The sequence below is a fragment of the Aethalodelphis obliquidens genome, unplaced genomic scaffold (assembly GCF_003676395.1).
Source record: "Aethalodelphis obliquidens isolate GAN/ISIS:26980383/991018 unplaced genomic scaffold, ASM367639v1 scaffold4, whole genome shotgun sequence".
Lineage (NCBI taxonomy): Eukaryota > Metazoa > Chordata > Mammalia > Artiodactyla > Delphinidae > Aethalodelphis > Aethalodelphis obliquidens.
Window position 1 is genome coordinate 12,159,933 of NW_020837948.1, and position 72,089 is coordinate 12,232,021.

General features: G+C 39.0%; 1 protein-coding gene and 1 long non-coding RNA gene across 8 annotated transcripts; one reads left to right on the top strand and one right to left on the bottom strand.

Annotated features, from left to right (window-relative positions):
* Positions 1–1,312: 1,312 nt before the first annotated feature.
* PRRC1 (proline rich coiled-coil 1) lies at positions 1,313–43,306 on the bottom strand. Of its 7 annotated transcripts, none has more exons than XM_027098793.1 (10): positions 43,169–43,306; positions 42,018–42,228; positions 38,614–38,749; positions 37,127–37,516; positions 34,643–34,803; positions 31,971–32,073; positions 29,533–29,696; positions 22,763–22,866; positions 15,640–15,742; positions 1,313–3,275 (listed from the first exon to the last, which is right to left on the bottom strand). In XM_027098793.1, exons 3-10 carry the CDS (start codon positions 38,726–38,728, stop codon positions 3,066–3,068), a joined length of 1,350 nt encoding a protein of 449 aa, XP_026954594.1. In that variant the 5' UTR covers positions 38,729–38,749; positions 42,018–42,228; positions 43,169–43,306; the 3' UTR covers positions 1,313–3,065. The 7 variants fall into 7 exon arrangements, with proteins under 7 accessions (XP_026954594.1, XP_026954573.1, XP_026954583.1 ...); XM_027098772.1 differs by having other exon boundaries at positions 42,018–42,254; XM_027098782.1 differs by lacking the exon at positions 43,169–43,306 and adding an exon at positions 42,730–43,133.
* On the top strand, positions 10,457–20,183 carry LOC113615859 (uncharacterized). Its single transcript, XR_003431138.1, has 3 exons — positions 10,457–10,554; positions 11,773–11,812; positions 16,661–20,183. It is a non-coding gene; the product is annotated as an uncharacterized LOC113615859 (long non-coding RNA).
* Positions 43,307–72,089: the final 28,783 nt, after the last annotated feature.

The following is a 72,089-nucleotide window of genomic DNA, read 5'->3' on the forward strand; positions in this document are numbered from 1 at the left end:
ACTTATACACAGATTGTTTTTCAATAAATAAACAGAACAGTATTACATAATCAGTGGTTCGATGATCTCTGATATGGAATTATGGATATGGAGGGCTAACTGTAAAGTTGTACGTGGACTTGAGACTGTACAGAGGGTCAGCTCCCCTAAACCCTCATTGTTCAAGGGTCAACTGTATTTGAATGGTACAGTTCCACTTGAAAGATGATGTTTGAAGCTGCTATTACATAATTCTTGGCATCCAGTAGCCAGTTGAGACAAAAAGGAATATGGGTCCTTCTAATATAATATGAATATGATTAGCATTAAAAAAAATCACTTGGGATATAAGTCGAGGTATTTTTTATTTATGACATATGTACATACGTACAAAATTGGCTTTATCCAATACATCATCCTGCATAGTATCTTAAAAAACAATACCATATTCTGGGAGTAAAAATCTAAGTTTCTTAATTTATGTATAACCTAACATCTTTTAGAACACAGAATATTACCAATTTGGCTTCACAGAACACAAATTCCTGTTTAGAATTTTTTCTAGCCAAGGAACAAAATAAATTCAACAACATCTTAAATTAATTTAGCTGACCCTGAGTATATTACTAATTTGCATAACTTGAATTAATGTATATAATACACTTTCATCTGTACTGTTATCTACTTATATTTATCATACTACCATTTTGTCTATATCCATTCATCTCAATTTTCTACCTCATTAATCCTTGAGAGAAAGAACAAAGAATGGGGAAGTAATAATAAGAAATTCAGAGGAGAAAACTACAGGTATTAGCTCAAACTTTTCCACCCAGAAGTCTGGGGCCCAGCTCTAAGTCCAGGGTTACCTGATAAACTTAATAACAAGACGATATTGATCTGAGTACCTTCTGTCAATTGAGGCTGATGTAAAATTACTCTTCCTGCATTTCTTCCTGTTCTCTTTCACAACACTTAATTAAAAAGTATACAAACTGAGCTTCCCTGGTGGCGCAGTGGTTGAGAGTCCGCCTGCCGACGCAGGGGACACGGGTTCATGCCCCGGTCTGGGAGGATCCCACGTGCCACGGAGCGGCTGGGCCCGTGGGCCATGGCCGCTGAGGCTTGCGCATCCGGAGCCTGTGCTCCGCAACGGGAGAGGCCACAGAGGTGAGGGGCCCGCGTACCGCCAAAAAAAAAAAAAAGTATACAACTTATCAAATTCAGTAAGTAGTTCTGGGAGCACTTCAAAAGAAAAGAAAACACAAACATGACCAAAATAGTAGTGGCAAAGAACTGTGTTAAAGATAGGTTGTCCCAAGATGCTTGAGGGTAAAACTCCCCAGCTCAACTCTCCCAAAAAATGCTAGTGCAAGAATTATAAGGAAACAAGCAAGAAAAGGACAGGGCAGCTGGATGATTGGTGAAGGGAGCCGTGGCCTTAGGTTGATAACCAGCACATCTCATACCAAAATACCAACAGTAAAAGACCTCCTGGCTCACGCTGCCCTGGTGTGTGAGAGGTAATGAGTTACTTTTCTTGCCCCTTGTACAAGAGGGAAATCCAAGAATGAAAAAGTAAACAAGAGGCTGGGAAAGTTGACTGTGGAGTCAGTCATGCACTGATGCCTACATCTCTCTTCTTTCTCTCATTACTTTTAATGACACAGAAGACTGAATGACAACTATACAGTGCATAGAAATTAACACATAACACAGATGGAAAATTAGTACTTAATCTTCTCATCCTCAGGTAAAAAAAACAGAAATCAAACAAGTACTTGAAATATTAATACAAAGCAAACATTACATGAAATGACAGCACAGGATAACAGCTTCAATACCTTAAAAGATTTTATAAGATTGTGCTGATTCTTTTACATCTAAAGAATTATATAGAAGAGTAAATAAAAATTAAATTATGTTTATATAAGAAACTATCTTCAAAAAGTTATTTGAACTTTCAAATATAGAGTTCAAAAGTATATGATGAACTATTTTTGATTTGTATAAATCCCAAAATGGTAAAATATATTATCTGGGGGAAAAAGAAGCTTTCATTAAATACAAACATAATGGACTAAATAAACCAGGTTCACTATAAAACAGTTTCTTGGAAAACTTCCATAGAAAGTAAAGGCAGAATGGCACGAAGTTAGAAAAGCTGTGTTTAAGGCAAACTAAATAAGTAACCTTAAAGTAAGTCATATGATCCCATAAACAACAAAGTAATTTCCTCTCAAAAATTTCTCTATTACAGTCGGAGAAATGAATTAAAGCAGAAATAATGGCTGTTGTCAGAGTTACTTGGAAGCACTGAATACCATTATGCAAAAAAACCCAAATGCTTCTAATTTAAATATGCTTGACTCATTTGCCCCTTAGTTGTCACAGAGCAATGAAAAAAATAAAATGCATTATCCCAGTGTTCATCGTACAGTATGAATGTGAAATGCTGAAACATTAAAAAAAAAATGGAATTTTTCAGGCTATGTGTATAACATGATAACCAAAAAGAAAATGATCGATTCTGTTATTCTGGCCTATGTTAAAAATATGCATAGACAAGTGCACCATCTCCCTACAAGTAGGTGTGTTAGAGTCTCTTGTTGAGCACACGGCTTAACATCAGACCTGTGATCACATGGACACACGAAAAGCTTCCAAGATGGACAGGGAAGAGATTAATCATGAATTAAAAGAAACAATGCTTTTAAACAGTGTTCAGTAAACATGTTCTTTAGTCAACTATTTCTTAAAAAACAAAATAATCAAGTACATATCATTAAGTTAAATATCTTAGCACATGAATTTGCACCTTATAAATCTGGTGTTTCAAACTGTCCTATAAAAATATTTATATATTTTTTGAGAACTATGGTACGTGCAATTATATAATCAGAAAAAGGATCTGTTTCTTTTCATCTACTGGAATGACACCATGCCTTTCTAAGAAAAAAACTGCAGCCCACAGGAAAATGATCAAAACAGCTGGACTGACTGAAGTTGTCCAGTTTAAGAAGGGACTGTCTCTTCTCCACCAGCAGCTCAAAGTTAGCAAGTGTCAGTATCCCAGGCCAGCCTTCTCACATGGTCCCGGGGGACAGGCGCTGTTTATACATGCCTGCTACTGCTTTGGCTGCACTGTAGATCATCTGCCGACGAGACATGCCAGTGAAAGTCATATGCCAATCAGTCCGGCTGACATTGAGTAAGCTCTTCTCCAGGACTTCGCCCACTGTCACCAAAAGGCCCGACCACCTCAGACTGTAGTCCTGGGGAGTTAGACTTTGAGCCTAAGGAAAAAAGAAATCGATATTTTAATACATTAAAAAACATCACTGGAAGTAGTTATGTCATAAGTGACATTTCAAAGTCTCTCAGGTTACTTCTCATAGAGATTATGACAGACCCTGAGAAACACGGCTATGCTGCCAAATGTATGAAGTTACAAGGCTACAAAAAAAACACAAAACAATATTGCACACATGGACTTGATTTACAATGTCCACACTAAGCTCATTTTGTTGTTTAAATACAATCTAAGTCTTAAAGCTAATGACTCTATCTAACAGAGCTCAGTGTCAGAGGGCCTAAGTGTCAGTTCTATATTCAGTGTCACTTTAGGTTAATAAGATTAGTGCTAAAATAGAAATGTTACTTTTATCTTTTTACAGTAATAAAATTCCTTACAATTACAAGAAAGAGAGATAATACTGCATATTAAGGCTTCAACCCTATCAGAAAAGAATTGTTAAATTAATCTGCAGAAGAGTATTCCTGGAAACTTCATTTATGTGTGAATAAGTTAGCACCAATATATATCAAATAACATCCAGTCCAGGAGAGAGCATCAACCACTGTTACATCACTTGTACTTGACCCAGCCTACATCTGCTCCATGGCAATCATTTATTCACCTACACAGGAATGAAAAAATAAACTCACTGCCTGATATCCAAGAATGATACAGTTTTTTGGCTTTAGGGTGGTAAGTATAGTCCAGAGGAGTATAGCCATGTGTAGAAAGGGTCCATGCAGTGATTCCCAAATGTGCTATATATTACAATCGCCTGAGATGCATTTTTTTTTTTTTTTTAACAAAACCACTTTTCATGCTCCACCTAAGACCAATGAATTGGAAACTCACAGATGGTTCCAAGAGAAAGAGCACAATACTTATAAAATAGTTTCTGAGAAATTCTGCTGGGGAGCCTGCTCTGTCTTCCCTTCCACAGGGTACACTGCACTATCAGTATTCTACTATGTTTTAAAGAGAGACAGTAGATAGACCACTATGGTCCTCAGAACTGTGTTTCTCAAATGCGATGTGCACATGAAGCATCTGGGGAGCTTCTAAAGTTGCAGATCCTAATTCCATAGCCTTAGGTTAGGGCCCAAGAGTACTTTTTTTTTTAAGACTAAATGGGCAATGCACAAATCCTTTTTTTCCAGTTTTGAGATACTGACATATATCACTATTTAAGTTTAAGATGTACACCACAATGGTTTCACTTACCTTTATTGTGAAATGATTACCATGATAATCACCCCATATTTAGATACAATAAAAAGAACCAAAAAAAAAAACCTTTTTTCTTTATGACAAGACCTCTTAAGATCTACTCTCTTAACAACTTTCATATAGCATACAATAGTGTTAACTACAGTCACCATCCTATACATCATATCCTCAGTACTTATTTCTCCCGTAACTGGAAGTCTGTACCTTAAGACCACCTTTCTCCTACCACCCTTCCTCAAGCGTGCATTTTTAACAAGTTCCCAGGTGATGATTATGATGCTAGGCCTAGGATCATACTTTTGAGGATCAAAATACTTGACATTATCAGCTAACATCTAGAAACTGGGTTTTTAATTGGGGGAGGAGGGATCATTTATATTTGTTTAACCAGCATAAACTGTATAAAAATTTTTCCTGATTTTCACTAATATATTGATATATGCTGATTATAATCCCCTTAAGGGCTGATTTCTAGTCTCTTAAATTCTCTTAAAAAATTTCAACTACAAGGGAACATAGAATTGAACATCTTGCAGTGGATAAAACAAGAAACAGCGTAGAACTGAAGAGCAAGGACAAGAGGAAGGAATCTCAATACCTATACTTTTGTATCTCAACTTTGTACCTTGTGAAAGAAATGAAATGACAGCAGAAATGGCAAAACAAAAAGCAAACGACACTCTTTGAATACCACTGTTCACAGTTAACCACATTAAGAGCCTGTGTGTACTTTTCCAGGCCTTTTTGTCCTATTCATTTACATACATTTTAAAGTATATATGGGTATATGTGTGTGTGTGTATATATGGATACTACATGCAGTTTATTTTCACTTAGCAATGTCACAGACAAATTTGAATATTAGTATATATAGTTTTATTAGTATATATACTTTTGATGCTTTGTTCCTGGAGCATAATGTCTGTTTCTTTCCAATATATATTTTTAAAACAGAATAAAAATTGCCCTTGCAGTGATCAGACATCTAGCAAAAGAGTCACCAACATTTTCTGAAAAGGGTCACGTAGGAAATATCTTAGGCTTTGTGGGCCAGACAGTCTCTATAGCAACTACTCAATTCTCCTGCTGTAGCCAAAAAAGCAGCTGTAAACAGTATGTAAACAAACGGGCCCAGGTATGTTCTTTACAAAAAAACACTTCTTTACAAAAACAGGGGTCAGGCCAGATTTGGCTGTAAGACTTTTTTCTTTTTTTTTTTTGTGCTAGTCCCTGATTTCAAGCAATGTAAGAATGACAGTGACAGAAGCAGCCTTACAATTACAAGGTTCCTAATGTTTTACCATTAGATCTGATTTTTGCTTTGACTTACCAGTATACACATACCCTTCTAATCCTAATTAGCTAAGAGTTATTAGCACGGTTGTAATTTCTTTTTTTTTCTTTTTAATTTTTATTGGAGTGTAATTGATTTACAACGTTGTGTTAGTTTCAGGTGTACAGTGAAGTGAATCAGTTATACATGTATCCACTCTTTTAGATTCCTTTCCATTATAGGCCATTAGAGAGTACTGAATAGAGTTCCCTGTGGTATACAGTAGGTTCTTATCAGTTATCTATTTCATATAGAGTAGTGTTTATATGTCAATCCCAATCTCCCAATTTATCCCTTCCCCCCTACCCCCCCCTTGGTAACCATAAGTTTGTTTTCTACATCTGTGACTGTTTCTGTTGTAAGTATGTTCATTTGTACCCTTTTTGTATATTCCACATATAAGCTATATCATATGATATTTTTCTTTCTCTGGCTTACTTAGTATGACAATCTCTAGGTCCATCCATGTTGCTGCAAATGGCATTATTTTGATCTTTTTTATGGCTGCATAATATTCCATTGTATACATGTACCACATCTTCTTTATCCATTCATCTATCGATGGACATTTAGGTTGCTTCCATGTCCTGGCTATTATAAATAGTGCTGCAATGAACATTGAGGTGCATGTATCTTTTCAACTTATGGTTTACTTCCGGATATATGCCCAAGAGTGGATTGCTGGATCATATATTAGCTCTATTTTTAGTTTTTTAAGGAACCTCAACACTATTCTCCATGTGGCTGTACTAATTTACATTCCCACCAACAGTGTAGGAGGGTTTCCTTTTCTCCACACCCTCTCCAGCATTTATTATTTGCAGACTTTTTGATGATGGCCACTCTAACTGGTGTGAGGTGGAACCTCACTGTAGTTTTGATTTGCATCTCTCTAATGATTAATGATGTTGAGCATCTTTTCATGTGCTTTTTACCCATCTGTATGTCTTCTTTGTAGAAATGTCTATTTGGGTCTTCTGCCCATTTTTTTTGATTGGGTTGTTTTTTTTTATATTGAGCTGCATGAGCCGTCTGTATATTTTGGAGATTAATCCCTTGTCAGCTGCTTCATTTGCAAATACCTTCTCGCATTCTGAGGGCTGTCTATTCATTTTGTTTATGGTTTCCTTTGCTGTGCAAAAGCTTTTAAGTTTAATTAGGTCCCATTTGTTTATTTTTGATTTTATTTCCATTACTCTAGGAGGTGGATTGAAAAAGATCTTGCTGTGATTTATGTCAAAGAGTGTTCTGCCTGTTTTCCTCTAAGAGTTTTATAGTATACGGTCTTACATTTAGGTCTTTAATCCATTTTGAGTTTATTTTTGTGTATGGTGTTAGAGAATGTTCTAATTTCATTCTTTTACATGTAGCTGTCCAGTTTTCCCAGCAGCACTTACTGAAGAGACTGTCTTCTCCATTGTATATCCTTGCCTCCTTTGTCATAGATTAGTTGACCATAGGTGCATGGGTTTATCTCTGGGCTTTCTATCCTGTTCCGTTGATCTATATTTCTGTTTTTGTGCCAGTACCATACTGTCTTGATTACTGTAGCTTTGTAGTATAGTCTGAAGTCAGACAGCCTGATTCCTCCAGCTCCGTTTTTCTTTCTCGAGATTGCTTTGGCTATTTGGGGTCTTTTGTGTTTCCACACAAATTGTATATTTTTTTGTTCTAATTCTGTGAAAAATGCCATTGGTAATTTGATAGGGATTGCATTAAATCTGTAGATTGCTTTGTATAGTATAGTCATTTTCACAATATTGATTCTTCCAATCCAAGAACATGGTATATCTCTCGACCTGTTCGTGTAATCTTTGATTTCTTTCATCAGTATCTTACAGTTTTCTGAGTACAGGTCTTTTACCTCATTAGGTAGGTTTATTCCTAGGTATTTTATTCTTTTTGATGCGATGGTAAATGGGGTTGTTTCCTTAATTTCTCTTTCTGACCTTTCATTGTTAGTGTATAGGAATACAAGAGATTTCTGTGTATTAATTTTGTATCCTGCATCTTTACCAAATTCATTGATTAGCTCTAGTAGTTTTCTGGTAGCATCTTTAGGATTTTCTATGTATAGTATCGTGTCATCTGCAAACAGTGACAGTTTTACTTCTTCTCTTCCATTTGGATTCCTTTGGATTCCTTTTATTTCTTTTACTTCTCTGATTGCTGTGGCTAGGACTTCCAAAACTATGTTGAATAAGTTGTGAGAATGGACATCCTTGTCTTGTTCCTGATCTTAGAGGAAATGCTTTCAGTTTTTGACCGTTGAGAACAGTGTTTGCTGTGGGTTTGTTGTGTATGGCCTTTATTATGTTGAGGTAGGTTCCCTCTATGCCCACTTTCTGGAGTTTTTATCATAAGCAGGTGTTGAATTTTGTCAAAAGCTTTTTCTGCATCTATTGAGATGATCATATGTTTTTTATTCTTCAGCTTGTTAATGTGGTGTATCACACTGATTTGTGGAAATTGAAAAAACCTTGCATCCCTGGATAAATCCCACTTGATCATGGTGTATGATCCTTTTAATGTGTTGTTTGATTCTGTTTCCTAGTATTTTGTTTAGGATATTTGTGTCTATGTTCATCACTGATATCGGCCTGTAATTTTCTTTTTTTTGTGATAACTTTGTCTGGTTTTGGTAGCAGGGTGATGGTGACCTTGTAGAATGAGCTTAGGGAGTGTTCTTTCCTCTGCAATTTTTTGGAAGAGTTTCAGAAGGGTAGGTGTCAACTCTTCTCTGAATGTTTGATAGAATTCACCTGTGAAGCCATCTGGTCCTGGCCTTTTGTTTGCTGTTAGATTTTCAATCACAGTTTCAACTTCAGTACTTGTGAGTCATATTTTCTATTTCTTCCTGGTTCAGTCTTGGAAGGCTATACCTTTCTTATCTGTCCATTTTTTCTAGGTTGTCCATTTTATTGGCATATAGTTGCTTGTAGTAGTCTCTTATGATCCTTTGTATTTCTGTGGCATCTGTTGTAACTTCTTTTTCATTTCTAATTTTATTGATTTGCACCCTCCCCTTTTTTTCTTGATGAGTCTGGCTGAAGATTTATCAATTTTGTTTATCTTTTCAAAGAACCAGCTTTTAGTTTCATTGATCTTTTCTATTTTTTCTTCATCTCTATTTTATTGGGTTGGCCAAAAAGTTCTTTCAGTTTTAAGTAAAAATAAAAGACACAGTTTTTCATTTTCACCAAGAATTTTATTGAACAATGTATTTACTAACTGAATGAACTTTTTGGCCAACCCAATACTTATTTTTGCTCTGATCTTTATCATTTATTTCCTTTTGCTAATTTAGGGGTTTTTTTTTTTTTGGTTGTTCTTCTTTCTCTAGTTGCCCAACAAGGTGGAAATTTTAAAAAGTTATGAAGACATAGGTGAATAAAGTAAATTTTGATTGGGATGAAACAGAGGAAACAGGAGATTCACAGAACTTATCCCAGCAGGGTGGAAATCTTCAGATGGCCATTAAGAAACAGGATGAATAAAACAGACATAGGTGGGATTAAAACAGGTTTTAACACAGCACTACCAAAGGTTGAGTGGGACTCCCTGCTGGTTCCCCAACACTGAAGGGCCCCAAATAAGTCTGCTCTATTTATCCTAGTTAGGAGAAATTTTAAAAGTCTGAAGGTAGAAATGATAATGAGAAATTTAAGCAGCAATCAATTGGGGCAGTGACTAGGCAGATTAATCAAGATAAAGACTGACAAATGGGCCAAAACCCCTTGGCTCAAACCCTAGCTGGGGACCCAAAGACTTTTGTACAAGAGTAAAATGGTCAGGAGTGGAGAAGAGACGTTTCCCTTGAGCTGTGTTACCAAAGTCCACTAGTGAAGGCCTGATGTGTGCTACAATTAGACTGAAAGAAAGTAAAAATGTAATGGTTGATAGAATTATGAAAGTTGACACTTCCCCTACCTAGTATTACAAAACCAAAACCCACTGATGAAGTCTCAATGGGGGCTATAGTGAGGAACATAAGTGATGATGGAATTACAGTATAAGTTTGTAGGAGACTTGGTGTGTTTGAACTGGTTTCATGTGAAGTGACGGTGTTTTTTTTCACCTGATTATATTTTGGGGATGGACACTGTATCTCACTGGGGAACGTTTCCCTTATCTAGTATTGTAAAACAGAAGGGATGGAAGGCCACCCGTCAAGCATTATTAACTGGACATGCTCTATGGAACCAGTAAGATTGTCTGAGCCTGCAGTGTGGAATAGAAGTTGGAGTGCTGGTAGGGACAAAACTCTCTGCGCCACAGCCCTATGTGGAACGTAGACTGAGGCTTATGGCAAAAATCTGTGAGTGCCTCCCAGCAATGACTACTTGAACTTCGAACTACAGAATTTCCATTTGAGGGGTGTTTACTACCTAGCCACTGGACATTATTAATTGAAGCTACTCAGATGACTAAAGGGCATAAAATGATACTGAAATGTGAAATACCCAAAACGTCTGGGATGATGGAGAAACACCCTAATAGGGATGGCAGTGCCCGGAAGAGTTCCACCATAATGGAAACGGTTTATACAGGAACATGCTGTCTGGGGAATACAGGGAGAAGACTAACAAGCTCGGTGTCTCTTTTCCTCTAGGACAGATCGTAACTGACCAACCAAGAGCTGCTTGGTTCATGGGTAGCAGTTCCAAGGTGGATGGATAACATACTATTTGGAAGTCCACTGCTCTGACTGAGGAAGGTAAAAACAAATCAGACAGGCAAGGCTGAACTGCATGCTGTTTTCCCAGCAGTGATGAAAGGATTGAACAGTGATATAATCTCCTATCTTCTGGTTTTTACTGAGTCATGGGCAGCGGTCAATGGCCTGGCCATATGGTCAGGCAGGAGGGCAATGGAAACCTGGCCTATTAAAAGGATGCCCATATGGGACACACAACCCTGTGGAAATCACTGTGGGAACTGGAGGGATGCACTAAACTAGAACATGTTGATGCCCATCAGAAGAACTCCTTTCCAGGCTTGGAAGGTGAATGGAATCAACAATCAGATATCCCCCTGCTCTCTCTCAAGACGGCCACCTGGGTCCATGAAGTGAGTGAATATGGGGTTAGTGCAGCAATGCAGAGATGGGCTGAATCTAGACCCATTCTTCTTGTACACTCTGAGTCACAAAATGCCAATAAAAACTGTTCTGTCGACCAGCAAAAAAGACAGAGACTGCAGATGGCTATGTGGCAGATTTCCTGTTAGGAAGGCCCTGAACATAGCAAGTTAGTTGGTAGCCTTGGGGGACTACAAACGGTTCTTTACAGGTAGAGACAGTGACTCTAGGCGGGGCTTTTCTTACCCAGTGGTAGAGGCAAATGCTCAGTTACAGTTTCTGGTTCAGCACTCTATGTTGTTGTTGTTGTTGTTTTTAACACCTTTATTGTAACTATGTTTTTAATCTTTGTTACAACTCCTAAGGGCCTTTAGGGCAAGATGTGCCTTCACTCCATCTGAAAAAATGGGGCTAACAGTGATTGCTGCTATATGGGCTGGTGGTAAAGACAGCCCACCTGTTCTGCACCTATGTAACCTTAACTTATCTGAATAGAAGTGGATGAGGGGGAGGCATCTGCTAGCCTAGTATTGCTGTCTGTAATCTAGACCAGTTGCTGAACCTAATGTCCCTTCCAAAGGTGGAGAAGTTTGGATATGAAAGGAGAAAAAGGCAAAAAAAAAAAAAAAAAAAAAGGCTCAGAGCAAGAGATGATACCATCTCTTAGCTCTATTATACTACATGCCTGAAAGGGTGAAGCCATATAGTGTATCTCTGACACCCCTCCTGCTGTTTTTTTAAATTGAAGTATAGTTGGTTTACAATGTTGGGTTAGTTTCAGGTATACAGCAAAATGATTCATTTATACATATGTATGTACAGATCTATTCTTTTTCGGATTCTTTTTCATTATAGACTACTACGAAATATTGAATACTGTATAGCACAGGAAACTGTAAGTCCTTGTTATCTACTTTTTATATAGTAGTGTGTATTTGTTAACCCCAAACTCCTGATTTATCTCCTTGCCCCATGCCGCCACTATCCCCTTTGGTAACCAAAAGTTTGCTTTCTATGTCTCTGAGTCTATTTCTGTTTTCTAAATAAGTTCATTTGTACCATTTTTTTTTTTTTACATATAAGTGATATGTATTTGTCTTTCTGTCTGACTTACTTAGTATGATAATCTCTAGATCCATCCATGTTGCTGCAAAATGACATTATTTCATTCTTTTTAATGGCTGAGCAATATTCCGTTGTATATATGTACACCACATCTTCTTTATCCAGTCATCTGTTGATGAACATTTAGGTTGATTCCATGTCTTGGCAATTGTAAATAGTGCTGCTGTGAACATAGGGGTGTACGTATCTTTTCAAATTAGAGTTTTTGCCTCTTCTAGGTATATGCCCAGGAGTTGGATTGCAGGATCATATGATAGCTCTATTTTTAGTTTTTTTATGGACCCTCTATACTGTTCTCCATACATTCCCACCAACAGTGCAGGAGGATTTCCTTTTCTCCACACCCTCTCCAGCATTTATTATTTGTATACTTCTTGATGATGGCCATTCTGACTGGTGGGAGGTGATAACCTCATTGTGGTTTTGATTTGCATTTCTCTAATAATTATTGATGTTGAGCATCTTTTCATGTGCCTGTTGGTCATCTGTATGTCTTCTTTGAAGAAAAGTCTCTGGGTCTTCTGCCCATTTTTTGATTGGGTTGTTTTTTTGTGGTAGAGTTTTATGAGCTGTTTGTATATTTTGGAGATTAATCCCTGTTGGTTGCTTCCTTTGCAAGTATTTTCTCCCATTCTGCTGGTTGTCTTTTCATTTTGTTCATGGTTTCCTTTGCTGTACAAAAGCTTTTAAGGTTTAATTAGGTCCCATTTGTTTATTTTTGCTTTTATTTCCATTACTCTGGGAGACGTATCCAAAAAATATTGCTGTGATTTATGTCAGAGTCTTCTGCCTATGTGTTCCTCTAAGAGTTTTATAGTATCCAGTGTTACATTTAGGTCTTGAATCCACGTTTGAGTTTATTTTTGTACATGATGTTAGAGAATGTTCTAATTTCATTCTTTTACATGTAGCTGTCTACTTTTTCCAGCACCACTTATTGAAGAGACTATCTTTTCTCCATTGTATATCCTTATCTCCTTTGCTGTAGATAAACCGACACACCTGTGGTCAATTAATTTCCAGACTTTCTACCCTGTTACATTAAATCTGTGTATTTGTGCCAGTACCATACTGTTTTTGATGACTGTAGCTTTGTGGCATAGTCTGAAGTCAGGGAGTGTGATTCCTCCAGCTTCATTCTTCTTAAGATTGTTTTGGCTATTAGGGGTCTTTTGGTTTCCAGCCAAATTTTAAAATTATTTGTTCTAGTTCTGTGAAAAATGCCATTGGTAATTTGATAGGGACTACACTGAATCTGTAGATTGCCTTAGGTAGTATGGTCATTTTAACAATATTGATTCTTCTATCCAAAACCATGGTATCTTTCCATTTGTGTCATCTTCAATTTCTTTCATCAGTCTTAAACAGTTTTTGGAGTACAGGTCTTTTGCCTCCTTACATAGGTTGATCCCTAGGTATCTTATTCATTTTGATGTGAATGGTAAATGGGATTGCTTCATTAATTTCTTCCTTAATTTCTCTTTCTGAGAACTTAAGAAAACAATTTTCCACTCCTGCTTTTGAAACCTGCATACCCATGTGCCCTCATGCTGGGAGACTTTCTCATGATATGACAATGTACTAAATAGTTATTAATGACAAACTGGGATGCCAGGTATCATTTAACATTTATGACTGTTTTACTATAAGGGATACATGTTCAAAGATCAGGGAGTGGATTGTGATATTCTGATTTATAAAGTATAAAGGACAGGGTTTAGACAGTTTCTTGGTTGGTGAAGGTGTGGAGATCTGGAGAGAGTGGAGCACTAGGAGAGGGTATGGAAGCTCCACCTCCTTTCTCCATAGCTTGCCCTATGCATCTCTTCCATCTGGCTGCTGCTGACTTATATCCTTTTATAATAAACCTGTGATCTAGGGTGAAGTGGGTTTCCTGCATTCTGTGAGCTGCTCTAGCAAATGAGAATCTCTGATTTCCTCTGATATACAGCCAGTCAGTCAGAAGTTCAGGTAACAACCTGGACTTGTGATTGATAGGTGTCTGGAAAGGAGGGGTGCAGGCAGTCTTGTCGGACTGAGCCCTTAACCTGTGGGATAGGTGTCAGAATTGAGTTGAATTATAGGATATCCACACGATATCCAGCTGTTCCTAAGAACTGCTAGGTGGCATGGGGAAAACTACACCCCCACACACACTTTAATGTTCTAATAAATACATTTCAAACTTTTATTAGTTTTACTGTTTACTTAAGTGATACTGACTGTATTATAATTTATTTTTTCATTAGGTTACAAGCTAGTCTCACAGAATAAAATGGAAAACTTTCTACCTCTATGCACGAGAATCACGTATTACGTATTCGTTGAATACCTTGTAGACCTCACAACACCATTAAAACTCAGTGATTTTTTTGGAGCTAGATGAAACTCTTGCATCAAAAGGCTTCACTAAGATAATTAGGTTAAATCATATGAAACTGCCAAAATGTGACTGGTTTTGATCAACCTAATGGTTATAAACTGCCATTGTTGATTCAAGAATATTTTCCTAGAAAATCAACCGTTTTCTGTAATTTTTCTAAATTATTGTACAATAGCGTACAATCTTTTAATCACCTTCACATTGGAGTGAGTTTAATAGTACCATGTATAAAAATGTCTTCAACTTCTGAAGAGAAAACTTCTGAAGAGAAATTTTGGTAAAATTATGGTATAAGTAAGTAAAGGTTCAATAAACTTAAAAATTCCAAGCATAAATTCTTATTCCCCATCTAACCTGTAAACCCCTAAGAAGGCCACAGGTTGCTTTCAGGGGCTCTGTAAACATGTGAGCCAAATTTATATGTGAGTGCATACATCATACATGCATGCTTTTGGGGGAGAACCCAGTAGCTTTAGCAAATTCTCAAATACCTAAAGTCCCAAATAACTTTAGAGAGTTTTGAAATGACATTTAACAAGGTACATACATAAAAATGTGATGGAAATTCTATTAAATGGAAGACAGGAAAAATACCATTTCAGAGTACAAAGATTCCAATGTAAACAAACTTAACATTCTATTTCATTTAAGGATTAAAAGTACATAAAAATATAGAAGGAATGAAAACCATTTTATATTAATGCTAACATTCTTCTGGAAACTATGTGGATAGGTAGACATTTTTCAACAAACCGAAAAGACATGTGACTTTCATCCAAGGTTTGTAAACTTCTAAATGTGTTTCTACATGTTTTTAGAGCTGAACAAACTAAAGAGGAAGATGAGGACAATCGAGTAACAGTAACAGCAGAAAATAAAATGTGAGATAAAGGAGACAGTTAATGAAAGGTGAACACAATTTTTTTTTCCAATCACAAGGTAGTGAACACAATCATAAAAAGAGGGAAAACAATGAGAAAAAGAGGATTAACCATGTAATGGCTTGACAAAGACCGCTGGAAAACGAAAAAGTAGGGAGGTACTGAAACAACATGGAAGGAATAGAAAATTGAAAAGCAAAGAGAAAAGGCTAAAAGGAGCAAAGAGAAAAGGCTAAAAGGAACAAGTGAAGCAAAACAATGAAAAATCTTATTTTGAAAACAGTATTTCAGGTTTCTCTGAAGCATAATGAAAAAGAAAAGGATAAAACTAACCTGTTGTACAAATTCCAAGGGTACTGGTGTGGCCTGTGTAAATGCTTCTAGATGAATACCATGCACAGGGTCTTCAACTATCAGACAGCCAATGTCAAACCATCTGCAACAGAATGCATGAGTTTCACACTGTGTATGTGCTAAATGAGTTATGGTGAATAGATAAAGTACTAACATTCCAGATTGACTAGAAAAACATTTCCTTGAAATTTTCAATAGGACAATCTATAAAACAACATATAAAATTACTCTGTTGGCTTAATTCAGAGAAGGAAAAACAACAAAGAAAAAATAATTGAAATTACTCATCATGGAAAGTTCCTTTTCTTGCTAAGATTTGGAGAAAAGAATGGCAATTAGGGGTGCTCAAATATGCAACAGATAAATCTACTCATTTGAAAATTCAAATAACATCGTAATTAAAAATGTCACTTGCTAAAATATGGGAAAATTTATATTACCAACTCTATAATTAATATATAGGCAAGTTGCAAAGTTACTATAAAAATAAACTCATTCAGGAAATAACAAATCCTCTCCTCATTCCTGATAATTCCTTCTAATCACACTTTCTGAATTGTTCACAACGAATCAGTTTGAAAACAGCCTCATGAAATCAAGAAAACTTTCTTCAATTTAAAGATACACGTAAAAAGTGATAGTTAAAAACTGACTTAGGTGAGGTCATCTGTAATATCACTAGCATTTTAACTAGCCAGAATCAGGAAATCATGAGTTTAAATAAGATACAGATCAAGAAAATTTTAAAATATACAGATTAAAGTGAGATGAAATACAATATGATTAGGAAACTTATTTACATATTCAAAGAAACAACAAAACAATGTGTAGAATAACTTTCAGTGTTTATAATGTCTGTAGTATTCACATCCTAAAATTTTCCTTTAAATTAAGAACCTTAAATAGTTATTTTATTTATTATATGAATCATCATTTTAAATAATTTATTTGGTATATGATGAATCAGTGTTTTATTTTATATGATTTGTGTATTATGCAGATGGCAGAGAATAACTGTAGTGACTAAGCTTCCAGGCACAGCACGGACGTCCTGAAAAGCAGCAATCCTGAAGGTACGAGCAGTCTCCCCTACAATGCCGGTGATCACACGAGAAAAACTCCCCTTCCTCTCCAAACTACTGTCACGCTCCCGAGCGTGTCAACCTGGATATCCCATCCTTCTCAACTCAAATCTAAACTGCCGTCACTGTCATGCCCACCGAGACCTCTTCCATTTCCCTGACTAGTGCTATTGGCTGAGGAAACGCTGTCTTCTCTCTCCTTCCTCCTGTCCTTCCACCAGCAGGAGGAAAAGTTGTGGTCTCCACTGTTCGCACTCAAGGACAATTGCTGAAGAATGCTCTCCTTCTCCTCACCCTCTCCATGTGGTTGGGGAAGTAAGACAGACTCGACCAATCCCATATGGAAGCTACTTAGACTTAAAAAAGGCTTAAGAATGGTGGTTCCAAGACATTTAGATTTCATGTAGCAGAAAAAAAATCAAAATAGCACCTGAGGAGCTGACACAGGTATGCCAATTTGTATTTTACCAAAGAAAGACCATCCACTACCACCAGTCACTTCACAGAAGGACATTTTAACCCATTTCACACATAACCCTTGGTTTTAGAACTTGATAGGTTAATCTCAGAATAAGGACAAATCATGTTCACACAGGTTATTTTTCCATTTTGGTATAAAACATGCTAATTTCCCTCATGTAGCATGAACTGATGCAAAGTTTATCACAAACAGCTAGGTCTATACTGGCTTTACTATTAGGAGGCAAACACCAATGGTCTTTTCTTGACTCAGTTATAAGCATGTATTTTCCTGACTATCTTCTGTCCATTTATTTTTCATGGGAACACCACAGAGAGAAGTAGCCAAAGCAAACGATCAAGTGTTTGTTTTGGGTCATGGGTTTGCTGTTTGTTCTCATGTCCTTCCTCTAGTCCCCTTCTGTATCTTAATATTACAGCCTTTTCACCCTCTCCTCCTTAAGCCATACTGGAAACCATCCACAGACTTCCTAATACCAATTACTATTCCTAATCTTCCTTATTTGCTAGTCTTCTGCTCAAAAAAAGGTAGGAAAAATAGCACATCTAGGTATGATGGAGCAGTTGATGGCAGACCAGTGCTCCCAATGAAAAGCTGGATGAGTACACAAGTCATATCTAATGGCATCCAAGAGCTGTAGAAGCAAGGAAGAGAAAATGGAGTAACATTCTGGACAGGGACAACCTTTCAAAGGTATGCTGAAGATTTTCAGCTGACCCTGAGCACAACCCAGCCTGGACTCAGGTCAGTCTATCTAAAGTGCACCAAACTACCCCTTCCACACACCTCACTACTCTGTTTATTAGAGGGAAGAGTGAACCTTCTCAAAATTACCTCAAGGCTCTCGAGTTTCTTATAAACAATGCCTGGCCTTCAAAGATTATGAGGCATCCACAAAGACAGCACCTTATCGTCACACCAAAAGGAGGCTAAAAGAGGCCCACACACTGGATTCAGTAGACAAAGATCTTAAAATAAATATGACTCATATTCAAGGAAAGAGAGAGGTAAAGATAGTCGAAGTAGAAAATACAGGTATTCAATAGTAAATTAAATCTACTTTTTAAAAAAAATCAATGTATGGGCTACACAGCAGAAGAATCAGAGTGAGGAAGTAGGGGAAAGAGAGGACTGACCAAATGAGAACTCTGAGGCACAGTCAGAAGGTGAACAAGCATGTAATTATAGTCCTAGAAAGAGAAGAGAGAAAATGGGCCAGAAGCCAATTCTGAAGATCCAATGGCCAAGGACTTTCCAAAACTGATGAAAGACATAAAATCCAATGAAAGAAAGAATCAAGCTCAGGGAATCCACAAAAATTCAATACCTAAGCAAACACACACCCCTGTACCTACCATACAAAACTGCAAAAATAAAATGACAGAAAAAATCCTAAATGCAGCTAAACAATACATTCTTTTCACAGAAACAAGCTGGATAGCTGATGTAACAGAAATGATGGAAGCCAGAAAACAGTACAACAGCATCTTTAAAGTACTGAAAGAAAAGATCTGCCAATCCGGACTTCTACATCCAGAAAAAAACACCCTGTGAAAATAAAGGTGCTTTAAAGGCACTTTCAGACAAAAGCTGAGAGAACTCCTGGCTAAAGTCTTCCATCACAATGTATATAGTACCAAAGGATGCTCTTTAGGCAGAATGACAATGATCCCAGACAGAAAAACCAAAAATGCAGGCAAGAATTCAGAGAATAAATATAAGTGAATAGAGTGTACAGAACTATACTAATATCTTAGGAGTTTAAAATATATACACAATTAAGATACTTAATACTGCAAAAGATGAAGGGGGTAAATGGTATTGAAAGTAGTTCAGTATTATCAAAGTCATAATTTTTATTAAAACATAATACGTGGAAAAAGGCACAACGGAATCTCTAAGGTAGCCCTTAAATGAATATTTCAGTTTCCCCCTCTGTTAACCTTTTAATATTCATCATCACTGGATGGTTGCTTGGTGCTTACATAGAAAGTTCAAACTTCCCAACCTAGCAATCAAAGCTCTTCCAGCTACTTTCTGATTTCCTATCCAACAGTGTTCAGCCAAGCTGATAAAATCACTGACCCCTGAATACATCTTAATCATCGTCACACTTCTCCTCCATGCAGAATGTCCTAGCTATTCTTTTCTACTTAACCAAATAATTCAGCTCAAGTCCCAATCATTCACGGATCTTACCTGACACCATCTCCACATCAAGTTAATTCCATTGAAAATGTACATAGCATTTTATGTACAGCCCACGTGCAGCAACGAAGACCCAATGCAGCCAAGAATTTAAAAAATAAAAAAATATGTTCCTCTACTGACAGGTGTTTGGTGATACCTATCAGTGTGAAAAGATATTTAAAAAAAAAAAAGATGAATTATGTTGCTGGAGGGTTTTTCCAAACTAGATGAGGTAGTGTTCAACAGAACTCAAACCTAGTGACTGCCTCCAGGCCCTCTTGCCATACCTTCCATTACTCTGAATGACTGTGTAAATGATTGTCACTGGAGGTCAACATCCAAGCCAATAACTAAATCACTGTATCATATGTAATTGATTATTAACACAATCTTAGCATGCAGGGAACACAATGTCCATTTTATAATTAAAAAGGAGAAACGAGCAGAAAGGTGAGCTGAGCTACACAGGTCACACAGCTAGTTAGATGACAGAGCTAGACCAGAACGTAATTTTCTCTCTGGGTCTAAAATAGGATACATTTTTTTACTAGATGTTCAGTGTAAGCAATCATATTTTGCTCCTAAGAGAAACATAATAAGCCTCTTACTGAACCATTATACGCCAACAAACTGGACAACCTAGAAGAAATGCATAAATTCCTAAAAACACACAACCTGAATCAAAAGAAACAGAAAATCTTAACAAATGGATTACTTGTAAGGAGACCGAATCAGTAATCAAAAACCTCCCAACACACAAAAGTCCAGAACCAGATGGTGTCACTGGTGAATTCTACCAAAGATTTAGAGAAGAATTAATACCAATCTTTCTCAAACTCTTCCAAAAAATAGAAGATGAGACACACTTCCAAACTCATTTTACAAGGCCAGCATTACCCTGATACCAAACCCAGACAAGGACACTACACAGAAGAAAATTAAAGGCCCAATATCCCTGAAAAGCAGAGATGTAAAAACCCTCAGTGAAATACTAGCAAACCGGATTCTACAATGCATTAAAAGGATCTATACCATAATCAAGTGGGCCAGGGATGCAAGGATGGTTCAGAATGTGCCAATAAATCAATGTGCTACACCACATTAACAAAATGAAAGATAAAATCATACAGTCATGTCAACAGAGCTATAAAAAGTATTGGACAAAATTCGACACCCATTAATGACAAAAACTCTCAACAGAGTGGATACAGAAGGAACATACCTCAACATAATCAAAGTCATATATGGCAAGCGCATAGCTAATATACTCAACAGTGAAAAGCTAAAAAGCTTTTACCTCTAAGATCAAGACAAGAATGCCCGCTCTTCCCACTTTCATTCAGCATGGTATTGGAAGTCCTAGTCAGAGTAATTAGGCAACAAAAAAAATGCATCCAAATCAGAAAGGAAGAAGTAAAACGGTCACTATTTGCACATGACATATTATATATAGAAAAACCTAAAGCTACCACCAAAAAACTGTTAAAACTAGTAAATTCAGTAAAGTTGCAGGATACAAATTCAATACCCCAAAATTTCTTGTATTTCTATACACTAATAGCAAACTATCAGAAGAAAAAAATTTTAAATACCATTTACAATTAGATCAAAAAGAATAAAATAGTTAGTTAGGAATATATTTAACCAAGCAGGTGAAAGATGTCTACTCTGAAAACTGTAAGACATTGATGAAAGAAACTAAAGAAGACACAAATAAATGGAAATATATTCCATGCCCATGGACTAGCAGAATGAACATTGTTAAAATGTTCCTATTACCCAAAGGAAGCTACAGACTCAGTGCAATCCCTATCAAAATTCCAGTATTTTCCACAGAAATAGAACAAACAATCCTAAAATTTGTATGCAACCACAAGACCCTGAATAGCTAAAGCAAATCTTGAGAAAGCAGAGCAAAGCTGGAGGCAATATGCTCCCTGATGTCAAATTATAATACGTAGCAACAGTAATCAAAATAGTATGGTACTTGCATAAAAAACAAAAATATAGATCAATGCAATAGAGCCCAGAAATAAACCCATGCATTTATGGCCAATTAGTTTATGACAAAACAGCCAGGAATATGCAATAGGGAAAGGACAGTCTCTTCAATAAATGGTGTTGAGAAAACTGGACCACAATTTCACACCAGAGATAAAAATTAATCAAAATGGATTAAATACTTGAGCATAGCATCTGAAACCATAAAAAACTAGAAGAAAACATAGGCAGTAAGCTCCTTGATATCTGTTGTGGCAATGATGTTTTCTGGGTTTGACACCAAAAGCAAATGCAACAAAATCAAAAACAAGTGGGACTACATTAGACTAAAAAGTTTCTGCACAGCAAAGGAAACTATCAACAAAATGAAAAGGAAACCTACCAAATGACAGACAATACCTGCAAATCATATATCTGATATGGGGCTAATATCCAAAATATATAAAGAACTCATACTAATCAACAGCAAAAACCAAACAATCCAATAAAAAAATGGGGAGAAGATCTGATTAGCCTCCTTTTCCAAAGAAGACATACAGATGGCCATACGTGAAAAGGTGCTCAACATCACTAATCCTCCAGGGAAATGCTAATCAAAACCACAATAAGATAACACCTCACACTGTTAGAATGGCTATTATCAAAAAACAAGAAATAAGTGTTCACGAAGAGGTGGAGAAAAGGGAACCCTTGTGCACTGTTGGTGGGACTGTAAATTGGTACAACCACTATGGAAAACAGTATGGAGGTTCCTCACAAACGGAACTACCAAATAATCCATAAAGTTCACTTCTGGGTATTTATCCAAAGGAAACGAAAATACTAACTCAACAAGACATATGCATCCCCCTGTTCACTACAGCATTATTTCCAACAACCGAGGCATGGAAGCAACTTAAATGTCTGCTGATGATAAAGAAAATGTGATTTACACACACACTCACACATAAATATGTATGTATATATACAATGAAATATTATTCCATTGAAAAGGAAGGAAAACCTTGCCATTTGCAGCAACGTGTATGGACACTGAAGTCATTAAGCTAACCGAAGTAAGTCAAATAGAGAAAGACAAATACTGTATGATCTCACATGTGGGGGGAAAAGCAAACTCACAGATACAAAGGAGAGATTGGTGGATGCAGAGGCAGGGGTGGGAGGGGGAGTAAAATGGATAAAGGGGATTAAAAGGTACAAACTTCCAGTTGACATGAGAATATAATGTACAGCAGGGTGACTACAGTTAATAATACTTTTTGTACATTTGAAAGCTGTTAAGAAAATAGATTTTGTCTTGTAAGTTCTCTAAAAAAATTATAACTATGTTAAAAAAAAATCCTCTTACTTGTCAGGAAGCAATTCTGCAATGAAGTTTTCTACTGACACAGCCGTCTGTTTTTCATGGATCACTCCAGTTCGACGCAAGCTATCTATCCGTTCCTGGGCACCCTGAAACAGTGTACATTAGAAACTATTTTAAATTATTCGGTTTTAAACATACTAATTTATGACTGTATAAGTAATATACATTTATACACAAACACATATATACTCACTGTAAACATGAAAACAATACAGAAACACACATATATACTCATTGTAAACATGAAAACAATACAGAAGTACAGAGGGTAAAAAGTGAAAAAGCCCCACTGTATTCCCCTCAGTATTAAGAGTCTGCAGTGCATCTTCCAAATTATTCCTATATGCATTATTATTTTGGTTGCTATCATGAAATGGATAATTTTTATATTACATGTTCTAATTGGTTATTACTAATAAAAGGAAACTGTGCTTTTTAATGTTGATCTGGCAAGAGGCCATCTTACTAAATAAAAATCATTTTTCAATTCTAGTAGTTTTTTAGTTGATTCTCTCTTGAATTTTTCTAGGCAGGCAATCATATCAATAGCAAATATGTTTTTTCTCTTTCTTCTGATTCCTTTTATGTATAGCCTTTAAAGTTTGCACCAAAATAACAGTTATTTTAACTTCAAATGTATGCATTACATCAAAGCTTATTCAAGAAAATTAGGGCCATTTATGAAACAAAATTGAGGGGCTGAGAACACTATATAGATAACTCAAAATCATGAATTAAATATATACTTATGGCAGAAAACTAAAAGCTGGATTAATGAGGACAAGGGTGTTGTTTACTACTTTTATTTGAATCACTTCATAAAAGTGATCATGAATGATGAGAATGTGTTCAAAAAGCAAGATAAAGCTATTTCTGAATAAAACTAGTCATGGATAACACCCCTATTTTTATCATGAACAGCAGAGCTAAGCAGTGAATGAGATTAAGGGGTCAATTCTTCTTCAAATGAAAATGAAGAAAGCTAAGATACTTCTAGAGATAACTGAATTTATTTCAGATAAAGAAGTGACAACTGCATGAGAACGTGTAGGCCAATCTGTCACTAGCTTATAAACATGAAAGATGAAAGAAGATATGAGTTAAACTACAATAAAGTCAAGCTGTATTTTTGCTTACTCTTGTATCTCTGGTACCTAGCATAGTGTCTAACCTAACAGGCAGCCAGTGGGAACTTACTACATGAAAAAGTGAACAAGGGAAAAACTAAGGGCTTCTGAAGGCCTATATGGCTAATATTAGGAATCTAAAGAGTGTAAATATGGCATCACCAAATCTAATAGTGCACGAGGAGGTCACTGTTGAATCTGAAAGAAAATACAATAGCTAAGATGAACCTAATTCTTTGTACTGGATAATGTAAATCTGTTCCGAAAAGTAAAATAATTCCCTCCTCCCAAAAGGTGGCTATGTCTAATTTTTACTATAAAGAAGTTTAAATAAATGTTAATTCAGTAAAAAACTATTAGGGGATTAGTGGGATGTTTAGAGATTCATTCGCAACTCTTCAAAGGTGCTATCTCAGCTACACACTACGACAAAACATTCCTAGATTTTATGCTAGAAACTAAGTTGGTTCATTTTTTACAATCCTACAGCACAGGGCTTTATACTTCATAGGGTTCACAAAATACTGAACTGAAATTAATTAGCACCTATAAAGATAGGATAATGAGTTAGGTAGACAAGTGTAATGCTTGTTTTTATGGAATCCAGAAGAGAAAATGAAGAGGGCGTAAATCAGCCTCTTTCCTCCTCTGACTACAACATTACTTAAGTGTGGCATCTTTTGGCGTCACAGAGACACTTTGGTATTAGTCACTACCAATGTTTTGAGAAGGGAATTTTAAACTTTATTTTTCAGCAGTGTAGGGTACCAAAAATTAGGTAGTTTAGAGGCCACACTGAAGTAACTGTCTCAGAACTGAAGTAAGATGCAGAAATGCCTCTAGAGCTTATACTGTACTCTGAGAGCTTATACTAAGCAACTTGGTTCAGATAATCAAAATTCCATGCTTCTTCAAAAATTCTTACAGATATTAACTACATTTTTCTTGACTATAAGCTATAAAACAATGGTCAGAAATATAATTGGCTTTTCAGTAAAATTAATACTTGGCATTGGAGAAGTTTCAGAAGCTTCCTAACTTTAATTACAGCTGATTTATTTCCTTAAACAATTTCATATGTTTAAAGGAAAACTTAAGTTTAGCCAAAAAAGACATTCACTTCAAATAAAATCTGATGGGGAGAAAAAAATCTGGGTTGAAATTTTAATATTCTACATTATTTTCTTTTTGTTAGTTCCCTCTACTGCTTCTGAAAAAAAACAAACAGCTGGGAAAATTACAAATCACTTTCCTATATATATCAGTTTCAATTAACTTTAATTTTAAGCTTGTATTAAAGATTGTGGAAAAGGAACACTTTTCTAAATTTGAAGGGCAAAAACCAATACTAAAACAAATCTGTCAAATACTAATAAAATCACAATATAAACTGAACTATTAATATTCAGAAAATAAGATTTTTCTAACAGAAAAATATCTCCATCAGCCTTCCAAGTTCAGTTTATACCGATCTGAAGTGTCTTTTATGCAATGATATTTAACATAAAATATTTAAGACTGTTTTAAAAACCATAAATTTTGAGTTATGTTCCAAAAATCATGTGGTTATCTATCATCAGAAATTATGAATGACAACCCTATCAGTTTTTTTGAGAACAATTAGAAACCACAGGACTTGCAAGAAGATTTTACCGAGTCATTATGTCATTTGCATTCTTAACATCTAAAACATTATTTTGAATTGTCCCTTCGTATGACACTCAGGAGGATTTTAGGTTCCGAGGCAATCAGTGGGTGAGCGGTATATCTTTATTTTCTAATGGGAGAGGTCAGAGCTTATGAAGAGGAGATGAGAAAGGAGATGGCACGTTGCCTCCATTACAAGTATGTATTCAGGCAGAAAATTTTAGGAAAGCATACATACGGAAGTTGAGGAAGGAGAAGCTGAGTTCCTGAAAACTATCTGGGTCTACCTGGACCTTGTAAAATCTTTGCATGTCACCAGAGGTACTTATACACAAGTCTGAAGACCACTGTTTGATGGTAAAGGTACTATCAAAGTATAGCAACAGGTGGGCAGCTAGAGCTCTGTTAAGCGGAAAAATCTCTATTCTCATATGGCTGACATGTTGTTAAACCAAAATTCAAAACAGATCCCAGAGTGAAAACATCTTCTGCATTAGACTGCTTACTTGAGGAAATAAATTATTAATTTAAAAAGTTTACCCTAGCACTTTAAATTCTATTGTTTGGGGTTTTATACCAATATATCTCAATAGGACTGCTAGATATTCATTTTAAAGAACATGAAGCACTATTCTAAAAGTTTATATCTGTAAACGAAACAAAGATCTCTGCTCTTGTAGAACTTAATTCTAGTGGGAAAAAAGTATTAAAAAATAAAAATAACATCAACATAAATTATATGGTAAATCAGAAGATGCTGGCTGCTATAGGAGAAAGATCAGAGGAGGGCTAGAGAGATCAGGAGTGCAGGGCAGGTAGGTGCAGACTGCAGTACTGAACAGGGCGGTCAGGACAGGCCCCACTGTGGAGGGAAGATTTTAGTGAAAACTTGAAGGAGGTCAGGGACTCAACCAACTAGATAAATGAGGAAAGAGTGGCTCAGAGAGAGCTGTTAAAAGGCTGTGAGAAGAGAGCAGCCTGTCAGACAAGCGCAAAGACCTGCAAGGAGGCCAATGTGGCTGGCATGGAGTGAGCAAGGGGGAAGGCCAGAGAAAAGCAGAAGGCCGCTGGTGCAGCCACTGTGGAGAACAGCATGGAGGTTTCCTAAAAATCAAAAATAGAGCTGCCATATGATCCAGCAGTCCCACTCCTGGGCACATACCTGGAAAAGATGAAAACTCTAGTTCAAAAAGATACACACACCCCACTGTTCATAGCAGCACTATTTATAATAGTCAGCTCATGGAAGCAAACGAAGTGTCCATCGACAGATGAATGGATAAAGAAGATGTGGTGTGTATATACAATGGAATATTACTCAGCCATAAAAAAGAGTGAAATCATGCCATTTGCAGCGACATGGACGGACCTAAAGATTATCACACTAAGTAAATCAGAGAAAGACAAATATTTTATGATATTACTTATACGTGGAATCTAAAAAGATAGTACAAATGAACTTATTTACAAAACAGAAATAGACTCACAGACATAGAAAACAAACTTATAGTTACCAAAGGAAAAAGGGTGGGGGTATAAATTAGGAATTTGAGATTAACAGATACACACTACTACATATAAAAGATAAATAACAAGGACCAACTGTTGTACAAGGAACTACTGTTGTACAACAAGGAACTATACTCAGTATCCTGTAATAACCTATAAAGCAAAAGAATCTGAGAAAGGATATATATACACATATATGTATGTATGTATGTGTATATATATATATATATATATATATATATATATATATATATATGGTATAACTGAATCACTCTGCTGTACACCTGAAACACTGAAAATCAACTATACTTCAATTTAAAAAAAAAAAAAAATAGAAGGCCAGTTCAGCCAGGCCACATGGGGCTGTGGAAGCCTTGGTAAGGAATTTGGATTTTACACTCAGTGAAATATAAAGTTCTGAAAAGAATAGTGAAATGGTTTGATCTTGTGTGTTGAAAGAATTACCGTGGCTATGGTAATAGGATAACATATAGGGCCACAAGGGTAGAAACGGGATGACCTGTTAGGAGGTGAACCCAAGATTCCAACAAGGCTTTGTGGTGGCTTCACCCAGGGTGGGAGCAATGGAGACAGTGACAAGCAGTTAGAGGCTGGATGTATTCTGAAGGTACAGTGAACAAGATTTCTTGATGAACTGGACATGGATAACGAGAGAAGTCAAGGATGACTCCAAGGTTTCTCAACTGAGAAAACAGAAGGACAGAGCCGTCATCAACTGAGATGGAGAAAGCTGCGGCGGGGGACAGGTTGGAAGGAAAGAAAAGCAGTTGAGTACTAGACATGGTAAGTTTGAGACATTCAAGTAAAGGTATTAAAAAGGCAACTTTTATATTAACCTAGTTTACATGAGAGGTCTCTGCTGGAGATACAAACTCGAAACTGTCAGCACACAGCTGGTATTCAAAGCCGTGGGACTGGCTGAGATCACTGAGTGAACGTAGATGAAGGGAAGGAGACCATCAGGAGGTTGGGGAGAAAAGGAGCCAGCAAAGGAAGCACAGAGGAATTTGTGAGGCAGGGAAGAAACCAAGTGTGGCATCCCCAAAGGCAAGCGTGAAAGACATTACAGAGGAGTCTCAAAGCCAGTGGTAGGTCAAACAAGATGCACAACATTGGCGACCTTGAAAGCATTCTCGGTGGAGGGGTGAGGGTGAGAGCCTGGCTGGGGTGGGTGTAAGAGACTGAAGAGAAAAACTAGAGATAAAACTGTTGGCAACTCTCTGCAAGTTTTGCTGCAAAACGAAGTGAAAACCTACGGTTGGAGGTGATGGGGAAAGTAAGGTAAAAAAATTTGTTAAGGTTTTCTTTAGTTTATTTTTGTTTTTTAAGGTGGGAGCAGTGTTTACATGCTGATGAACTGTTCATTTGTTTTTGCGTGTTTGTATACTGATGGTAAAAAGTGTATGAGAGGGAGGGCAGAACTCGTGGAACTTTAGCACTTAGCACGCAAGAGGGGGCCAGGTCTACTATGGTAATGGGATTGGCTTGTGTATGTGACAAATTTTTTAATGGTAACAGTCCAGAAGACAAAGTGTACAATATTCAAGTGGTGGTGTGAGTATGCAAGTGTGTGAAATTTGTTTTCAAAATAAGCCATTCTATTATCTGCCACTATTACGTAGGGATTATATAGGTATCTATAGACTTAATCACAAGGTCTTCTTCCCTCACTACCAAAAACTATGGCAGTGTCTTCCTTTGGTAAGTGCATTACTACTGGTAATGTAATTTAATAGGTCTCTATATGCTGTTGAGACCTTGGCACACTCTGGTTATATACAGGCTTTGTGCCTATAATATGCCAGCTAGTCAGGTCTCTAAGGCAAGGTAGTTAAAAGGACAGGGAAAGGGAAGACTCAAAGAAAGTAAGTTAAGAAAACTTTCTGGATGAGCGCCGAGTCCCCTCATCAAGTACTGGCTTGGCCAAAAAGTTCATTCGGGTTTTTCCGTAACAGAAAATACAAGGGAAAAGGGGGACTTTGTCAGGTGTATCTACAACCTGCTTACTAGAACCCCATTACTACTCTGGAAACTTCCAAATATATGAGAATCCCATAAACCATGAAGAAATACATAAAGTGTAAAGTATTATTAATAGTGATAGTAATAAAAAGCTTACGGGATTCAAGGGATATTATAATTTCAGTAATGGATTTAAACGTTAATACTGGGTTAAGAAGATCTCTTTCAGGACTAAAACTGCTCTCTTTCTGTGCTCTTGGCATGTGGTTCCTCCCCTCCCCCGATAATCAAAACCTACTTTAGGTTTCTTAAATTAAAACTCCACTGTATCTTCCTAACACTACAGAATTGTCTAATTAAAAACCAAATCAATATTTCAGTATGTAAAAACCCAAAAGCTCCATACAGACCATAGGATTATCATCAGAAATTTTAAAAAATGAACTGCCAGCTACTATATCCCGAAAAAGATGCTCTATTACTCACTTTTAATCCAGCTGCATAGCCCACTGGTTGTGGGGCAATGCTGGACTGCCCAGCTTCCCCTATCACCACAGCTAAGCCAAAGACCTCCTGGAAGGCATCTCGGACAGCGGCAACTTTTACTTCTTTATTTGAGGTCACTACAATGTCCAGTTCACCTCCAGATTCTACAAAGACCAGAAGAAAATTTCAATTCCAAATTAAAATAATGAAATTCTCATAATTACTACCATGCACTAACATTTTATTACATAATTACTCTTAACCTGGCAAAACAATGCAAGCTATAGATTACCTTTTTATTGGCTGAGGAAACTGAGGCTGATCAGGTCTCACCCAAGGTAACACAGCTACTTAGCAATGATGTCAGGACTCAGATCTAGGTCTGTATCTTTTCACTACACTGCCTGATGCAAGCAGACACATTTCACCCTGTCATCTAATGGCATCTTACTCTGAGATTTCTCAAGAAAGCTGTTTGTACTGTGAAATATTTTGCCCTAGAAACAATGCTTTTCCTCAGTTAAGTATCTTTTGGAACAGCTGAAAATATTTTCCAAATATCTGGGCTTTTTAATATGGATTTCTTTTTTCCTGATTGAAACAATGTTCCACAGATCCCATCTTTACTGGAATTTCTTAAATTACTGAAACCTAAAAGCAAGGGTTACCATAGGAAAGAAGAGGAAGACTATATGTTTTTCTTTTTTTTTTTTCTCCACATGGGACATATCTCTTAACGCATCTAGCTAAGTACTGTTCCATTAGGCTTCAGCTCAAAAAGCTTTTCGGTTTTTTGTGATGACTCATGCCACTTTTAATGATTATAAAGGGAGAGCTAATCAAAAAAATGTTGAAACTGTGTCAAAGTCCATTTCTAATAGTTCTTGTGCTTTCTTGATACATTTGAAATTGTTATGGTGATTTCTAAAATATTTATATAAAAACATGGTAAGTTTTACTAGAGTTTTGTTAGATCCAAATGGTCTCGTTTTTGCTGCCTGTCAATAGCTTTTTCACACTCAGTATTACTGCTTTTTATAGGTGATGAAGATTATATGTTATTATATCTTCTAATAATAGAAATTTTATTTTGTATCTTTCTCTCCCCGTTTTATTTTCCTTTTTCTGGAGGTCATGCAGAGTACTGGCCTGGGAAAAGTCTTTGGTTTGAGTCCTGATTTTATCACTTACTAGCTTCGGTACCTTGGGGAAGTCACTGAGCTTGTTTCCTCACAGAAAAGTTCCTGCCACCTCACAGGAACTTAAATAAGGTAATTGATTTCACCATCTAACACAGTACCCATTAAAACAACAAGAGCTCCAAAAATACTAATTCCTTTCTTTTTCTCACTAAAAATAAGAGCTTGTGAAGAGAAGAAAATATATACTGCATTAATTATGTCAAACTTGATTATTATGAATATATGAAATCAGTATATATGGTAGGGCCCAATTTCTAAACCCTGGCAATTACAAACACAGAACAATTCAGCTGAGTTAATTCTTTGATTCAATTTTCCACTTAAAGGGAAGCAAAGAAGCTAAGTGTTAGCTCCACCACGTTGTGTAACCTAGGATAATAATAAAGCTCTCTGAACACAAGGTCCTCATCTAAAACTTAAGAAAAATAACACCTAGCTTGCAGAGCTCTTATGGGAATTAGTATCTGGCAGATCAAGCATTTAATAAATGGTGCTTATCATTATTAGGTCTTGCCCTTTGACATTTACTAGACAATTACCAACAGACTCAAGACTTATGAAAGCTACTGACTTTTTATTGCTACTGAAAATCTCTGTTCAAGTACCTGGTGCATAGCTTTGGCCACTAAATTGTTATCTTCAACAGAATTACTAATAATTGGTCACAAATCCTGCTAAAAGATTATGTTATTTCACTTACTGGATATGTACATAAAAAATTAATCCTCCAGTTAACCGTCTGGAGGATTCTTGGTAATGAGGGTTCAAAGGTGATTACAGTAGCTTTCCCAACAAATCTAGTAATGACATATTATTAGTAAATAGATTAACAGCCTATAAAAATTTTATTCCTGAGTTACACATAAACACATTTAATTAAAATAGATAACTGGAGAAATGTCAAAACCAAATATGAACAAAGCAACACTTCAAATGTCAGCAATGAATGGTAAAATTCATATAAAGCAACACTAACCATATTCATAATTAAAATCAGTAAGTATACTAATAATTCAAATCATTTTTACTCCTCCAAAGTTCATTCTGGGAAGTTTTCAAAATTTATTTAATGGTGACTAAGAAAAAGATGAATTAAAAGTATCAAAACCAAGACTGACAATCAATGTGAGAATATAGGAGGATTTTCACTAATTACAAGACCTGTGGGATTACACTCAGTGGCTGACATGAGCACATACTTTATATGGCAGATGCTGCTCTATTTTATGTACATACTGATATATGGAGCCATGCCAGGGTCCAGCGTTGTAATCATACTTTCTACTGAATGTTTTGTTTTATCAAGCACAGATTTCACCATAGGGTTCCCAGCCACACCCTGTACAGAACAAATTCACATGTAAATACTCATTCTAAGCAAAGAACACCATGATTACCGGATGGTGAGGAAAAAAAAAATTTTTTTTTAAGTTTTCAATGCATTGCAGACCTATACTTTTGTCAAATATAAGAAAACTAAGGTTATGGCAATGTCAAATTGCTATGAAATTTCAAAATGCTTCCTCTCAATTTCTCTTCTCATCTCATCATAGATTGACAGCAATCTACTGACCCCACTTCGAGCAACACTGGCCTGGGAAGTATGTTTACTGCATATATATGTATGTGTGTATGTATATATGTTTATTTCATTTCTATGTATACCTATATTTTTATTTCATTTCATTACTATTTATTTATCTATATAAAAGACTAGGCAAAACTCGTCCATCAAGGTCCCAAATAAAGACTTCAACTGGATGTCTCTGAAGACTCATATTTTGTTCCCTAATATAAAAATAAAAACAGTAAAAACATTTCTTATCTTTATTTCCCAGAGTTACTTATTACCTTAATATAAAATACTCTGTTCTATGAAAGTTTCTTTTTTCCTACTTCCTATTTGTTTTGTTCCCAAATTCTCCCTTTTAATAAAGCCAGACCTAGTCCTCTGAATTCCTAAAACCACACTATTAGACAGAAGGAACCAGATCTGAGTATTTCCTTCCATCTATGCTTCTTCCACAGTCAAAGAGACTTAGAGATGGCATCTGGCTAACAGGCCATGATTCCACCTGTCCCAACCTACTACTAAACTAAGGAGATTCAGAAAAACAGATGAGTTCATAACACTGATATTTAAGACTGTCCACCCATCTTATGCTGAATATTAGAAGAGTTATTTACAAGATCTGTAGGGTTGAACTGAGTATTACAACTGGTAACAGACATGCTGACACATGCTCTTAACGAGGAAAAGAAGTGACAGTCTCTACATAAAGAAGACCTTTAAAAAGCACAAAGTGATATAAAGAAGCAAGCTTAGAAAAATGCCATCTTTCTGATACATAAAACTCAAACGCTGTAAATCAGTTTAACCAGCTACCAATTTAAAAATATGTTTAACATGTAATTAAATTGCAGCCAAACCCTCAGAATATTGAGGGGAACTTGACAAAGCGATTCTAAAATTCATTAAGAAAAATAAATAGAAAAGACCAGCAAAGAAAAATTTTGAAAACAGCAAACTTACACAACCAAATGCTGATCTGCCTTTATGAATGCAGAGACTCAGAACTGACTTTTCTATCTGACTCATCTATGAATACTCTTCATCCCCACCTCAGCACAGAGTAGGCTTTCAATAAATATTGGTGTAATAAATAAACAGTTACAATAATTAAAATAGTGTGGTACTGTTGCAAGGACAGGCAAAGCAGTGAAATAAAATACAGAGTGCAGAAACTGAGGTTAACACACAATTTAGTAACTAAGGTAAAGGTAACATATCAAATCACTGGGATATGATTTTGGAACAGTCGATTAAGTGGTTGGAAAAAAATTAAGTTTGATTTCTACCTCATATAATATAGTAAAGTAAGTATCAGCTATATCAACTTCGTAAGTAAAAAAAATGAAACCACAAGAAAATTAGAAGAAATCATAAAAAAATAATTATCATATAATACAGTAGGTAAATGTGATTTTTAACATTTAAAAAAAATGAAAAAAAAATTGACAGAGATGACTCCCCAAAATTAAAAGGCTTTGTGTCAATAAAGCATAATAAAGTTGAATGTAAGATAAAAATGGAGGCTACTGCAACATATGATAGCATATAATAAAATATTCTTCTTACATTAAGTTCTTATCAATTCATTAAAAAAGAAAATCATCCCAATTCAAAACTGAGCAAAGAACATGAATACAGACTTCACAAAATAAAAATACAAATGGCCAAAAATCACATTAAATAAAGTTCAAATTGAGTAACAAAGAAATGCAAATTTAAACAAGGTATTATTTTTTTGCCTATCAAATTAGAAAATACTACATTTCAATTAATAAAATCACTGCTGGCAAATGAATGATGTTATGACAGTGTATCTTGGTATAACCTTCCTGGAGAGCAATATGTATCAGTAATTTTTAAAATGTCCACACTGACATTTACCAAGAATTAACTCTGATAAAACAGAGATGCACATGAAGATTGGCATACAAGAGTGCTCATCACAATTTAATTAATAAGAATTACAATTAGAAAATGCCAATAACAGGTAAGTGAAATAAAACATGGGAAATAAATGCAATGACATGTTGGGCAAAGTAGCCTGAAGAATTATAGCTGGGAAGATATTCATGATACACGCTAGGTAGACAAACAAAAGACACAAAATTGTGTCCATGTGTCACTACTCCAGTTTGCTTTTCACTAAAAAAGAGATACATTTACATAGATATGCGCATCCAAAAGACAGAGGAACTATAGAAAAAGTGTAATAAGAATAAAAGGTATTTTAATTTGTCCTTACACCTCTTTGTATTTTCAAAATTCTCTCTAATGAATATCTGTTAGTTTTATAATTAAAAAATTAAACGTGATTTTTAAAGTAAACACCCCTTACTTTAATAAAACCCCAGAGTCCACCAGCAGATGCTTCATCCTGCCCTCTACCAATTCTAGGATCTTCTTGCTGCTCTGGAAAAGTTATGGCTGATGCGGTTCCAGTTCCCTGTGCCAGAGACGTCAAACCAGCTTGCTGAGTAATGGGAGTTGGCAGAATACCTAGTTAATGGCAAAAATGTTTACATATATAATTTATTCCATAAACTATTTCCTATAAAAAGATACAACATATGAGATGAGTAGTTCAAAACAGCTTTAATAATGTAACTATATACTCAGGCATTTCAACACTGAGATATGAGCTCAAAGAATCACCTAAACCTTTATAAAATATACAAAATTCCAAAAAAAATAAAATAAAATAAAACAAAATAAAATAAAATATACAAAATTCCAAAGAAGAAATTTCTTTCCCTCTTCATAAGCTTACACCAAGTGCCCTGAAAACGGACAGAAAATATACATCCAAAAGTACTTCATGTTTGCCCTATGAGCACTTGGATGCAGACAGCTACAGTTTGAATCTCTTTAAAGCATAAAAATAGCTGATATGAGCACTCAAGCCCATCATACAAAAAGCATGTAAAAATTAGTAAACATATCCACATACCCTATTTTAACTCAAAAAAAAATTCACATACACATGGGTGTCATACTTGTACTCTCGAAAAATTTTTATTTGTTAAGGTAGACAAGCCAAGTTGGATTATAAAATCACAACAAAATTGTTTCTTTTCCTAAAATGAGAAACAATAGACAGAATATGACAGGATGAAGTTTTGATATTGATTTCCAATAACCATTCCTGGGAAGTCGAAAAAGTATGTGTAACTGACGTAGAAAATAAAATAGTCCAATTCCACCAACTCATGGCACATACACTTATTTGTTTTTGAACTTTTACCTGGCTAAATAAAACTACTCCCTGGACCATTCAGTCCTAATAATTTTTTAAGTAAAGCTTTTAAAAAAACTCTCAGACTTCACCTTGATGTTTCTCTATAACTGCACAAAATGTTAGGACAAAAGTTTCAAATTCTGTCTGACATTCCACATACTAATCATGTACTAAGTTTTATATCATATAAAAATCATATATTAAGTAACATCAGCTTTATTTTAATAATTTAAATGAAAACAGGAAGCTCTGGAGATCAAGGAAAAGGGAATGAAACATTCATGCACAGTAACAGGACCCCTCATACACTGCTGGTGAGAAAGTAAAATGGTGCAGCTGCTTTGGAAAATAGTCTGGTAGTTGTTCAAAAGTCAGCAATTCTGACATGCACCCCAGTGTTCACAGCACAGCACTATTTACAACAGCCAAGACATGAAAGCAACCTGAATGTCCATCGACAAATGAATGGAGATATATATATATATATATATATATATATATACACACATATACAATGGAACGTTACTCAGCCATAAAAAAGAATGAAATACTGCCATTTGCAGCAACATGGATGTACCTAGAGATTATCATACTAAGTGAAGTAAGTCAGACAAAGACAAGTATCATATGGTATCACTTATATGTGGAATCTAAAAAATGGTGCAAATGAACTTATTTACAAAACAGAAATAGACTCACAGACATACAAAAAAAACCTTATGGTTATCAAAGGAGAAGGAGGTGGGTAAATTAGGAGTTTGGGATTAACAGATACACACTACTATATATAAAACAGATAAACAACAAGGACCTACTGTATAGCACACGGAACTCTACTCAAAATCTTGTAATAACCTATAATGGAAAAGAATCTGAAAAAGAATATAGATATATGTATAACTGAATAACTATGCTGTACACCTGAAACTAACACAATGTTATAAAGCAACTATACTTCAGTTAAAAAAAAAAAACCCTCCAGGAAAAAAAAAGTCAGCAATTCTGCACCTAGGTATAAACCCAAGAGAAATGAAAACATGTTCACATAAAACCTTGCACACAAAGGTTCATAGAATCAGTATTCACAATAGGCAAAAAGTGCAAACAACCCAACAGTTTATCAACTGATGAAATGCATAAACACAACGTGGTACATCCATACAATGGAATATTATTCAGTCTTAGAAGGGAAGTTCTGACACATGCTACAACATGGATGAATCTTGAAAATATTACACTAAGTCACAAAAGACACATATTATGAGTCCATTTATATGAACTGTTCAAAATAAGCAAATTCATAGAAACAGAAAGTAGATTAGTGGTTCTGAGGGCCATGAGGATTGGGAGGAAGTAGGGAGTGACAGCTAACAGGTATGGGGTTTCTTTGGGGCTGATTAAAAGGTTCTAAAATTGATTTTGGTGATGGCTGCACAACTCGATAAACACAGTAACAACTATTAAACTGTACACATGAAAGGGTTGAATTGTATGTGAATTATACCTTAATAAAGCTGTTTTAAAAAAAAATAAAACATTCACCATAACCACTTGTTTCAAAGTATCAGTGAGAGAGAGAATTACCTGTCACCGGAGGTGCAGAAAAAGACGGCATCAGGGGTGTCTGGGGAGCTCTTCCTGCATGTCCTCGTGTAATGTCATAGGCTGAGCCGACAGAGAATCCTGATGTAGGAGGACCCGAAGCAGGGGCAGATAAGAGAGTGTTTGGGGCAGAAGTGGAAGGTGGGAAGTGGGGTAAAGGAGGGTTACTGAAGGCAGCAGCAGTTGGTGGAGAAACATGAGGTGGTAAAGAGGTAATGAGTGGAGGACCAGAAGGAACCGGTGAAGGAGGCACAAAGGGCAAGGGTGGCGAAGGCCTCACAGGAGGCAGGGACTGCTGAGGGGTGGAGAAAGTGTGTGGCGGCGGGGGCTGCACAGAGGACACGCTTGGAGAAGAGAAAGAGCTGGCCGCAGCTGGAAAAAGGAGGGCAGGAAAAAGTGCGTCAGTGAAATGTTTTTCACTTAGTTTTCAAAGTGTCTCATTACTGTCTTCTTTGAAAATTTTAAAATTTAACAGACCCTATCCCAAGAGTTATTTTTAAATGTGTGATGTGAAATATTTGACTATGACTGAGTGCAAATGACTTTCAACTCCCATCAGTAAAAGCAGCAGATATGTAAAATTAAGTTATTGTATTGCAGACCTTTGTGTTTTTGTTTGTTTTGATGTGCTTTTAATAAAATAAAGCCGTTTTTCATCCCTGCTGATATGAGCATAAAACCTCACAATTTAAGGCTCAAACTTTGGTCAGAAGGTTAATCACCACAAAGTCACAGAACATTAGACAAAGCTAACACATACTTTTTAGGATATCTCTGTCATAACAAAGAAGATTTCTAGTCAGTATGAACATAAAAAACGAAAGGATAAAGCAAAACATATATGTTTTCTGTCTTTGGGCTTAAATTAAAAAAGGCTATCTCCCTTCATCCTGGCAAAGATTACAGAATTTTTAATATACAGGCACATCTCATTTTATTTTGCTCCACTTTACAAATTGAAGGGTTGTGGCAACCCTTGTGTGAAGCAAGTCTATCGGCACCATTTTTCCCAACAGCATTTGTTCTTCGTGTCTCTGTGTGACATTTTAGTAACGCTCACATTTCAAACTTTTTCATTATTATTATATTTGTTATGGTGATCTGTGATCTTTGATGTTACTTATGCAAAAAGATGACAACTTGCTAAAAGCTCAGATGATGATCAGCATTTTTAAGCAATACTTTAGCCAAGTTTTTACTTAAGGTACGTACATTCTTTTTTTTGACATAATATATTGCACACTTAACAGACTACAGTATAGTGTAACCATAGTTTTTATATGCACTGGGAAACAAAAAAATTCATGTGACTCACTTTATTCCAATATTCACTTTATTGTACTGGTCTGGAACTGAACTCACAGTATCTCTGAGGTATGCCTCTATGCCTTTTTTTAAATGACTCTGAGAAAAGATAACAGTATCTTGACTAACCTCAAAACATACTGATGCTAGACAACTGCACGTACCTAAAGGGGCTGGGGGAGAAGACGGCTGTGCCGCTGTGGCAGCGACAGTCAGTCCTGCTGAACTTGGTGGAGGAGTCCCAGGTGGTGTTGTCTCTATTCCACTCTCTTCCATCATTTTTCTTCAATTACGGTAAAACTGTAAAAATATAATAAATATTACACAGTAATAAAAACTATATTTTTAAACCTTGTATAGTTAGAGAATAGTTTTTTAAAATAATCGACAGATGTCTGTCTTTACTGTTTATAATGCCACTTATCTCCAGGTGAAGGGTTTGTCAAAATTCCTAATAGTCTGTGAGAATATTTAGCGTGCAAACAATCTGAGACATTTTCACACACCTAATCCATTACTGAGAAATAATTTTACGTTAACTAAGTAATTAATTACCCAATATATTTCAAATAGTAAATTAACTTAATTTCTGCCACATGGATGCATGGTAGATTTATATCTAGATTCCAGTCACTATTACTTTTAAAATAAAAATAAGTTATTTAAAGTATTCTTGAAACACTTCCTCTCTCATTAAGCAGTGTATGAGGGCTACTCCTGTTAACAGTAAAAAAAAATTTTTTACTGTGTTCGATTCCCAGGTTTTCTTAATCTACACTCTAAAATGTGCCCCATAATGGCTAAATGATATGTCTTGGGTTTTAGAAATTTTAACTGTAGCAAAAATGCCACTAGATAGCATTTTGACCTAACAGTCAAAAATGGGTTACAAAATGTGGGAAAACTTCCTTAAAAATTACAAATTTTCAAGCCTGCCTCAAGTATAAAATCAAAACTTCTAAACCTACCAAATTAAGTTTTTGAAGTTTTTACTCATTTAACAAATATTCAGTAACGGTCAACCACTTGCCAAGCACTGTACTGATGCCTCTGGAAATACAGTGTAAGCAAAACAAACGGGATACTTAAAGTCCGGTCCGGGAGACAGTCAAACAATGACAGCAACATAACAATGAACTATAGCCTGAATGATGTGCTCTGAGAGCAAGAACAACTCTGCTCGCTGGGAATACGGTTTTGACTTGCGGACAGAAAAGGGTTCCCCAAGGAAGTCACATATAAGCTGAGATCTGAGGGACGATCAGAATTTAATTAGGCAAGGGAAAGGAGCTAAAGAGGGCACATGCCAGAAAAAGTGAATACAGAGAAGGTATAAAGGCCCTGGAAGGTTGAGGGACACTGACACTTTCAAGAAAACGCATGCAGCAGAAAGGAATAATGAGGACCGGAGACATGGAGAAGAACTCAGACTGCGCTGACACGTCTAAGCCAAATTAAAGAGCTGGGTCTTTTAAGAACAGAAACTCACTGTGGGGCATTCAAACTGGGAATGACACATTGGGTCTTTTCACTTTTTTAAAGAAATTTCAGATTCACAAGAAGATGCCATAATAGAGCAGACTTCACGAGTACCTTAAACCCAGTTTCTGTCCATGATGGCATCCTACGTAACTAGACTACGGTGATAAAAACCCAGGAAATTAACACTGGCACAATGCGAGTAACTGAACTACAGACCTTATTTGGATTTCACCTGTTTTTACATTCGTGTGTGTGTGTGTGTGTGTGTGTGTGTGTGTAGTTCTATGAAGTTTCATCATATGCACTGACTCATGTAGCTACCACCACAATCAGGACACAGAACTGTTCCATCACCCCAACGAAACTCCCACATGCTGCTCCTTGGTCACACCCTCTCATCAACGATAAGCTCTGGCAACCGACTGTTCTCTACCATTTTCTCATTTCATGAATGTTATGTAAATAGAATCATACAGCACACAACTTTCTGAGATTGGCTTTTTTCACTCCACAGAATGCTCTTAAGATCCATCCAAATTGTTGGATATATCAATGGTTGGTTCTTTATTGCTGAAGAGTATTCCATTTTATAGTTGTACCACTGTTTGCTTATCCATTTATTTGTTGAAGGACATTTAGGCTGATTCCAGCTTTTGGCCATTCATATTTGGGTTTTGGAAAAATTCCTCTGACCACAGTATGCAGTTTGTGCCTTAGGGCAGTCAGAGTAGATGCAGAGAGACCATTAAGAAGGATATAGAAGTAGTTCAAATAACGTCCTAGGTTAGTGATTCTCAAATGGGGAGTGGAGGAGGGTGATTCTGCCCCTCTCCCCCCAAGGGTCATTTGGCAATGTCTGGAGACATATTTGCTTGTCAGAACTAGGGGGTACTACTGGTATCTAGTAGGTAAAGGCTGGGGATACTGCTAAAAATCCTACAATGCACAGGATGCCTCCACAAGAAAGAGTTATCTGGCCCCAGACTAAAGTGATGATAGTGGAGATGGAGAGAGTGGATAGACTCAAGAAATGTTTAGGTGGTTAACACTCAGTGACTGACTGGATATGGGGTCCAGGAGGGGGAGAGGCATGACTTGCACAACTGGAGAGACGGTGGTGCCATTCAGTGAGACAGGGATCACTGGAGGAGGTCAAGGTGTATGTCTGACATCCTGGGAGAGGAGGGATTATGCAGTATTTAATACTGGACCTGCTAAGTTCAAGCTCCTTGAAACGTCCAAGTACCGGTGACTTGGTCTGCAGCTCAGCAACCACGTAAATGCGGGCTTCATCAGTTTACTGATAGTCTCTAAAGCCATGTGCTGAAAAGAGATTCTATGAGAAGACCAGGAGAAAAAAGAAGATGGCCCAACGAACCCTTGAGGAAGAGCCCAGGAGGAAAAAAACAGCCTGCAGAGAAGAATGAAAGACCAGAAAGATAGGAAGAAAACCAGGAGGCTGTGGTGTCCAAAAGCCAGAGAAGAGTGTTTCAAGGTAGGAATGGGCAACAGTATCAAATGCTACAGAAAAGACAAATAGGATGATATATGAAAAAGTCAATAGATTTGCCAAACTGGAGATGAAACCTAGTGAGAGCCGTTTCCATAGGAGGAGTGGGGATAGAAGCCAATTTCAGCTGGACTGAGGTGTGAGGTGAAGCAAATGTGTACAACACTTTCAAAAAGTTCTGTTGTGAATGTGGAGGAAAGATCTATGGCAGTAAGTAAAAAACATGTATCCAGGGAAGCAAAATCCTTTCATTCAATACCTACAGACAAAGATAATCAGGGACAGAATGGCCTTCTGGGGACTTTATCACCCCCTGATAAAGCTACCTCTTTTCTTCATCTCATTTTTCTACTGGTTATTCATCTTCCTCCTACAGATGCTACCAATTCTCACAGTAATTAGTAGAAATCATATTTAAAGATAAATATTAATTAATGCATTTGCAAAAGAACCTGTACAATGAATACAACCCATAAAATGGAATAATTGGTCAATTTCTTTCTGTCCTTAAAAGCCACACTATTTGAGAATTGGCTTAATGACAATATTGGGTAAATTTTGGATGCATAAACATACCTTTTACTAAAGAAAAGCTCTTGTGATAAAAGTAACAGCAAAATGTCAGAGTTGGTAAAGGTTCTAGTGCTCATTCTCGACACAAAAAGGATATTAATGTATCAGCATTAAACAAAAAGTGATGGGAAAAAAAGTGATGGAAATGGCTTCGAAAATTGAGTCCTCAGTCTCTGGACCGACCCTGATCTTCCAATTTGCTTGTGTCTTGGTTCTTCAGTTAAAAAAAGTAGGTGGTTACTTATAAAGATACAAGAAAAGGTTTGATAAATGTAAAAGCTTGTTAAAAGCGATTATTATTGTTGATTACCGGTTCAAAAGATAACCTCTACTACCCTTTAGTGAGCACTGCTACAGGAAGGTCTGAGTTTTGTCTCTGCATTCCCACTTCTTATCCCAAAATAACTTCCATAAACGTTCACTGACAAAATAGCAGCTGTACAGGGAAAAGACTGGAATGCCAAAATGCGTCACGTTCGCAGAAATCTACATGTTGTCTCTTAAAATAACTACTTGGAATGACAAAAACTCTCTTGGATTGGACAAATTCTGCCAATCTACAGAACAGGCTATCCGGCAAACTTGCCCGAAGCAGTTCCCAGGAACGAACAAAGAGACAGCACAGTCCAAAAGCCCTCTGGAGCGGCGCTAGGCACCGATGGGGGAACCCACGGGAAAGGAAGCTACATCCCATTGCCCGTCCCCGTTTGCTGACCTAGGAGTCTCCCAGGCGGTAGCGGCCTCTCCCCAAGCTCTGCCACGTCTCCAGGCCGCGCCGGGCCGAGCTAAGGTCAATGGGCTCCTGCCTCCTTATCTCCCCTCCGGCCAGCGCGGTGGAAGGTGGAGCCAAACAACCCGGGGCGCCGGCGCCGGTCCCGGAACTGGAGCAAAGTGCCGGATAAGACCCCCGGGCCGCACCCACCGTGTAAGCCGCGGCGGCAACAGCTTGCCTCTCGAAGCGCACCCTGAACCCTGCATGCACCCACGGCCCGCGCCCGGACTGCACGACGGCGTAACTCCCAAACTACCCTCGCTCTCGGGGCGCCTGCCGGCCCGCCCACCTCGCACCACGGCGCCCCTGGGCACCGGTTTGGGAGCCCGCGTCCCGTCCGGCCGCCCGTATGCACCCGCGTTACTGCCAGGCTGACGCTCACCTGCGGGCCGGAGAGAGTGTCTGCGTGGCAGTGAAAAGCGGGGACGACGGAGGCTGAGCTGTAGGACTACGACTACGAGAAGACGAGCAAGATGCAGGAAACCGCTCGCCGCGCACGCCCCCGCCTCCAAGATGGCCACCGTAGGTGCACTTCCCTGCGCTGCCACGTCGGCCGCGCGCCGCCCCGCCCCGCACCACGCCCCGTCTCGCTCGCCCGGAGCCCCGACCCGTGGCCGCAAATTTAACCTGCTGGAGTACTTGGGGCCAAAGATCCTCCTGCCCGCAGGGGTGGGTGCTGCCCAGCTCTAGGAGCATTCTGCAGCAGAGCTGCCCAACTTTCCACGCCGCAACCTCCGTACGCGAGAACGGAACCCTTGTTACCGGGTGTAGCTCACTTACTCTGTGCCGTGGCCGCCCGCGGGGATGACGATGAACCAGCCCGGGTCGTCCAGTCCAGACCCGCCTCCAGGAAGGACCTTGCTCCGGAAACGAGAGACTTATCCTATGTATTTTCAAAGATTTCCAAATAATAGCGGTTGCATCAAGAAAGAGAGAGAGCACGGTGGCAGCTACCATACTGATTTCCCCCCCAAAGTTCATGTATTACACATTCTTTTTTTTTTAATGGAAAACCAAAGATTATCCACTTTCTTAACCTTACGTGCTGCCCTTAAAACAGTTCCTGAAAGTCGGTGCTCAATAATGTACACTAAATAAATCAATGAAGAGTGCAATGGAGGAATCTAAAGAATTTGCAATCAGAAGTCCTGTTTAGGTCCAGGAGTGCCCTAATGCCACTTGAGCAGTCATGGGACCTTGTATAGGTCACTTATTCTTCCTAAGTCTCAATATTCCATCTGTAAGATAGGAATAATGTTGTTTGCCATCTCTAATCAAGCAGGTAACAGAGTTAAAATAAGACATACGAAAGCACTTTTTAAACTGAGAGGTAAACACATGAAAAACTTGTTTTTATTGTTCCCAAATTCCTTCAGGAACTCATTTGTAGGTTTAGCATTAATATAATATCCCGGACTTGACAGCTGAAAGCATTTACAAATTCCAATACCTCACTGAAACGTTAATACTATTTAACTATGCCCTAATTTCAGACAAAATGACTTGCAGCTGCAGCGGGTTGTTCCCTTTGGCAGTGACTTTTATCCCACCCACTGAGAATGTGTGTAGATGGCTGTCTAGGTTACTCGCCAGAAAGTGCTGTTTGGGTTGGTGTTGAAAATAGTTAGCATCTCTATTCTCTTTGGTCTACACCCTTAATAGCTATAAGAACTGTTCCCTTCTTCATTCATTCAACAAATATTTATTAGTGGCTGCAATGTGCTGAGCATCAGTACTGGAAATGTAGCAATGAACAAGACAGACAAGATCCTTACACTGAGAGGCAGATCTTCTCACAGGAGAGGCAGGCTAATGAGCAGGAAAATAAAAGAACTAAGTACTGTTTGTGATGGGCACTTTGAGGAAAGTCAATAGGGTGATTATTATTGACAGTAATTGGGGTAGGCCACTTTGGATAGGACAGATGTGCAAGGCTTCTCTGAGGAGGTGCGATTTGAGTACAGATCATAAGGAAGCAGCCCTGTGGTTCTCTGAACAGAAGGAAGAGCGTGCAAAGGCTGTGAGGGAGGGTGACTGGCAAACTTGCAGAACAAGAAGGAAATCTGGACTGAGAGGGTGGTAAGAAATGAGGTCAGAGAGATAGCCGGGCCAAATCGTAGCCAGCCTTGTAGGCCATCTTAAGGCCTCCGGGTTATATTGAGAGAAATGAGAAGCAGGTGGAAGGTATTGACCAGAGGAGAGACAAGACTTGACTTCAGTTTTCAATCATATTCTGATTGCTGTGTGGACTGTAGGCAGGTACAAAGACTAAAGCAGAGTGATCATAATGAGATGATGGTGCCTTAGAGGAACTAATGGGATGAGGGCAGAGCGGGTACATGGTGTGGACATATTTTGAAGGTTAAGCTGTCATGATTTACTGATCGATTGGATGTAGCTGTATTAGTTTCCTAAGACTGCCAAAAAAAATTACCACAACTGGTTGGCTAAAAGCAACAGAAATTGGGCTTCCCTGGTGGCACATTGGTTGAGAGTCCGCCTGCCGATGCAGCGGACATGGGTTCGTGCCCCAGTCCAGGAAGATCCCACATGCTGCGGAGCGGCTGGGCCCGTGAGCCATGGCCGCTGGGCCTGCGCGTCCGGAGCCTGTGCTCCACAACGGGAGAGGCCACAACAGTGAGAGGCCCGCGTACCGCAAAAAAAAAAAAAAAAAAAAGCAACAGAAATTTATTCTCACACAGTTCTAGAGACCAGAAGTCCAAACTCAAGGGCCAGCAGGGCCTCTCTGAAGGCTCTAGGACAGCATCCTTCTTTGCCTCTTCTAGCTTCAGGGGAGCCAGATGTTCTTTGGCTTGTGCCAGCCTGACTCCAATTTCTGCCTTTATGTCCACATGGCCTCCTCCCCTGTGTCTCTGTGTCTCAAATCTCCCTCTGCCTTTCTTTTATAAACATGCCTTTCACTGCATTTAGTGCCCACCCTAAATCCACAATAATCTCATCTCAAGATCCTTGAGGATCTAGACCCTATTTCTAAATAAGGGTCTAGATTTCTTCCTATTCACAAGTTCCAGGTGGACGCGTCTTTTTTGTGAAGAACACTGTTCTACCCACTTACGTGGGTCATGAGAAACAGGAGTCAACCAAATAAGCAGGATTATAAAATAGGTTTTGAAGTTAACCTTGAATTGCATTTATAAATTGTTTTACTCATCATGTCTCATTTAAACTTCAAAACAACTTTGTGTGGCAGGTATTATTATTATTCCAATATAAGAAATAAGAAAATTAAGGGTCTGAGAATTGTGTGTAGGCCTGGAATTAGAACCCAGAATTCTTCAGCTATACCCCAGATTCTTGCCTGCTTTTGGGGTGGTGGGGTAAGAAGATATGTTCTTAGACGGAGGGCATTGAGGGGAGTCAATGGAAGATTATAGCTTAATGACAGACCTACTTAGGTTTTTCGGTTTTAGCTAGCAGAACTCATCAAATTTTTTTGTACAGGAAGTCTCTAACACATAATAGAGTTCATTTCTGAGCTACAGTGCTATAGTGGAATTTTGCTTTTATTGCTCAAAACCAGAGGCAAACGAAATTACTTCCCACTTGAGGCTTTTTTCAGCTCAATTTGTAGTTAATAGATCTATTCTTAAATAGTCTTAAAACAGTCCATAAAGTTTGTACTATTCATATGAATAGTGATGTGTTTATCTCCAGGTGGAGAGGAGACCAGGCTGAGGCTCTGAGCATCTGCAGCATAACTGGGACTAGAGGCAGGGCTGAATCTGTTTGAGAGACCATGGGCTCTGCTGAGAGAACAGTCAGTGAGTTATACAATCAGGAAGGACACATCAGCAGATGTGTCAAGGGTACCGGCTCATGCATAGAGATCAGGGGCTCATACCCACATCCAACTCCTGCAAAGAGGAGATGTAAGTTCCTTTGGCACCTAGGAAGGAGGAGGATGGTTGTCCCAAACACTGCATGGGACATACCTGTACTAAGAAATTATTCATTGTTTATCTGGAATTCAACTTTAGGAGGAAAGCAAGCCATGACCAAGAGTCTGAGAGGCGATGTAGTGTAGATTAGGACACAGATATTGATACCAGATGCCCTGGATTTGAATCCTGACTCTACACCTGCTAGGTCAACAGCTAGCCTTGGGCATGTCACTTAAACTCACTGTGTCTTGATTTTTTCAGCTATAGAATGAGAATTATACTAATACTTACCTCATAGTTTTGTTATTGTTGTTTCTTGGTTTTTGTTTTTTTTTAATTTATTTTATTTTTGGCTGTGTAAGTCTTCGTTGCTGCGTGCCGGCTTTCTCTAGTTGTGGCGTGCAGGGGCTACTCTTCGTTGTGGTGTGTGGGCTTCTTATTGCGGTGGCTTCTCTTGTTGCGGAGCAGGGGCTCTAGGTGCCTGGGCTTCAGTAGCTGTGGCTCGCGGGCTCAGTAGCTGTGGCATGTGGGCTCAGTAGTTGTGGTTCTCAGGCTCTGGAGCACAGGCTCAGTAGTTGTGGCACACGGGCTTAGTTACTCTGCGGCATGTGGGATCTTCCCAGACCAGGGATCGAAACCGTGTCTCCTGTATTGGCAGGCGGATTCTTAACCACTGCACCACCAGGGAAGCCCCTTACCTCATAGTTTTTTTATTTGTGGATTGAATAACTGAATATGTGTGAAGTGCTTAGAACAGTGCCTAAATCACAGTATTCTCTAGATAAGTGTGAGAGGTAATAGTCTCTATATATTCTTTGACTTTTAAATAGCCTAAATATTCACCTGACAATGACTGTTTTAAACCAAAAAGATTTTTATTTAGGTGAGTCTGAGTTGTAATTTCCAAATAAAGTTTTTATATGCTTCTTTGTTTGTTTTCAACGACAGAAAATTTAGTTTAGTTTTAAACAGAGTGACTCAACCTCTTGATTTGCCCAGGACATTCCCAATTTACTGCCATATTCTCAGCATAATTATTAAAGGCACCCACCTTTTACTCTCAAAAGTGTTCCAGGGCCTCCCTGGTGGCGCAGTGGTTGAGAGTCCGCCTGCCGATGCAGGGGACACGGGTTTGTGCCCCGGTCCGGGAGGATCCCACATGCTGCGGAGCGGCTGGGCCCGTGAGCCATGGCCGCTGAGCCTGCACGTCCGGAGCCTGTGCTCCGCAATGGGGGAGGCCACAACAGTGAGAGGCCCGCGTACCGCAAAAAAAAAAAAAAAAAAGTGTTCCAATTTGGACAATAAATCTTGTGCTTATCCTAGTTACAGAGATATTAAGATACCCTCGGGCTTCCTTGGTGGCGCAGTGGTTGAGAATCTGCCTGCCGATGCAGGGGACACGGGTTCGAGCCTGGGAAGATCCCACATGCCGCAGAGCAACTGGGCCCATGAGCCACAACTACTGAGCCTGCGCATCTGGGCCTGTGCTCTGCAGCAAGAGAGGCCGCGATAGTGAGAGGCACGCGCACCACGATGAAGAGTAGCCCCTGCTTGCCACAACTAGAGAAAGCCCTCGCACAGAAACAAAGACCCAACACAGCAAAAATAAATAAATTAATAAATAAACTCCTACCCCTAACATCTTCTTAAAAAAAAAAAAATTTACTCTCTTTGCACATGTGAGTTACAGTGTGGAAATGTCAGTACCTGCTCCTCACCTGAACACACGTAATCATCATTACCAGAGTCCACTACAGTTTGCTTCAAAAAACTAACTTATCTTTCTAAAATATGGATTTATAAAAACACTCTGACTCCTCATCGCCTGCATGGTAAAATCTTAAAAACTCAACTTATTCTTATTTTCTAGACTCCTCTCCTCTTCCTGCATCTTCCTCCATATTCTCCAGGCACCAGCCTCAAGGATATGCCCCCTCCTGAAACCATGTGCCTTTGCTCTGATCAGTCCCTCTGCCTGAAATGCCTTTTCCCTTTCCACCAAATGAGGAATCCTCATTTTTCAAGGACCAGCTCAAAGTTTTCTTCCATTATAAACCTTCATGCATTGCATTTTTGTTGATTTTGTCTATATTCACTGTTCATTTATAAGCTCCTTGATGGCAATAACTTTGTCTTTAAAATCCCAATATATTCACATGTTTACATAGAGTGACATGTTATCTGCAGACAGTGACATTTTTACTTCTTCTTTTCCAACCTGCATTCCTTTTATTTCTTTTTCTTCTCTGATTGCTGTGGCTAGGACTTCCAAAACTATGTTGAATAAAAGTGGAGAGAGTGGACATCCTTATCTTCTTCCTGACCTTAGAGGAAATGCTTTCAGTTTTTCACCATTGAAAATAATGTTTGCTGTGGGTTTGTCATATATGGCCTTTATTATGTTGAGGTATGTTCCCTCTATGTCCACTTTCTGGAGAGTTTTAATCATAAATGGGTGTTGAATTTTGTCAAAAACTTTTTCTGCATCTATTGAGATGATCATATGGTTTTTATCCTTCTGCTTGTTAATGTGGTGTATCACATTGATTGATTTACATATGTTGAAGTATCCTGTATCCCTGGGATAATTCATGGTGTATGATCCTTTTAATGTGTTGTTGGATTTGGTTTGCTAGTATTTTGTTGAGGATTTTTGCATCTATATTCATCAGTGATATTGGCCTGTAATTTTCTTTTTTTTGTGTGATATCTTTGTCTGGCTTTGGTTTGGGGGTGATGGTGGCCTCATAGAGTGAGCTTGGAAGTGTTCCTTCCTCTGCAATATTTTGGAAGAGTTTCAGAATGGTAGGTGTTAAACCCCCAACAGCCAAAGCAATCTTGAGAAAGGAAAACAGAGCTGGAGGAATCAGGTTCCCTGACTTCAGACTATACTATTTTGATGACTGTAGCTTTGTAGTATGTATGGCACTGGCACAAAAACAGAAATATAGATCAATGGAAGAGGATAGAAAGTCCAGAGATAAACGCATGCACCTATGGTCACCTTATTTTTGATAAAGGAGGCAAGAATATACAATGGCGAAAAGACAGCCTCTTCAATAAGTGGTGCTGGGAAAACTGGACAGCTACATGTAAAAGAATGAATTTAGAACACTCCCTAACACCATACACAAAAATAAACTCAAAATAGGTTAAAGACCTAAATGTAAGGCTGGACACTATAACACTTTTAGAGGAAAACATAGGCAGAACACTCTTTAACATAAATTGCAGCAAGATCTTTTTCAATCCACCTCCTAGAGTAATGAAAATAAAAACAAAAATAAACAAATGGGACCTAATTAAACCTAAAAGCTTTTGCACAGCAGAGGAAACCATAAACAAAACAAAAAGACAACCCTCAGAATGGGAGAAAATATTTGCAAACAAATCAACTGACAAGGGATTAATCTCCAAAATATACAAACAGCTCATGCAGCTCAATATCAAAAAAACAAACAACCCTATCAAAAAAATGGGCAGAAGATCTAAATAGACATTTCTCCAAAGAATATATACAGGTGGCTAAAAAGCACATGAAAAGATGCTCAACATCACTAATTATTAGAGAAATGCAAATCAAAACTACAATGAGGTATCACCTCATGCCAGTCAGAATGGCCATCATCAAAAAATCTACAAGCAAGAAAGAAAAATACTACATGATATCACTTATATGTGGACTCTAAAAAAAAAATGGTACAAATGAACTTATCTACAAAACAAAAATAGAGTTACAGATGTAGAAAACACACTTATGGTTACCAGGCAGTAAGAGGGGGGAGGGATAAATTAGGAGATCAGGATGGATGTACACACACTACTATATATAAAATAGATAACTAATAAAGACGTACTGTATAGCACAGAGAACTCTACTCAATACTCTGTAATGGCCTATATGGGAAAAGACTCTAAAAAAGAGTGGAGATATATATATATATATATGGATGCATATAACTGATTCACTTTGCTGTACAGCAGAAAGTAACACAACACTGTAAATCAACTATACGCCAATAAAAATTTTTTTTAAAAATCCCTACAAACAGTAAATGCTGGAGAGGGTGTGGAGAAAAGAGAACCCTTCTACACTGTTGGTGGGAATGTAAATTGGTACAGCCACTGTGGAGAACAGTATGGAGGTTCTTTAAAAAACTAAAAATATAGAGCTACTGTATTATCCAGCAATCCCACTCCTGGGCATCTATCCAGAGAAAACCATAATTTGAAAAGGTACATGTATCCCAATGTTCATTGCAGCACTATTTACAATAGCCAGGACATGGAAGCAACCTAAATGTCCATCGACAGATATATGGGTAAAGAAGATGTGGCACATATATACAATGGAATATTACTTAGCCATAAATAAAGAATGAAATAATGCCATTTGCAGCAACATGGATGGACCTCGAGATTATCATACTAAGTGAAGTAAGTCAGACAAAGAAAGACAAACATCATATGATATCGCTTATATGTGGACTCTAAAAAAATGGTACAAACGAACCTATTTACAAAACAGAAATAGAGTTACAGATGTAGAAAACAAACTTATGGTAAGAGGGGGAGGGATAAATTGGGAGATTGGAATTGACATATACACACTACTATATATATAATAGATAACTAATAAGGACCTACTGTATAGCACAGGGAACTCTACTCAGTACTCTTTAATGACCTATATGGGAATAGAATCCAAAAACGAGTGGATATATGTATATGTATAACTGATTCACTTTGCTGTACAGCAGCAACTAACACAACATTGTAAATCAACTATAATCCAATAAAAAGTAATTTAAAAAACAAATGTTTATGAGTATTCTATGAACTTTTTGAATTGATTTGAACTTTCTATGAAGATCCATGTGTATAACACACATTGCAAAAAGTACTTAAAATCATCTTTTTTTTTTCTCCCCTAAATATTATTTTGCTAAAAATAATCATGTAGGTGGCTGAGCAAATATGCTTCCTTTGGAAAATTTGAAATTTTACTTTGAACAAGAAACCATGCAACTGAAATGAGTTATCTGGCAAAAACAAGAACAAAAACAAAAAACACACTGATAATATGCAGCAACATATTACAAAGGATTCTAATTTTTTTCTAGACTTTTTTTTTCTTACAAAGTTTAGTTTGCATAATTTTAACTAAGTGTTCCCGAAGCATAATAACTCCTAAATATTTATACCTGTAGTATTGATTCTCAAGTCTTTGGATTTACAGAACACTCCACTTTTCCCCTCTAGGTTTCATATCATAGTTTAGAAAAGAAAAGGAAATATAAAACAGTTGTTCTTACAAGCACATTCATTTTCAAACAATGTTTAAAGCTCAGAACTTGTATTCATTCTTTTGGCAATTCAGCATTTTCTCTAAGGCTTAGAATTGAAATTTGGGGAAGACAGCCTAGGAGATTAATGACTCCAGTTCACATACCACATACCAACCCAACTGCATATACGCAGCCATTTGGTGTCTTCCCACTTGCACTTCTCTTAGAACTGCTGCTGAGCAGGTCATCAGGGTAACGTGGAAAATGCACTAGCTTAGAAATCTAATACTGCCATTAATTAGCAGTGCAACTCTGGAGTTACCTTCCCTGCGCTTCAATTTCTTCCCCTGACAAGTGAAGGATAGATAAGTGATTTCCGTACTGGATGTTAATTATGGTTGGCTTCCTAACAACACAAGAAAAGAAACTGATAAGACATTGTACTTACCAACATAGATGAAATGTTAGAAGATGGAATTGAGGAGGATACAATGATGATGATGATGATGATGATATTGATATACATTGTGATTAACTAGGTTTTTTTCCCCCAGGAATGCAAGAGTGGTTCCATTTCAGAAGAAAGTACTGATGATTTAATAAATTTTAAAAGAAAATGAATCTGATAACACCCATAGATACGGAAAAAAGCATTTGATGAAGTTCAACTCTCATTCATGATAACTCTTGGTTAACTAGAATTAGAAGGCATCTTTAACCTGATAAAGGGCATCTGCAAAACAGCACAGAAAATATCATAGTTAATGGTGAGCTATTAGAAGATTTTACTTAAAATAAGTAATAATGGAGAAAGAGATTAAAATTTTTAACAGGGAAAGTAAAAACCAATACTGTTCTCATTTGCAGTAAAACTTCCTATTGAAATGATCCAGTACTTATTCCTTGCACCCCTTTTTCAATTTTAGTGACTAGTCCATGGCTTTAAAAACCATCTATATTCCAGAGATTCTCCCATTTATGTGTCCAACCATAAATTCTCTCCTAAACTCTAAACTACTTAATAGCTTTAACTAGGAGTCTCATCAGGAGGCAAATTAAAACTCTTGATGTTTCCAAAATAACCCCACTCCACTTACACTCTTCGTGCCCAGTGAATGGCAATTCTGCTTTTGCATTTGCTCTGGTAAAAAACATCTTGGATCAGAGTCAACATCAACAGTGGTAAGTCATGTTGATAGAATCTGCCCTCGATATGATGGGATGAAAATGGCACTTTCCTCTGTAGTCTTCCTCCCCAAGACCCATAATCCTGAGGGATGGTGAGAATAAAGATATATTCTATGGGGTAAGACGGGAATAAAGACACAGACCTACTAGAGAATGGACTTGAGGATACGGGGAGTGGGGAGGGTAAGCTGTGACAAAGCGAGAGAGTGGCATGGACATATATACACTACCAAACGTAAAATAGAGAGCTAGTGGGAAGCAGCCGCATAGCACAGGGAGATCAGCTCGGTGCTTTGTGACCACCTAGAGGGGTGGGATAGGGAGGATGAGAGGGAGGGAGACGCAAGAGGGAAGAGATATGGGGATATATGTATATGTATAACTGATTCACTTTGTTATAAAGCAGAAACTAACACACCGTTGTAAAGCAGTTATACTCCAATAAAGATGTAAAAAAAAAAAAAAAAAACCCGATATATTCTACAACATCCCTGACCACTATTCCTCAGAACTGTCAGGTTCATCAAAAGTAAGGAAAGTCTGAGAAACTATTACAGCCAAGAGGAGTCTAAGGAGACAACGCCAACTAAATGTAATGTGGTGCGGAAACAAAGGAGAACAAGAAAAGGCTCTTTACTCAGAGCTTGCAAGGGAGTCAGCCATCACCACTGCAGGCAGTGCAGTAGAAAAGCTTTTAGGGGAAAGAAGGGAAGGCTTCAGGTATGCCCTGATTAGAGGCTGTGGCATGAGGAAGCTGTAGGTGAGATATCTAGAAGCCCAACATTCTATGTGATTGGTTAGGAGGACATATTTGGCTTTCTCTGATTGGTCCTAAATTGGAAGCTGTCAGTTATTAATCAACTCTGGGTCATTTGGGGCTGACTGCTGCAGGGGTTACTATTTGGCTTCCTGGGCAGGTTGCTATAGGTTGCAGGTCAGAGTTCTATTTTTATATGTGGTCTGGCCGTTGTCCATTTTTATATTCAGTCTCTCAGAAGTATCCTGGATGAGATCTTGGAACTGAAAAAGGACATTAGGTAAAAACTCAGGAAACCCAAATAAAAGCATGACTTTAGTTATTGGTTCATTAATTGTGACAAAGGCGCTGATGTAAGATGTTTTAGTGGCAGAGGAAACTGGGTGTGGGGTATAACAGAACTCTGTACTATCTTCTTAATTTTTCTGTGAATCTAAAACTGTTCTGAAAACTAAAGTTTATTTAAAAGCAACAACACCTTAGAGATATCCTTGACTCCTCCCTTCCCTCACCCTCCACATCCAATCCTTTCGCAAATTCTTAGTATCGACCCCACCCCTCTGCTGTACTGGTGTCACCTTAGCCAACGTCATCACCTCTGCCTTGGAAATCTTCACTAGTTTCCTAAGGGCCCACCTGCTTCCACTCCAGGCTATGTGATACTTTTCCACAGAGCTTTACTGTGGTCTACAAAGCAACGGAAAGCTTCAACAGGTTTGGGAGCCCGGTGAATACAGTTGGTGGAGGAAGGAGAGCCGTCAAATCGTATTTCTAATGACTGGATCAAATACAGTCCCCATAAAAGTCAGCAGTTGGCTCTTTTCAGGGACTGGATCCTACAAGCATAGCTCTGTCTCACTTAGCAAGTATAAATTCAGATTTTTATTTCAGATGCTAAACATTTTTTAAAAGTTTGAGTCGATATGTTTTTTTCATTAGTAATGTATACACACAGTACAAAATTCAAAGTTATAGAAAAGTGTGTAAGGCCAAGTTTCTCTCATAAGTCTATACTCTAAACCTCATTGCTCTTCTCCTTAGAGACAACCACTGCTCTGAATCTCACAAGCACATGTAATGCATACTCTTTTTCTTGTGTTTTTTACCCAACTGGAAATACACCACATATACTGTATTATACCTCAGTGCTCGGTGTGTGTGTGTAAATACTGCATGCACATGAGTGTACACACACATGTGTACGAGACAGGCCTGGGACCCTTTGCTGCAGTGCTGCAATGCTTACACCTGGATAAACATCGAGCAACAAAATACAAAGAAACTATAAGGGACTAAAAAAAACTGTGTGCAGCTGGGGAAAATTATGGACAACCAAATACAGGAAAGACCAAAAAGGCCAACTGCCACTTCTGAAGAGCCGGGAGCAAAAGCAGGGTACTGTGCATGCCCCCTGCACACACCACCACAAACGGGTGGGCAAACCATCTAATCTACCCCTCTGGCCGACCCCTGGACACACTCCTACCCTCACCCCTTATAAGGAACAAACTCACCCCCACTCAGCGAGTGAGCAAGAAAGGGAACCTGTTATTTGTTCTTGCTCCCCCCAATAAATTTGAATTTATTGTCTGGCCTCTGATCAATTTCTACTGATTAAGGAGGCCAAGAACACTGGTCAGTTAACATACTTGGTGGCAACCATGAAGGGACAATTGTCCCCTTCCCAGGAGAGACTCTGGGCACCTCCAGGACCACTGAACGCAGATTCCCTGTGGGTAGCAAGCAGCCTCCTGAACCTCTTGTTTCAACATCACCACGTTTGGTATGTCTGCCTACCTGGCCCCTGAGGACCTTAGTACCCTCATTCAGGCAATGCTTTCCCCCTCTCCTTTGTTCTTTTTTCCCTCACCATCCCTTTCCCTCTCCTGAAAACTCTACTTCTCCTCTCTGTCCTCTCCTACTTCTATCCTATTCTTCCGAGAGAGTGGATGTCGGACAGCTACAGCATCACTCCTCTCAGCTTGTGAGACCCACTCCCTCTGGCCAGCAGTGGCTCACCTTGACAGGTGACAAGCAGAGGGGGCAGAGGCTTCCCTGACACCATGCAGATCCTGGTCCAGCAGGCTCTCCCTGACCTGAGATTTAAGAGAGTGATAGAGGTTCAAACCTCATATCATGTAGTGGCTGGAAGTCTGATCACCCCAATATTCTCAGCTTTATTTTCCTGATGCTAAGAGAAGTCCTGGTGGGAATGGGCTGAAGCAGCAGATTTCTATATACTGGTGTATGCCTGGGTGAGAGTCCCACCTGCGGGTTAGAGTCCCACAGATGACGTACAACTGACTGGTTTCTGGGCTTGATCACACCAGTGGGCAGTGGACAGGGTGCTCCCTCCTTCGCTGGCCCTTTCTGGAAGCACACAGGTTGGTGCCTGAATAGACACCCACAGGGGGCGGATTGAAACAGCAATCTCTCTCTTTCTGCCTCTTTCTCTTTTTCAATCTTTTCTGTTCCTTCTCCCTTTACCTCTCCCTTGGTCCTCACCCCTACACTCCCATCCCCTTCATCCTGAAGACTCCTTGTTCGTGTCTTTAAGTTTTGGCATTGGCATCTTTGTTTGTGATGTAGTTCTGTCTGTCCAGCTGCTCCGGCAAGTCTCTGCTGACATCGTGGGGCACAGTGCAGTTCTTAAGACTTGAGATACAAACACAGCTCACATTGCCTGTGACTCCAGCCTTGGTTTACTTAGTGGGACTTTAAAGAAAAAAAAGGAAAGGAGAGGAGCTTGCATCTCTCTCCTCTGCCTTTGCAATGTAACTATTCTGCCTGGGCTCTCAGGAACTACCTGATTCATCTGTAATCCCCCAGACTGAGGGGAAAAAGGGCCATTTTTAATTCAAGTGGGAAAACTATGAGATCTCTAGTTCTGTAGAAATTGGCTTTTTTGGCTTAATTTTGTGGGTTTACTTAATACAGACCTGTCTTTAGAGTCATCAACATTAAGTACAATACATTCATTGTACCTAAGATTATTGCAAGTCAGTAAGTACATATTGTTTCTGTTATCAAATCTGTCAACAAGAAAAATTGTCTAATATGATTAAACTTTTAAGTAAACATAACTGGGATAAGAGCTTTTTGGTTAACTCTATAGGAATAATTATGTTTTGGAAATGTCCATCTAAAATAGTCTCTCCAAATTTTGGTAACTTGAAACTAAAGTAAGTTAAATGATAGGAATCCATTGCATATCCAGGCCATTTCAAGTAAAACGAAATACTGGAACATTAACTGCTAAGCGGGTCTAAATTGACTACTACCACTTTTGTTTTCTTGTAAGAGGGACGCTAAAGATATTTGGGTTTATTTGACACGTCTTGAGCCACATTAAGGAAAGAACTTGTGCTTTGGGAAGATACATGTTTCTAGAGGTTATGGGATATTCCAATCAGGGAACGCTAATATAAAAGACAGTTCATGGTTGCTTAAGGAAAGGAGGATGTGTGTTTTCAAAAAAGAAGGTATGCGGAATGGAAATATATTTTGTGAAAAGGAAAAAGGTGTCTTTTTGTCCTGGAACTGGTTATTTCTGAATGGAAAGAATAAGGGACAGGATAATATGGCTACAGAAAGTTGCAGAAGGTCTGCAGAAAAGGAATATTGGGAAAAGAATTTTTTATGTGGTCAGGACTTTCTAAGGTTGGATTAATTTAATTAGCAAAATGGTTTTTATTAAGAGTATGCTGATGCAAGACTGTATTTGGTTTCTCTCTCTCATAAGAGAACAAAGTTTTCCTGGAATGCGGCTTTTTATAACAGATCTTGTGAGTTCCTGTGCCTTTAAGTGATCTGTATTTACTTTTGAAATCTTTTTTCACCTTAGCTCAAGGCGTAAGTACTGTTTCACAGCTACCTATGATCCTATCTGACCAGGTGTTTTAAAACTTTCTGAACTTTTTGACAGGCTTCCCAAATATCAAATTCTAATTAAAGTTCTTTTGACTTCCAGTTAACTTTGGGATGCTTCAAGGGGCCCCTGGAGCATCACAAAGAGAGATCCTAAACTAATTGGGTTCATTTGGTATGTTAAATTACATGGGACACATTGTGAAAACTTGCTATTGCCTGTGTCAGATGGAGTCATCAGGCTCTCCCCAATTTTATGATAGCCGCGAAACAGATAGGGGATAGCCACTAATATCACACCTTACTCTTTGCCCCCAAAAAAAATCTCCTGTGGGAATACTCCCACCTCTAGGCCCTCAGGTCCTGACCCCCACGGCATTTTCCAATTCCCGACTCCAATTCCTCCAGGAGTTCCTTTTTGCACCTCTAGGACCCTCTTCACTTCAGGCCTTGGCAGCCCAGACACTGTTACAGCTTACTTATTGGGCTGGCCACTTCCAAGCAGCCAACATCCTAGGTTTTATAGATGCTCAATCTCAAGAAATACCCCCAGCATGGGGAAACATTATAGGACAAAAGCCTCCTGGTAGATGTTTTCAGGATGCTGGACATCATTTCTAGGAGCACTCTTTCTCGGCTGCAGGTTATTCAACATGGGAGGATCCTCTTCTAAGCCAGAAGAAGCACCTCTGAAGCGTATCCTTAAAAATTGGAAAATTTTCAAAACAGATGTGCTGAAAAGAGAAAAACTTAAACTCTACTGTAACATTGCCTGGCCCTTATATAAGTTGGGGAATGGAGAAAAATGGCCTGAAAATAGGTCTCTAAATTATAATACCATCTTGCAATTGGATCTGTACTGTCACAAGATGGGAAAATGGACTGAGGTTCCCTACATTCAAGCGTTCATGGTCCTTTACCAAAACCCCGTTCTATGCGGCTCCTGTAATCAAAAGCCTGAGGAATCAGAAAACACTCCCGATGTTTTAGGTGATCCCCTTCTAACTTTCCCCAGCTCTCAGGAGGGAAACCAAGCCCCACCTACTTCCCTGGAGCCACCTACTTCTCCCGGTCCCTCTGACCAATCCCAAACTCTGCCTCCCTATGTCCCTTTATATCCTCTCTTGCCCCAGGAGGGAGAGATTAGTCCCTCCAGGGTAACTTGTAGTGGAACTTCCTGTCACCTAGGATCAGGTTCAAAGTTAGCCCCCATCTCTGCCCCACAAGGTCTTTACGCCCTTCGGGAAGTAGCTGATGGGAATGGAGGGATTACTAGAGTGCATGTCCCCTTCTCAATGGGAGACTTAGGAATCTGTAAGAAGTCTGGCAGATTCACAGAGAACCCTGACAAGTTTATGGACAAATTTATCAGGCTGGGTTTGACATTCTCTCTAACCTGGCAGGACATCATGGTTATTCTAGCCCACTGTTGCACCCTGGATGAAAAGGAGCATATACTGAGAAAGGCCAGGGAACACACAGATGGCCTACTGGTCACCCATCCACACGGTCGACAATTTATCCGGCAGGTGGGGATGGAATCCCAGAACATGACCCGCCCTGGGAATATGAAGATCTCCAGGCTAGGATGAGACATTACATTCCTAGTCTACCAGAAGGAATGAAAAGGTGCATGGTGAAGCCTGTAAATTATGATAAGGTCCAAGAGGTTACACAGGAAAAAGATGAAAACCCGGCAGTCTTCCTGAGCCGAGTGACAGAAGCATTCAGGAAGTACACCAATACAGACCCTAGGTCCGCGGAGGGGAGGACACTGTTGGCTATGTATTTTATCAGCCAGGCTACTCCTGATAGCAGGAGAAAATTACAAAAGCTTGAGGCTGGGCTCCAAACCCCGTTGTCAACCTTGGTAGAGGAGGCCTTCAAGATCTATAACAACTGAGACTTAATGGAGGAGGTCAATAAGTATAAGAGGCTAATAAAGAAAAGGCAGCTTTTGTCTGCTCTAATCCACCCACCACCTCGAGACGACCCTGGAGGGCCGAGAAGCCTGGACAGACCACCAAAGGCTGGACAGACCACCAAAGGGCCTGAACCAATCTGCCTTTTGTCAGTGCCGCTTGAGGGGGCATTGGAGGGGAGAATGTCCTGAGCGCCCTCCTGTGGGATACCGGAGGGGCAAACCCGGCTGGCCCCAGGTCCTTGCAAATCTCTCGGACGAGAGATGCCCGCACGCTGACTGATGGGGCCCAAGTGCCTGCCCGGCTCCAAATCCCACTCGATCCATCCTCATCACTCCAGTGGCGCCTCGGGTCACCCTCAATGTGGCAGGTAGGAAAACCAAATTTCTTGTAGCCACTGGGGCCACCTGCTCTGTGCTGACTTGGCCAGCTGGTCCCCTCTCCAACCATGACTGTATTGTGAAGGGATCTGATGGACAGCCAAAGGCAGGGCGATTTACGTCTCCCCTTGCCTGTGGAATCAGGTCCATTATTATTACTCACTCTCTTTTGTGTATGCCAGGATGCCCTGTCTCCCTCCTCGGAAGAGATGTGCTAAATAAATTAGGAGCCAGTGTATTCTTAGGACAGGGTGAAACTCAAGGAGATAGAGAATTCAAACAGAATGCACCTACTGATAGCCCCAGGTGACCCACCTGCTGGTCATCAAAATATTCCCCAAGACATCCCCCAAGAAATTAGAGAACGCGTAGATCCTACATTTGGGGATACCTTGGTGCCAAGAAGGGCAAAACGTCTTCCCTCAATAAAAGTAAGGTTAAGGCCTGGGGAAAAATACCCCTGGAAAAGACAATATCCTTTAAAAGTCTGAGGCCCTGAGGGGAACCCACTGCTGCTCAGCAAATTCCTAAAACACGGACTCATTAGGCCTCGCCAATCCCTTCGGAACACCCCGATCCTCCCCGTTCAGAAGCATGATGGTTAGTATTGGTTTGTGCAAGACTTACAAGCAGTGCATGAGGCAGGCATCCCTATTCACGTATCGGTGCCAAATCCACGCACCCCTGTCACCCAAGTGCCAGGGAGCATTCAGTATTTCTCTGTTTTGTACCTCAAAGATGCATTTTTCTGTATTCCCCTACATCCGGACTCTCAATACCCTTTTGCCTTTGAATGGAGGGACCCTGACACCCTGCGGGCTACCCAATATAGCTGGACAGCGCTTCCTCAGGGCCTTTGGGACAGCACCCATCTTTTGGGAAACGTGTTAGCAAGGCAACTGAGGGAACTGGGCCTTGAGAAGGGAACTCTGTTACAATATGTTGACAATTTGGGGCCTCCCTGGTGGAGCAGTGTTTAAGAATCTGCTGCCAATGCAGGGGACACGGGTTCGAGCCCTGGTCTGGGAAGATCCCACAGGCCGCGGAACAACTAAGCCCATGCACCACAACTACTGAGCCTGCACTCTAGAGCCCACGAGCCACAACGACTGAGACAACGTGCCACAACTACTGAAGCCTGCGCGCCTGGAGCCCATGCACCACAAGAAAAGATAAGCCACCACAATGAGAAGCCCGTGCACTGCAGTGAAGAGTAGCCCTTGCTCACCGCAACTAAAGAAAGCTGGTGCACAGCAACAAAGACCCAACACAGCCAAAAATAAATAAATTTATTTATTTACTTTTAAAAATTAAGAAAAATAAAATCATGTTGACAATTTATTGATAAGCAGTGAGACCAAAAAGATTCAGATCAAAATACTGTTAGGGTCCTAAGTTTTCTGGCAAAAAGGGGATATGAAGTCTCTCCAACCAAGGCTCAGATCTCACAGCAACGGGTTCAATATTTAGGATTTGTTTTGACCCCAGGGGCATGAGCCCTGGCCATAGATCGAAAAACAGCAATTAGTGCATTACCATCTCCAACCGCAAAGAGGCAACTCTGAGGCTTTCTTGGGATAGCTGGGTTCTATCGTATCTGGATTCCAAATTATGGCCTTATAGCAAAACCCCTATATGAGGCTCTAAAGGGAGAAGAAAGCGAACCCCTTCAATGGAATAGGACCACCAGGGGCCTTTGAGACTCTCAAGACTGAGTTGAGTAAAGCACCAGCACTGGGGCTTCCAAATTTGGACAGCCCTTCACCGTATACATTCACGAGAGGTCAGGGAAAGCACTAGGGGTCCCGACAGCTGGGAACAGATCAGAGACCAGTGGCTAACTTTCCAAAACAACTAGACTCAGTGTCCCTGGGATGGCCAAGCTGCCTGAGGGCAGTAGCAGCCACAGCCCTGTTCGTTAATGAGGCTTCCAAGCTTATCCTGGGAAAACACTTAGATGTGTTAACCCCTCATCAGGTACAAAAGACATCATTGTGTTAACTGGAAGATGGTTAACAAAATAGCAGGCCCTCCTAATGGACACCCCTGCCATTCACTTAAAGGTGTGCCAAACCCTAAACCCAGCAACTCTGCTTCCAGTGGCCAAGAGTGGAAGCTTAGTGCATCAGTGTATAGAGACCATAGAACAAACTTACTCCAGCAGGTCTGATCTTCGAGATGAGCCTCTTGACAGCCCTGAGGTCGAAGGTTTACTGATGGGAGCAGTTTTGTAGAAATGGGAACCCGAAAGGCGGGGTATGCCATAGTTAGTCTAGATGAAGTCATAGAAGCCAAGGCCCTGTCACCCCAGACATCAGCCCAGAAGGCTGAACTAATTGCATTAATGAGAGATTTGCAATCAGGGAAGGATAAGAAATTAAATATTTTTACTGACTCTAAGTATGGGTTCCACGTGCTATAAGCTCATGCCACCATTTGGAAAGAAAGAAGAATGTTAATCGCTAGAAATTGCCCCATAAAACACAGATTTGATTCTGGCTCTTTTAGAAGCAGTGCAGCTCCCGACCCAGGTGGCAGTAGTAACCCACTCTAGGGGCCATCAGAGGAATGGATATTTAGTGAGCCAAGGGAACAGCAAAGCTGATCAAATTGCAACACAGGCAGCTCGACTGCAGGAGCCTGAGCAATTATAGCCCTAGTGGCTGGCCCCCGTGAACTCCCTAGCCTTCCCCAGTATTCCCCACAGGAACAAGAAAATGCTGAGAAATGAGGTTATGAGAAAGGAAGCACAGGCTGGTATAAAAAGGAGGTTAAGGTTCTAATCCCTGAGGCCCAACAGTGGAAACTCACTAAGAGCTTACATGATGCCACCCACTATGGGAGGGATGCATTATGCAACTTGATGCAAAAGGCTTTTTCAGGGATGGGGCTTAAAAGGACGGTAAAACAAGTGACGCTTGCCTGTGATTTATGTGCCCATAATAACCCATAGGCCCATCCAATCCCCCCTTCATTACTCAGGTCAATTCAGGGCCGAGGGGACAAGCCGGGGGAAGACTGGCAGTTAGATTTCACCCCAAATGCCCCCATGATCAGGATATAAATACCTTCTGGTGTTTGTTGATACTCCCACGAGATGGGCTGTAGCCTTCCCCACCCAATCTGAAAAGGCCATGGAAGTCTGTAAGTCTTTTTTAAAAAAGGAAAGAATTCCTCAGTTTGGACTTCCAATGTCCCTCCAGAGCGATAACGGCCCTCTTTTATAGACAAAATCATACAGGGGCTCACAATGGCCCTAGGGATAGGCTACATGCCACACACCTCTTGGCACCCCCAGTCTTCAGGGAAGGTAGAGAAAATGAACCATACTTTAAAGAAAACCTTAGCAAAGCCCTGCCAAGAAACTCATGCACCCTGGACCAACTTGCTTCCTATTGCACTCCTTAGGGTCTGTGTAGCCCCCAGGAGTGGTCTGAGGCTTAGCCCATTTGAAATAACCTATGGGGGCCCTTTTCTTACTACTGACGTTCTACTGCATGAGGACATGAACCAGGCCCTGAGATATATTCTTAATCCAGGACAAGTTCAGAAGGCAATCCAGGACTATGCCCGCAAGGCACTGCTGGCTCCCACTAAAAATACAGAGGAAGGAGCAGTTCCTTCACAAATAAACCCCGGGGACCAAGTTCTTCTTAAAACCTGGAAAGAGGGGTTCCCTGATGACCAACTATTGCCAAGATGGAAGGGCCCCTGTAAAGTAATTTTAGCTACCCTCACTGCTGTCAGACTGTAAGGGATATCTAGTTGGGTACATTTGTCTAGACTAAAGCTTTTACCTTCACAGGTCACAACAGAAGAACAATACACCTGTGAGCCAGTGGAAAACCTGAGATGCCTATTCAAAGACAGGCCCCATCGACAGTTTGTGTGATAACTAATACTTCCTGCTGCATCCGGGTCAACGAGACAGGACAGGTAGAAGTTAATATGAAGGAGGTATACGCCCGGGGCAGAGCAGCTTCACAATTTTGGCAGGGGCGATATCGCATCCACTGCCTGGCCAACGGTTAAGGAAGCCCGAAGTTAACCTGGTTCCTTCCCTTTCTCAGCCCTTTAATGGCTATTGTTGTTCTTCCCCTTTTTAGCCCTTGTTTGTTTAACCTTCTAGTTAAGTTTGTGTCTTCTTGGCTCCAACAGTTTGAAGTAAGGCTCATGATGGCTCAAGGAATTCAACCCATTCCAGCAGAGAGTGGCCCGGGTCCCTACAGTTTCTTGGAACAGTCAGTGAGGGACTTCTACACCTCTGGGGTAGGCTAGGGTCTGTGGCCCCTGTCCAGCAGGAAGAAGTTTCAGAAGAAGAGACCTTCGGCCCCTTACCGCTTAAAAATAAGGGTGTAGAGTCTCTTGGGGGAATAAGATAAGTCTGGGACCTGGGACCCTTTGCTGCAGTGCTTGCACCTGGACAAATCTCTCTTCGAGCAACAAAATACAAAGAACCTGTAAGGGACTAAAAATAACTGCATGCATGTGCAGCTGGGGAAAATTATGGACAGCAAGACACAAAAAAGCCCCAAAAGCCCAACTGCCACTTCTGAAGAGCTGAGAGCAAAAGCAGGGGGTCAGGAGCAATGCAGGGTACGGTACATGCCCCCTCCACACAGCACCACAAAAGTGTGGCAACCCACCTAAGCCACCCTTCCAGCCAGACCCCCTGGACACACCCCTACCCTCAGCCCATATAAGGAACCAGCTTGCCCCCCAACCAAGAGAGCAGGTGAGCAAGGGAAACTGTTATTTGTTCTCGCTCCTCCCTGCTGCAGCAGGGCCCCAGTAAAGCCGCGCCTGAATTTCTTGTCTGACCTCTGGTCAATTTCTATTGACTAAGGAGGCCAAGAACCCTGGTTGGTAACACGTGCATGGGCACGTGCGTGCACACACACACACACACACACACACACACACCTTGGAGCTATTTCCACATCACTCATTTCTGCTACTTCATTTATAAAGAGCTAGATATGCTTCCATTGAATGGATTAGATTGCCAATAATTTCTTTAACTTGTACCAATTCCTGAACATGTAGTTCATTTCAATCTTCTGCTAATACTAGCAATGCTATGTTGATTCTATTTGGACACATGTCATTTTACACATGTACAAGCATAACTGTAGGATAAATTCCCAAAAGTAGAGTTACTTGATCAAGTGCTATATCTTTGGAATTTTGAGAGATATTGCCAAATTGCTCTTCATTGGGGATGTATTGATTTATACCCTCACCAGTAAGGTATGAGGCCTGCTTCTCTTCTCCTTCTCCAGCTAAGGTTTGTTATCAAATATTTGAATCTTTGCTGATTTACAGGTAGAAAATATATCCATTTGCATTTATCTTATGAAGAGTAAGATTAAGCACGTTGTTTTTTGTAAAAGTCACTTGGATTTCTTTTGATGTGATCTCTGGGCTTACATTATATTACTGATTTTTAAAAATTAGTTTATAGGAGTTCTTTATACAATAAAGAAATTAGACCTTTATATATAATACATATTGCAAATATTTTGCCTTCTTTGGTGTGTATGTGAGTTTTGCCATGCAGAATTTTTTTTATCTTTCTAGAATCAAATTTATTAGATCTTTATGATCAGTTCTTCTATATTACAGTAAAACTCAGATGACATTTTCATTGAGATCCTATCAAATAGATGCATTAAAGAAAATTGGCATCTTTATAATGCTTTGTCTTCTTACCCAAACTCTTTTTATGTGCCCTGACAACATTTTATTTTTAAAAAATATATAATAGAACTTAAATACTTCATAATTTTTTCTTAATTATTTTATCTGTTTATTGCCATTTTCAATAGAGTCTTTTCTTCTATTGCATTTTCTAATTGATTACTGCTTTCATATAAGAAGCCTATTTATTTCATCATATTAATTTTGTCACCAGTCACCTTACTGAATTGGCTTGTTTCCAACAGCCAATGAATTCATTTGCTTTTGTTTACCAGTTCTGTATGATATTTATACTTCTTATTTATTTCTATCATCTAACTTTCTTAAATTGACTAAGGTTTTATTTGTGTCCTAAAAAATGTCCAGTTAACTCCAGTGTTTTATGGGTATGTAAAAAGAATGTGAAGTCATGGAACTTAGTTCCATGCAAAACACTTGTAACTACCTATTATTTATATTATTTATGTATTCTATTGACAAACTTATTTCTTATTCACTTGCTATGTCATAGACTGAGATACTGGAATTAAAATCTCCTGTAACTAAAGTGTCTCTATTGTCTCTTTGTTTCCTGTAATTTTTGCTTTAATTATTTTGGTACAATGTTGTTTGATTAATAGGTATTCCTAATGATGAGATCATCGAGGTGGATTGTATCCTTTAACATTTTCTTCACATTTGCCTGATAGGCCTTTGCTCGTCCTTTAATTTTCAATTTTTATGAGTTATTTTATCTTAGGTATATCTCCTGAATTTGAAAATATAATTAGGATTTGTTTTATGATTCAGTTTGAGATTCTTTTCTTTCAATGAGGAGTTAATCAACTTACTTTTATTTATGTGTCATAAATGTTTAGTTTTCATCCAATATATTATCATATTATGTTTTCTGTTATATTGATTTTCTTTTCTATAATTTTTCATTATATTGCCTATAATGTTTATTATGTGTGTGTAATGCCTGATAATTTAGTTTGTTTTTGTTCTAATAATTACCTTTATAATTATTATTTATGTGACATATTTGACCCTCTGTGTAACACCTATTGACTGCCTACTGTGAATAAAGATGAAACCAGTATAAGCCCTTGGCCTTTTCTTACTGCTACCATTCACTTTTAGTTGATTATATATTTTTGATAGTAACTACCTTTGTATTTTTAAATCACACACATACTTGATTTATTGGATTAATACAATTCCCAAGACCCTTCCTAATCTTCCAGTCTGTATCTCCAACCTCAAACCCTTACACTCAATCTGAGAGGCAAAATCAGAGTCTAGGACAAGCCAGAAACCCAGCCCATGCAGCAGAACATTGGAGCAGGGAAAATATTGTACAACAACCAGTGGCTGTGGGCAATTCTGAGATCTTATAGTTGCAGAAATTTGGGGAAAGAGGAGCAAACAGGCATTATGGGAAGCAATGCTTTTCAATTAAGTTTGGAGAAGCAAAATTAAATGGGCTTTGCTTTTGAGAAAATTCATGAAAATGAAGTACTCTATGGAATTTGTGAAATTGGAGCCTGTAAAGGGGGCCAGTGAAACAAAGATCATGTTCTGAACATGGGGTTTCAGCTTCTATTATCTAAAGAAAAGAGGCTGCTTCTGGTTGTAAAGCTCAATATATTGTACTTGAAGATTAGAAGGAAATATGAGCTTTGCTTCTTTACAATGCCAAAGGTTGATCTCCTTGTTAGATGATTTTCTGCTTCAGCTGTACTTTTGATTCTGCACTGCTCCTGGAATTTCTTGCCCCATTCTGTCCTGCAACGTTTAGTAACTATTAAGTACTAATATCCACAAAAGAAAGAAAAGGGCAAAGAGTTAATAAATGCTGAATGCCTACTGTGTGCCAGGCTCTCTCTGGAGCTTTTCATGTGCTAGCTCACTCAATCCCAAAACAATACTAGGAGGTCAATATTATTATTATTTTCTGATGAGAAAAATGAATCTCTAGAAGGTAAGAGCTGAAGCCCACACAAATTATAAGTGGCAGGATTCAAATCCTTGTCATATTCTAACTCTCTTATTTTTTTTAATTAATAGATTCTATTTTTTAGAAAAGTTTTACATTTACAGAAAATTTGAATGGAAAGTACAGACAGTTCCCATATATTGCCCCCTAACCAGAGTTCTTCATGTTATTAACATCTTGCATTAGTATAGTACGTTTGTTACAATTGATGAATCAGTATTGATGGTATAATTTCACTGCCCCTAAATTCCCCAGTGCTCCACCTATTCGGCCCTTCCTCCTTCACCCAACCCCTGGCAACTACTGATCTTTTTCTGTCTCCGTAGTTTTGCCTTTTTCAGAATGTTACAAAGTTGGAGTCATACAGTACATAGTCTTTTCAGACTTGGTTTCTTTTACTCTGCAATATGTATTTCGGGTTCCTCCATGTTTTTTTCATGGCCTGATGGCTCATCTTTTTAAATCACTGTATAATAGCCCATTGTATGGATATACCACAGTTTGTTTAGCCATTCGTCTAACAAAGGATGTCTTGGCTGCTTCCAAGTTTTGACAATTATGAATAATGCTACTGTAAACATTCATTTTTGTAGGGACATAAGTTTTCAACTTATTTGGGTAAATACCAAGGAGCATGATTGCTAGATTGTATGGTAAAAGCATGTTTAGGTTTGCAAGAAACTGCCAGACTGTCTTCCAAAATGGCTGTGCAATTTTGCATTCCCACCAGCAGTGAATGAGAATTCCTTTTGCTCCATGTCCTTGTCAGTATTTGGTGTTGTCAGTGTTATGGATTTTAGCCATTCTAATAGGGTGATAGTGGTATCTAATTATTGTTTTAATTAGCAATTCCCTAATAACATATGATGTTGAGCATCCTTTCATTTGCTTATTTTCTATCTGTATATCTTCTTTGGTGATGTGTCTGTCTAGATCTTTTGGCAATTTTCCTATTCAGTTTGTTTGTTTCTTATTCTTGATTTTAGAAGTTAGATTTTTAAGCAGTAGATTGTCTTACAAGAAATTATTCCATTTCATCAATGTTGTGGACATAGAGCTGTTAATAATATTTTTTATTATCCTTTTTAATATCCATGAAATTGTGGTGATGGCCCCTATTCCATTTCTGGTATTAGTAATTTGTATCTTCTTTCTTTTATTCTTAGTTGGCCTTGCTAGAAGTTTATCATTTTATTAATCTTTTCAGAGAACCAGATTTTGGTTTCATTAATTTTTCTCTATTAATTTCTTGTTTTCAATTTCACTGATTTCTGTTATAATTTTTATTATTTTCATTTAGTTCAAAATATTTAAAAATATCTCTTAAAATTTCTTTGACCCTGGTGTTACTTAGAAGTATATTGTTTAATCTCAAGCATTTGAGAATTTTCCAGCTTTCTGTCTGTTGTTGATTTCTAGCCTAATTTTACTGTGGTTTGAGAGCATGCTTTTTATGATTTCTGTTCTTTAAATTTGTTAAGGTGTGTTTTATGGCCTAGAATATGGTCTATCTTGATAAATGTTCTATGTGAGCTTGAGAAGACAGTGTATTCTGCTGTTGTTGAAGCAGTCCATAGATGTCAATTATATTCAGCTGATTGAAGGCACTGTTCAGTTCAACTAAGTCCTTACTGATTTTCTGCCTGCTGGATCTGCCAATTACTAAAGTCACTAATTATAATAGTGGATTCATTTATTTCTCCTCAATTTTCTATCAGTTTTTGCCTTATATATTTTGACACTCTATTGATAGATGCATACACAGTAAGGATTGTTATATCTTCTTGGAGAAGTGACCCTTTTATCATATATGATTTCTTGCTTTATCCTTGATAATTTTCCCTGCTCTGAAGTTTGCTGTCTCAGAAATTAATAGAGTTAATCCTACTTTCTTTTCATTAATATTAGCATGGTATGTCTTTCCCCATCCATTTAGTTTTAATCTATATGTGTCTTTATATTTAAAGTGGGTTGTTTTTATAGACAACATATAGTTCGGTCCTGTTTTTATCCACTCTGATAGCCTCTTTTAAATTTTACATTTGGACCAGTAATGTTTAATGTTTAAATGATTGTTGGAGGAGGATCTTCAAGATGGCAGAAGAGTAAGAAGTGAAGATCACCTTCCTCCCCACAAATGCATCAGAAATACATCTACATGTGGAACAACCCTTACAGAAAACCTACTGAACGCTGGCAGAAGACCTCAGACCTCCCAAAAGGCAAGAAACTGCCTACGTACCTGGGTAGGGCAAAAGGAAAAAGGAAAAAACAGAGACAAAAGAATAGGGACGGGACCTGCACCAGTGGGAGGGAGCTGTGAAGGAGGAACGGTTCCCACACACTGGGAAGCCCCTTCGTGGGCGGAGACTGTGGGTGGCAGAGGGGGGAAAGCTTCAGAGCCGTGGAGGAGAGCACAGCAACAGAGGTGCGGAGGGCAAAGCGGAGAGATTCCCGCACAGAGGATCGGTGCCGACCGGCACTCACCAGCCCGAGAGGCTTGTCTGCTCACCCGCCGGGGCGAGCGGGGCTGGGAGCTGAGGCTCAGGCTTCGGTCGGAGCTCAGGGAGAGGACTTGGGTTGGCGGCGTGAACACAGCCTGAAGGGGCTAGTGCGCCACAACTAGCCGGGAGGGAGTCCGGGAAAAAGTCTGGACCTGCTGAAGAGACAAGAGACTTTTTCTTGCCTCTTTGTTTCGCGGTGCAGAGGAGAGGGGATCAACAGCGCCGACTAAATGAGCTCCAGAGATGGGCGTGAGCTGCGGCTATCAGTGCAGATCCCAGAGAATGGGCATGAGACGCTAAGGCTGCTGCTGCCGCCAGCAAGAAGCCTGTGTGCGAGCACAGGTCACTGTCCACACCTCCCCTCACGGGAGCCTGTGCAGCCCGCCACCTCCAGGGTCCCGTGACCCAGGAACAACTTCCCTGGAAGAACGCAGCACAGCGCGCCTCAGGCTGGTGCAATGTCATGTCGGCCTCTGCCGCTGCAGACTCACCCCGCACTCCGTGCCCCTCCCTCCCCGCGGCCTGAGTGAGCCAGAGCCGCCGAATCAGCGGCTCCTTTAACCCCGTCCTGTCTGAGCAAAGAACAGATGCCCTCAGGCGACCTACACGTATCGGCGGGGCCAAATCCAAAGCTGAACCCCGGGAGTTGTGCGAACAAAGAAGAGAAAGGGAAATCTCTCCCAGCAGCCTCAGAAGCAGCGGATTAAAGCTCCACAATCAACTTGATGTACCCTGCATCCGTGGAATACCTGAATAGACAAGGAATCATCCCAAATTGAGGCGGTGGACTTTGGGAGCAACTATATATATATATATATATTTTTTTTTTTCCCCTTTTACTCTTTTTGTGAGTGTGTATGTGTATGCTTCTGTGTGCGATTTTGTCTGTATAGCTTTGCTTTTACCATTTGTCCTGGGTTCTGTATGTCCTTTTTTTTTAAATATAGTTTTTAGCACTTCTTAACATTGGTGGATTTGTTTTTTGGTTTGGTTGCTCTCTTCTTTCTTTCTTTTTTTTATTACTTAAAAAATTTTTTTAATAATTTTTATTTTATTAAATTTATTTTAATTTACTTTATTTTTCTCTTTCTTTCTTTTTTTTCTCCCTTTTATTCTGAGCCGTGTGGATGACAGGGTCTTGGTGCTCCGGCCGGGCATCAGGCCTGTGCCTCTGAGGTGGGAGAGCCAAGCTCAGGACATTGGTCCACCAGAGGCCTCCCAGGTCCACGTAATATCAAATGGCAAACATGTCCCAGAGATCTCTATCTCAACGCCAAGACCCAGCTCCACTCAACGACCAGCAAGCTACAGTGCTGGACACCCTATGCCAAACAACTAGCAAGACAGGAACACAACCCCACGCACTAGCAGAAAGGCTGCCTACAATCATAATAAGGTCATAGGACCGCAACCACCAGATGCGGAGCTGCCCACCAGAAAGGCAAGATCTAGCCTCCTTGACCAGAACACAGGCACTAGTCCCCTCCACCAGGAAGCCTATACAACCCATTGAACCAACCTTAGCCACTGGGGGCAGACACTAAAAACAACGGGAAGTATGAACCTGCAGCCTGTGAAAAGGAGACCCCAGACACAGTAAGGTAAGCAAAATGAGAAGACAGAGAACCACACATCAGATGAAGGAGCAAGGTAAAAACCCACCAGACCAAACAAATGAAGAGGATATGGCAGTCTACCTGAAAAAGAATTCAGAATAATGATAGTAAAGATGATCCAAAATCTTGGAAATAGAATGGAGAAAATACAAGAAACGTTTAAGAAGGACCTAGAAGAACTAAAGAACAAACAAACACTGA

Bases quoted from the DNA above. Each gene is read 5' to 3' on its own strand.
- PRRC1 (XM_027098804.1), bottom strand. From the start codon at position 38,728: ATGATGGAAGAGAGTGGAATAGAGACAACACCACCTGGGACTCCTCCA. The intron at 37,517-38,613 runs GTACGTGCAGTT...TCCTTTTTCCAG, and splicing joins TTCTCCCCCAGCCCCTTTAG to CTGCGGCCAGCTCTTTCTCT. The intron at 3,276-15,639 runs GTTAGTTTTATC...TTTTTTCCTTAG, and splicing joins CCTTGGAATTTGTACAACAG to GCTCAAAGTCTAACTCCCCA.